The 72,089-nt window shown below is 41.3% G+C and overlaps 1 protein-coding gene across 1 annotated transcript; it reads right to left on the reverse strand.

Annotated features, from left to right (window-relative positions):
* Positions 1-18,732: 18,732 nt before the first annotated feature.
* On the reverse strand, positions 18,733-44,064 carry LOC145415964 (uncharacterized). The gene is made up of 3 exons (XM_080285067.1): positions 42,237-44,064; positions 19,633-19,751; positions 18,733-18,918 (listed from the first exon to the last, which is right to left on the reverse strand). Exons 1-3 carry the CDS (start codon positions 44,062-44,064, stop codon positions 18,733-18,735), a joined length of 2,133 nt encoding a protein of 710 aa, XP_080141193.1.
* Between the last annotated feature and the right edge of the window lie 28,025 nt (positions 44,065-72,089).

Consider the following 72,089-nt stretch of genomic DNA (forward strand, 5'->3'; position numbering starts at 1 on the left):
AGCGTATCGATTTCCTCAGAGCCAGAGAAAGCAGACACATCAAATGGTACAGAACATGTTAGACCAAGACATTATTTAACCCTCCGTCAGTCCATGGAATAGCCCTCTTTTCTTAGTACCAAAGAAGGATGGCAACCTTAGACCAGTAGTTGACTATCGTTAGGTCAATTCTGTCACCCATTCCAGACCGTTTCCCATTACCCGTCCTCACTGATTTGCTAGAATCCCTTGGTGAAGATAACGTAGTCTTTTCATCTTTAGACCTCCTCAGCGGGTACTGGCAGGTCGAAATGGAAGAGTCCTCTCGCCCAGTTACAGCCTTTAGCACCCCTTCCGGACATTTTCAGTTTAAGAGACTCCCTTTTGGTCTGAGAAATGCTCCTTCCGTGTTCATGCGACTTATCCATTCAGTCTTCAGCGGTATGATGGGACACTCTTTTTGCTTACCTAGATGATATCATTGTTGTGAGTAAATCCATCCCTGATCATTTTACCAAACTCCAGCAAGTCTTTGAACGCCTCCAGCTCGTAGTCCTGAAAATCAATCTCAGTAAATGTGACTTCCTGCGAAAGAAAATCAAATTCCTAGGCCATGTCGTAGATGCACAAGGCATTCATACTAATGAGGATAAAACTAAGGCGATTATTAACTTCCCAGAACCTACCACTACCGAAGCTGTACGAAGTTTACTGGGCCTCAGTGGCTATTATCGTCGATTCATACGGGATTATGCAAAGATCGCCGCTCCTCTGACCCACTTACTCAAGCAGAATGTGCCCTTTATTTGGACTAACGACCAGTCACAGGCCTTCCAAAAGCTAAAGACAGCTCTTGTTAATGCCCCTGTTCTAGCGTTTCCTGATTATGCCACACCCTTCCTTCTCTGCACAGACGCCTCAGGCACTGGACTTGGTGCCGTTTTGATGCAACTCGATGAAGCATCAAGGAAGCACGTAATTGCGTATGCTAGTCGCACTCTTACAACCGCTGAACGTAACTACAGTGTCACAGATCTCGAAGCGCTAGCGGTAGTCTGGTCCTTGAAACATTTCAGAGATATAGTCTATGGTTATCCAGTGCATATCCAAACAGACCACCTTCCACTATGTGATTTGTTCAAGAATCGCAACCTAACAGGTAGGTTAGCTAGATGGTCTGTCATCGTCCAGGACTTTAATCCCACTTTTCAGTATGTACCAGGCAAGTTGAATGTAGTCGCAGACGCACTCTCACGTCACGTAGCAGCAGGTATAACATCACTGCAGCCCGAAATAAATGAAAACACTACACTAACGTCAGAAGTTGTTCGAAACTTTCAGCGCCAAGACCCCATGTGGTCCAAAGTCATTTATTTCCTAGAATCTGGCGATGCCTCGACCTTACCTACTCTGCCAATATCACTAGATGAGTTCATGCTAGATGATGATCTCTTGTACAGGAAAACACTGCTAACAGGCAAAGATATGCCCAATCGTGAAGTACGCCAACTTGTTGTCCCCACTGCCCTGATACCAAAGGTTCTTCATATTGTTCATAATACTCCACAAGCTTCCCATCCAGGTAAAGACCAATGCTTGCGTGAAGCACGTCTCAAATACTATTGGCCAACCATGCGCCGCGATATCAATGCCCACTGTGACTCTTGCCTCTCCTACCACTGCCACAAAGGATCAACCGGCTTACCAGCACCTCTCTTACAATACGCAATCCCGTCACGACCATGGGAAACTGTCTCAATCGATCTCTTAAAACTCCCTCTCACAGAATCTGGCACTGAGTACTTGTTCATAGCAGTCGACCACTTCTCCCGCTACTGTGTCCTCGTACCCCTCTCCGACAAGACCGCGAAGAGTGTTGCACATGCCCTTGTAGATCACGTAATTTGCCCGATCAGTACCCCTCATACCATTCTTACTGACAACGGTACAGAGTTCAACAATAGCCTTCTAGATGAGATCTGTCGCCCCTTTCATATCAGTAAGTGCAATGTCGTGCCTAACCATCCGGCTTCCAATGGCCTTGTAGAACGCCACAACCGTAAAATCTTAGAGTGCCTCAGACATCTAGGCTCCCATAGTTCGTCCTGGGATGACTGGATTCCCCAAGTGGCATCCTCAATCAATAGCTCCATCAATGCATCCATTGCTGAATCTCCCTTCTTCGTCCTCTTTGGTTTTGACAAGGACCTCCTATACTCTCTCTTATCCTCAAAGCCAGAACCCATCTACAACATGGATGATTATGTTAAACTAAAATTGGCCAACTTCCAGACAATCCACCAGTATGTCCAATCCACTTTGGCTTCCTCTCAGGGGAACATGCTGCAGCGCCAACATAAATCCGCCTCTCCTATCACCATCAATGTAGGCGATCTTGTCTTTGCTCATTCCCATACGTGTTCCTCTAAGTTGGATGACAAATTTACAGGGCCCCACCGCGTCCTCACTCAACAAGGCAACAAATTTCACCTCCAGGACCTGTCCACTAGGGACACCAGATGGGTCCACGTCGATGACTTAAAGCGAGCACCCCGTGGCCTCGTGTTGGAAGAGTCACTTACACAACCTCCTGCCCCCTCTTCCCCTCCACACATCCCTCAGTCTACCTTGTCTCCACCTATCCCTCAGTCTCCTTCCTCTCCACCTCCACCTGCTCATTCATCAACCAATCAATATCGGTCCAAACTGCGCTCTGCCCATCAACCTCTTCACGACCTCCCCCATTAACTCTACCCTGATTTTCTAGGTACGATGTTAGCGATCTCCCTGCTGGCAGTGCTGACCCTCCTGGGGTCTGGGTCAGGTCAGGACGATGGTGGAGTACGTCCCGGGGCCTTGGTCGGCACGGGAGGCGAGGTAATGCTTATCGAAGACGTAGCCTCCTTGCACTACGATCTTGCGCCCCTGGCCGACATAGCCATTGCCCTACCTGCCTACGTGCACCAGCTCCACGGAATCAGGACCCATCTCACGGCCCTCATGGGGACACACAACCCGAATGAGTATCTCTATAACCTTTTCCTCCCACTCTCCTGGCAATTGCAATACATAAGTAACAGATTCACTGAGCCCAATGACACATTTTCCATTCCGACACCCGTTGGTCGTTCTCGTGTGAAACGAGGTCTCTTTGACTTCGGCGGTGAGATTCTGAGTGGCTTGTTTGGCGTTGCTACAGCCCGTGACATTTCTGGCTTCAAATCTGATCTCACTCATTTAGCCTCAGCCCTAGAATCACAATGCCGAGTCATTAAAATCCAACACACTATGTTACCGAAGCTCACGACCCAACTCAACGACGTCACGTCCACTCTAAACAATTTCACCGATATCTTACAACGCCACCTTTCAGATCTCAACGTTATCTCTCAGTTCTTCTACCTCACACTCAACATGGATAATCTCCAACTGGCCTTTGACTCTCTCCTGTCTCAAGTCTCTACCTTGGTTCGTATCCTGGTCGATGCTATCAATGGACGTGTCACTGCCGACTTAGTCCCTGTCTCAGCTCTCCGTTCTGTCCTGGAATGGGCTCACTCCACCTTTGGTCTCTCCCCAGTCCTCCCCTACTCCTCCCTTGAATATTATTATCCTGTTCTCGAAGCCACTCTTCTCACCACAGACGTCGTCGTCCATATTCCTCTCCGTTCTGCCATAACCTTTAACCTTTTCCACATCATTCCTTTCCCTTTCCGCCTCACCAACTCCTTGTTACAAGTATTCGTTCCTTCAGAATATTTCCTCCTCTCCCATGATCATCTTTTCGTTGCCTTCCTTTCTTCCACAGACCTCCAGCAATGTTCCTCCCTTACTCCGACCTCTCGTCTCTGTGCTGCCCACCTTTTCGCTATCTTCCCTAGCAGTGCTACACCCTGTGAGTCTGCTTTAGTTCGCAACCATTCCATCTACTCGGCCTGTTCTTTTGTCCCAGCTCCTGACCTCCCGGTCCACCATGCTCACCTCAACCATGTCCAGTACTTCTTCTTGCTATTCCCATCTCTGTCACAATCATGTGTCCTGGTTCTTCCATTTGCTCCGTCCCCGCTAGTGGCCTCTACAAAGCACCTGACTATTGTACCGTCAAATCAGAGTCCGTCATCACTTACACCACTCGCTATCACCAAGCTGTCCGTAAACACTCCTATGACATCTTTCAACCAATCGACATGCCTTCAACCCTACCATCTGCCAACATTACCATCACCTCCCATAACTTGCGCATGCTAACCTTCCTCAATGACAGTGATTTCATTATGGATCAATTTTCTCTGGCCTTCAGCCGTTCATGGGTTCATCCAACAGTTGTGTTTCCCCCTGTGGTTATCGCTTTCATAGGTTTTCTACTCATCATATGTGCAGTGCACTGTTGTGTCAGAAAACTGGAACGTCAACTCCAGGAAATCAGATTCGCTACAGGCATACTACGCCCTACACACGACGTAGAAACTCCCCGTACTTAGTGCCCTCACATTCAGTGACTACCAATGCCATCTGACATTTAACCAAACTGTGAACTGAACTCTGCCTACTAGAAAATGATGGTATTTCTTTAATGCATTACTGAGTGACAGTGTATCCTACAGAAAATACAAAAAAAAGATAAAAAAAATGAACGAAGAACAATGGAACTCTCATATCTACTCCTTGTTTATCATGTATCACACTATTATTGTGTAATTCCCATTATGTCTATGTATACCTTCGACCCTTACTGGACTCGTACCTAATAATCCTTGTATATCTTACATGTATATATCCTTCTAATTCCCTCCCCTCAACATGTCCATGTCTCCCCTACTGCCCCTGTATCATACTTCTCCCTTGTACACACCTCCCAGTCCTGCCTTACTACTATAATCAACCACCATTTAACTCCTGGTGTCAGGAGACACAATCTCAGCTACCCAGGGGAGTAGTGTACCCCCTCCACAATATGTCTACCCCCGATGTATATATGTCCTCCCCCCCAATGCATACATGCCCCCACTAAACTTGCTAGGTCAGCATGCTTTCCCAGGACCTGAAGCCTGGGAGGAAGGCGTTATTGCACCAGTTCTTAGCAGGCAGCCAAGACGGGCAGACTATTTTACTGTGAGCTTGTAATAAACTCCTTATCTGGCTGTTTGTACACGGAGTTTCTATCACTAAAGTATTGCAAGTTACATGAAGCAGAGTTAAACAAAAGTAATATTAAATCCATATACACCAAAGAGCGTCATCAGAATATGCGAAGAAATTCTTGAAGTCGAGAACTACTGTTACTTACGGCAAATACTAAAACTAACGAAAGACTATGATAGCGAGATAAAAGGATGCATTACAACTGGATGGAAAGCTTTCGGTAAACACAGAGTCATCATGAAGAGTATCTTGCCAGTATGTATGAAACAAAAAGTATATGACGAATGGGCGAATATAATCCCAGCTATGAACTACGGTGGTGAGACCTGGAAATTGACAAAATCGATGAGAAATCAACTAATTCGTTCTCAAAGAGCAATGGAAGGGCCAGTGTTGGGAATATCTTTCAGAGACAGGGAAAGATCATCTTGGGTGAGAAGGCAGACTACAAGTAAAGTTTAAAAGACATTATGGGAGTTTGTAAAAGAACAGAAATGGAGATGGGGAGGTTATGTAGCATGAATAACGGATAACTGATAGAGCAAGAGACTGACTGACTGGACTCAAGAGACTGTTAGAGTAGCAGAAAAAGGCCAGACAGAAGGTGGAGAGATGAGATAGAGAAGTTTGCAGGCAAAACTTGGCAGAGTTTGACTCAGTCAAAGAATTCGTGGAGAAGGTCGGAGGAGGCCTTTGTGGTAATCACACACACACACACACACACTGTAAATATATATATTTATATATATATATTTATATATGTATATATATATATATATATATATATATATATATATATATATATATATATATATATATATACCACTGGAGAACGAGGGTTCAAGCCCCGCCAGGGTAATTAACTTTGGGAGCGTTCTTCCGACCACTTGCTACTCTGGAGGACATAAGGGGTGCTGTGGTTGAACCAGTGTCGCGTAGTACACACGTATCCAAAGGCACTCCAACACTACAATCACACTTACAAGCACTTCTCACACCCTACATACATTCTGTACCAGACAGCCTAAGTCACTTGGTAGAGATACATAGGTTGTACCATCCTCATTTCCGTTTGGGTAGACCGGTCCTGCAATGGACACTCAAAAGGCTGATGATGATTTTATATATATATATATATATATATATATATATATATATATATATATATATATATATATATATATATATATATATATATATATATATATATATATACATATATATATATATATATATATATATATATATATATATATATATATATATATATATATATATATATATATATATATATATATATATATATATATATATATATATATATATATATATATATCAGAATATTCGTCATTTGGGTTGGAAGGAATTGGAAGACACAGGAATCTGTTTTCATGTTGCACTACCATAACTTTCTTGTATATATTTATTTATTTTTACGTCCTTGCGGTATTCTGCTGCTCAGGAAAGGCGCCTGGACCTAAATGAGGCCGCTTACAGTAGCCCTTTTTGTGTTATCATACCTTTTGCATTCTCTTCATGTTACCCAAATACAAGTATAATTGGCTTATAAGGCGATATGCTTCGTAGTGTTTGTGGTAAGTCGATAACATTCTGGTAGTTACTAGACGAACTGACACTTCTTATTTTTCAAGAAATTTATCCTGGCTTCTGTAATAATTAGATTCTAATACCTTAACAAATGAATGAAATAATGGAAAGAGTTTCATTAAGGGAGAAGACAAAATTGAAAGGGGAGAGGATAAAGTGGGATTATATGAGAGGAGGGGAAAGGGGAAAGGGAATGCAAGTTGAAAGTGTGTCATTCTTCTTTGTCATAATCTTTCATCAAGGAACACGTGTGAATATTTAATGAAAGTGAGACAGGAAGGGGAGCGCTGATAAAGAAAGGGGGAAAGAGGAACAAATGTTAAATGGAGAAGATGAGCTGCTGATGAATTAGGTAGGGAAGATAGACACGAATGAAGAGAGAACATAGAAGCGGGTTAGCTCACGCGGAGGGAGGGGTGTGTTATAAACATGGGTAAGGGAATTTAAGAGCTGGAAAAATGGGTTAGAAGAGATATCGATGAGGGAAAGAGTGGAGAGAGGACAACAGTGGGTGAGGAAAGAGGGAGGAGAGGGAAGACCAGATAAAGGTGAAAGAAAAAGAGGAAGAGAGAACAAATCTAATTAGAAGAGATGAGGTAATAGAGAGTAGAATGAAGGGATTAAATAAAGGTTTTGCAATAGAAGGATGATAGTACAGAGATGTTGGGTCAGGTGAGAGACAGGAGAAAGAATATGTGATACGGATGAGGAAGAATGAAAACGAAAAAGAAGGGGGAAAATGAATGGGAAAAAGATGAGAAAAACTAGGCGTAGGTGAACTGATAGAAGTAAATAAAGGGGGACAATAAAGGGGGATAAGAGAAAGAGAAAATGAACAGTTGAACAAAGAGAACCGAGAAAGTGTCAATGTAAGACAAAATAGCGACGCCTTACTTCCGGTTTCCAATTGCTTCCTTCGCCATCCACCACAGCATTTAGTTCAACATTGACAGGAAGCGAGAACATTACACATATCCTGAATTATGGTTAGTTTTGTAATAACAGCCTCCCAGATTCACGCTAAAGTACACTGCACGTAAATCTTCCGTAAAACAATATCCGTACCACGGACAACATACAACCCAATACTTCATCATCTTCCTATAACATGAGCATCTCGTTTACTCAGGACATATACGAGTATTGGAATGATCAGATTACTTTTCCTACGGTTCCACGGGCAGGAAGGGTGCAGGTGAATAAAGCTTTTTTACTACTATCCCAAAAAGTATGTTTCTGATTTTTTTTTTTTAAATTACTATCCCCAAAGGTATATTTGTGATGACCTCCATCATCGGTATCATCAATATATTAACCTTTAATCCTTGAACTCTTTCCTCCTTTAGATATTATCCAAGTGATTTTAGTCTTGCAAAGCTATGATAATCTGTTTTATCTGCTTCCCGAGGGAGTGGGGTGTGTGAGCAAGACTGCTTGGTCCTTGTCTCACTGTGATGAATTAGGTAACTAATCACGGTGGACGAGTCGGAAGGTGCCATTATCGTACCCTGGCAACCTACTAGTCAACAGTGCGTCCGATTTCGCATCATATTATGCACAAATTATGTTATTATACGCGACAATATTATACACGGTAATTATTGTACAAGAACATATTATCCACGAATCACACATGTATCATATTATACACGAAATCGGACGCATTGTTGACGGGTAGGTTGCCAGGGCACGATAATGACACCTCCAGACGCACGCAGCGACTGTAACTCATACTTGTGAAATGTTATAGCCAGACCATGTCAGGGACCGGAAACCTTGTGTGGTTCATTTTATAGTCAAACCTTTTCTCAAACATCATTAAATTATATACTTTTAATCCTCTTTCCCTTCCTCTTGTTTCTTTCTCGTCTTCTTTAAATCACTTGTTTCAGTGCTCGGTACTTTATCTAATCTCACCTTTGCATTCATATTCTTCCTGTCGACTCTCTCTTACCTCCCCCTTGCCATCCCTCCCTTTGGTCAGGCTTCTGACTTTGTCATCCCTCCTTTTATGTTTTAACTCACTTCTGCTTCTTTTTCCTTGCTTATTTTCCCTAGCATCTTCTCTCTCTCTCTCTCTCTCTCTCTCTGTTTGTCTGTCTGTCTGTCTGTCTGTCTGTCTGTCTGTCTCTCTCTCTCTCTCTCTCTCTCATATTTTGTTTCACTTTAATCTCCATTGTCTTTCTACTTCCACGTTTCACATCACGTTTTCTCCATCAACCACTTTGCCCATTTCATCATTAGGCACTCTTAACAATCATCCTTCCTTCCCCTAATCTGTCTTCATGTTCTGATGTTCTTGCCTCCCTGTGTTGTTAATCTTCAATTTTCGTTTCCCCTTTCGCAGTTTTTGTTTTTCTTACTGTCACCCTTCCCTTTCCCAGTCTCATCTTCTCCTCATCACTCAGATTTTCCATCTCTCTGTCCGTCCATTTTCCTCGTTTTCTCGTCCTTCACCCTCCACTCCATCGTTCTTTACTTGTAATCTTTCCAACACATACTCATCCCTTTTCTCTGCCCCCTGCATTATGACTTCCAACGCATGATGGTCAGGCCACAAAAGGAACCAAACAGGACACACAGATGAAATGACTGGGTGACCAAGGGGGTTGTATTTTTGCATATGATGAAAACAACTCTCACATATGCATGATGATGGGGTGGCAGTCCCCCTCTACCCCCCCAAACACACTCATGTCATCTACCCTCCTAATTCTACTCATCTAAACTTCCTTCTCCCTTCGTTCCCCTTCATGCCGCTCTCTACTCCACCCATTTATTTCTATTAATTTGTACTTATTATGCTTCAAACTTTTGTCAACATTTCTGTCTCGCATCCACTTTCCCACTGCTTTTGTTTAGTTCCTTTCCTATGGTATCTTAAATTCCTTTCCCTTCCTCCCTCGTTTCATACTGCTCTATATTTTTTTGTCAGCATTCTTCCCTTCCCCTAGCCCTGTAACTTATTAGGTACTCACACGCTTCGTTATATATACCCATTTTACCGTCCTTCCTACTTGCTTCCATCTGTTCTGATTCCCCACAACGGCTTCCTTCTTTCTTTTCCCCTTCCCATAACCCGTGTCCCTCCCTCTGTCTTGTTTTACTCATTCACGCACTACTACTCCCCTTATATCATTCTGAGTTTCCATTCTATCCTTAGAAGTTCAATTTCCTTATTTCCGCTTTTAAAATTTGATAAGTGTCCTGGAAAACCGAGATAATAAATAACTTTATAAATACATAAATAAATTAGCCTCCGGAGCACCTTTGCGTAAACAAGAAGTAGCCGGAACGAAAGTGATAAATGAGATTCATCACACTTATGGTCTTAGTGTTCTCAAGAAACGTTAACAATGTTCGTCCTACAGCCACTCATCCCCTCCTCGCCGCCAATGGTTCTCTGTAATTTTTACTGCCTGGTAAACTGAATATATACTGCTTTAATGTTCAGGGATCTTCACATTAACTTTTTATGTTAATTGTATTGTTTTTTTGTTCCTCGCAAAGGCTTGTAACTTCTGCTAGGAAAATTATTAAAATATTTAACATATTTTACCCCAGAATCCAGCTCCTCATTTAATCTACACGTGGAGTGCTCAGGGTCTATTAAAAAGATGTCTGTCATAACGCCCTGCTATATGGATTAAATAAATAAGTCTGCCAACTACCTGGTCCCTCCCATGTGGTAGCATCAGAGTGCCTGTGTCACCGATGGTTGGTTTCGGGGTCATGTCAGTGCGAGGCAACTCTCGGATGCCACTCTCCAGCCCCTTTGAGTCACCTACCACAACATGATCAAACAACCCAAGCACAGCAAGTACATGTCCATTATATCGGAAAGGGAAGTTTCACTGAAAATATAAGAGAATTATTAGATTTTTTAAAATCTAAAACAAATCCTTTTGAACCATTACTCTTTCCTACCTCCTAAAGAATTACCTGCCGTCTCCAACGCAACTAAGCAAAGTATGCCCAACATTTTTGTCATTTCCTTTGTAAACCCGCAATTTACTTGACAAATCCGTTAATATTTGTTTTTAAACATGATCGAACTTCTCCACTTTCCACACTTGAGCCTCTAAATGTTTCAGCAGATTTTTGCTGCATACTTTCCATATATATATATATATATATATATATATATATATATATATATATATATATATATATATATATATATATATATATATATATATATAATATAATTTTTTTTTTCATATACTCGCAGTACCCATTCAATAAAATGAGAAAATACAGCATCAATTCTTTCACCTACAGGACGCGATTATTATATTCCCTTTGCCATCTAATGATTTGACACGTCTGAGGGTAGATTTCAAATTGGAGCCGATACATACCGGCTTCGTTAGCCCTTTCAGAATGAGGGGCCATTCACATGTCGAATCACAATATTCAAAGGTTGCAAGAATTTTTAAGAAATCGTGTTCATGAAGTTAACTACTTGTATAACAGCATTTGCCCAAGAAGTTTCTAATGTTATATCTAAATCTTACATTACCCTCCTTGTCTCGCATTACATGCCTGAATGTTGTGCAACTGTGCATATATACCGAATAAGATCCATCGCTGTTTTTCATTCGTCGATAATGCAGTTCACAACATTTGTCGTTCTTCCAATTTCCTGGATTCATCAGGTGATAAATCTCAGTCTTGCTCTCTTTTACTGCCTCACACTGACCTTTACTTAATGTGCATGTTTATTGTCTTCCCTATTCTTACACCTGTGAGAGAACGGATGTCTGGTTTTGTTCGACGTGTGTGTGTGTGTGTGTGTGTGTGTGTGTGTGTGTGTGTGTGTGTGTGTGTGTGTGTGTGTGTATCTATGCACAGTATGTATGTTTGGCCATGTGGAGAGGATGGGGAACGAGAAACTAACGAGGAGAGTGTATGCGAGTGAGATGGAAGGGGGAGAGGGAGGGGGAGGCCGGGGATGAGATGGAGTGATGGAGTGGAGAGGTACCGGGTATATGAGAGAGGTAAGTGCGAGCTTGAAGCAACGCAGTCGTGGCATTGGACAGGGCAACGTGGAGGCGGTTTGTTTGTGGCCACCCCTTACGGGATCGAGTCGTCTGGCAATAGATACATAGATGTGTGTGTGTGTGTGTGTGTGTGTGTGTGTGTGTGTGTGTGTGTGTGTGCAAAGTGACAAAGACTATTAATTATATTTTGACCAAACTTAGGTGCAATGTTAAGGATAAGCCAAGGTGTTGATGCTTCTGTTTAGAACAATAGGTCAAATGTCAAGGTCACAGATCGATTAAAGTTTTACTTAGCAACGCCAGTTTAGAAAACATAATCTAAGGAAACGTTAAGATTAAGAATAAAACAAAGTGAACTAATTCTGAGAACAACGTCAAAGATGTCACATATCAAATTTAGAGTAATTCGAGTGAAAACTGACGATTTTATGACCATTTAAAATTTTACGCCAGACCCACCTGACATAGACCCCCCTACCGCTAACTGGCAGGTGACCCCTTGATGTAATGAGGCATGATATAGGATACAGATTTGAGAGATGCACCTTTAGGTTTTGGTTTCATGTCGACATAACGGGTTTGAATGAAGTTATGACGATAAAACATTTTTTACCCGTCCCCGTTTTTTTTTTTTTTTTTTTTAAACACTTTTTGGGCCTACAGCCTTGACCTTGGATCAATTTGGACAAAAATTTAATCAGGAGATCAGAAGGTCATAGCCCATCATCCCTGTAATTTTATTCAAATCGCACCAGCAGTTTCCGCGTAAAGTTGTTAAGGCAGACAGACAGACAGACAGACAGACAGATTAACAGACAGACCGCGTGAAAACAATACCCGTCCCCGAGCCCCTCCGGAGCAGGAACGGATAATAATACTGACCTGATTTTGACCAGTTTGGTGGGAAGGTTTACGTTCAAGCAAGGGTTGACCAGTAATTTTTGTGAAATTAGGTCAGGGGTGCAGGTCACAAGCCAAGGTCAACTTACAATTTTTTTCCTGATTTAGATAAAACTTTGTGGAAAAGTTCAGGATAAGCAGAGAAAATATAGTATACAGTAGATTAAAGAAAATAAATAAATGTCCAAGGATTTGGGAACTGTGGAAAGACAAGGTCATTCGTTAATGTCAACGTAAACAGTTTCAATCTGGTTTAGACCAACCTTCCAAGAGGGTCAGGGAAAAACCTTGGATAATGGGTTTCCATTGTAAGAGCCAGCGGCCTAGGTCAAGGTCTCAAGGCAAATGTGCGACTCTTAGACCAATATGTGGACGTGCCGATGTTGCACTCTCTGAACGTCCCTGCTTGTTGGTGTTCCATTGGCTTTGGGCCCAATTTTTTTTTTTTTTTTTTTTTTTTTTATGGATCTCTTTTGATGTTCTCGCATTAAACCTTAGCTATATATTCCTCTGCATGCCCACCCCCCCTCTCTCATCCCTGTCCTCTTCCATTTCCATCATTGTCTTCGTAAACCTTCCTTTCTCCCCTACTCATACCTCTCTTTCACGTGGATAATAATTTCACTAAGATTGTCTTATATAGTTTATTATGATTCCTACGGGGCGATGTTAACGTAGTTAAAGACAGTTCTTTACCAACCGTACGATTTTTGACGGTAAAAAGATGCAGAGCAGAATGTATTGTTACGTAATCATAATAAACACATGGGAAAATACACCAGGGAAATAGAGTGGTAAATCATCATCATCATCATAATCATCATCATCCGGACCTCCTTTCCCACCCAAGGGCAGGGTGAGGAGTAGCAATGTCCAGACAGCCCAAAATTGCCTAATCCAATGGGCTACGCTTCCATTCACTCATCACTCAAGCCCCCGAAATCCTGGCTCAATCGGATACGCCAAAAACATTCACCACGTTCTGTAGCTTCACGTATCGTATCCGACAGAGTCAACCCAGACGCTGCCACGTTAAAAAGGGGTGCCAAAAATCCCTGATCATGCATATCTCACAAAATTCATCCAGCCTGCTCGATCTCCTGTCAGTTCCCTAGCCTCACCGACTTCCAAAACTCTCTTCCTCACACATTCATCCATCATATCTCTCCACCTTCTCCTTGGCCTACCTCGCCTTCTCCCTCCTTCGAATTCGCTCAGATATACCCTCTTCACCACTCTATTGTTATCCATTCTCTCCACATGACCATACCATCTCAGTACACTCTCTTCAATTCTGGTGTCCATCGACTTCCTCACTCCGCATCTTTCACGAATCACATTATTTCGTATCCTATCCACCCTTTGTACTACACATACATTCCTCAGCATTCCCATCTAATAATATAACTACCTTATCTGACTGCGTTTGATACTGGTGAAACAAGTATCCCTTAACCCCCACATTCAGTGACGCTGTTTCTGCATTAGTCTTTCTGACACTAGATTTTTATACCTGATTCGGGAAACTTTTCGAATTTGAGATATCGCATATGCGAGGGAGGCTTCCAAGTCCCACATTCTAAACATTTGTGCGGTGCTTATCTTTTACTAGTTACGGTGTCATTAACTGTGTGTTATTCTTCTCTTTCAGCCGACAATAACTGTTTCTTTCTGCTTGAAAAAAATAATCATCCATACACAGAAGTATGCAATAAATAATAATCATTACATCAAATCAAGTTGCCAGCTGCAGGCAAGAGGCCAACTCTTCCTCAGTCACATCATGTTCAGGACTAAAGCTGCACCTTATAACTGAATGGTAATTTACTTATTCACTTACATATTTGTTGATAAACTTATTTTTTATAGATCCACTGGGGCTGAGAAAGGGCTGGGTAAACTGTCTCCCATCCAGAGACTATATATATTTTTTCCAGATTGAATTGTTTTGCTTTTCTACCCCGTTCTGGTCAATTTCCCCTCATAGTGACTTTCATGTGCAATAAACGAAGCTGATACAGAAAGGCATCGCTGTGTAGGTCCTCCGTTTTACCTGCTATTTTAGTTTTACATCACGTGTATAGCGCGTTAATTCATTATCATGCAGTCAGTTATCTATTCCTTCATTCACTGCTCAGTTGCTCTTCTTTTTTCTTCCACTTTTTTTTTTTTTTTGTCTTTACCACAGTGTAATACCTATCACGACGCTAACTAAAGGCAGCTACTATATTTTTCACTCTACATGCGCAAAATACTTCGGACTAAATCCACTCTCGTTGTTTCTTTTCCCCAATCACAATCTCTTTTTTTTTTTTTTTTTTTTTTTTAAATAAAGATTTTACTTTTTCTGTGATGCTGGAAAGGTACTCCTCCACTTGATGCCATCGAGATAATCAGATGTCTCCTTTGTCCGGTCATACAAAAGCTCCTGCCCTGTCCTCCGAAAGAAGGATGATGCACTACAGAAGCAGTGTAATTTCAGCCTGCAGTCCACCGAATTCGCGTGTTGACAAGCCAACATCAACAAAAACATTAAGTGTTAATGCTAAACTTTTTCAGCTTTGAAAATCCCTGGCCATTTTTGTGTCCTTTACCTGTTTTTCTTTTTTTGCTGTCTTTTTTTTTTTTTTTTTTTAATCCTCATACACTGACATATAATTCATATTCTCCCTCTTCAGTTTTATCCAATGTATCTTTTTTCTGTACTTTTTATTCATTTCCACAGCACTTAATTTTCGTTCTGTCTGTTTTATGTAAATGCCATCTGTCTCGTCTTCAACTATATTTCCTCCATATCCTCGAATTTTTACTTCCCCCCTTTCTTTACTTCTCAGTCATAAATATATATCTTTTTACTTCCCTTCCACTTTCTCTTTTCCGTTTCTCCGCCCCTCTGCTGTTTTCTGGATGCGGTTCGGTGTTATACTGGGGACCGAACGTTGTGCTGGAATCCCCTGCAATGATCTTAACATGTTAGGCAGGGCAAGTAGGTAGTTTGGAGGCATACCATATTTCCACCTTTCCTTATACAAGGGTGGGCGTCTGAGAGTGGTGGGAGGGGTAGTAATGAGGACAGGATTTTAAGATGCATGTGCGTTTACTCAGCCATATTTTCTTCCATAATTCGCTTGAGTCAAATCAGTATTACATACCGCTACCTTATCGGCACTATTTAATTTTTCATCCATGCAACTCAGCCTAATGTGTTGCGATGACTACAGAAACTGTTTACCATCATCATCAAGGTAATGTTTTTCGCTAATCGATCAAGAAAAGAAACTTAGGTTTATTATTCAGTTCTTATATTGTTTAGACTTCCTACTCGTGGAATAAAACTAATCAAAGCTGTATGGAGTTACTAAAAGGCTCTGGTATGGGCTTGATGCATACCACAACGGTCGGTAAATTATACCATCCGTATGCTGTATTGGCCAGCATCATGTGGACTCTGCTGACGCTAATATAAGGAACGAAATCTATGTGGTCATGAGTAGGGGGGCACTAACAACTTCCCCCACCAAGCACGCATACTAAAGAAGATACTGTATATTCATTTTTCATCTGCATTGTTTTCTTCCCTATATTTAACAATACTTTACTCTCATGATTATCATCGAGCAGAACAGACAACCACTTCAATTCAGGCATAGTTTTTGTGTGTCCATTTCCTTCCCAAATATAACTTACTGTATTCTGACTTACATGCACCTGCTCGACCCTCCATCCTAAACGTGATTAATAAAAAAAAAATTTCGTCCTGTACCACTGAGAGAAAGAAGCAATCGGTTTTGTAATCCTCACCTTTCTCTCCCCGCCTTGACCTATTGTACAGCGCTTTTATATTCTTTGTAGTCGTGCACTTTTTTTTTCTTTCTACGCCGTTGTTTTCTCTTCATTCATTTTTCGTTGTTCGCTTCGGAAACTACTTTTTTTGGGGGGCTCCTATAGCTTGTTTCCAGGTTTCCTTTACCATTCCCGTCCTTCTGCTCCCTTTGTTTGTGTGTGTGTGTGTGTGTGTGTGTGTGTGTGTGTGTGTGTGTGTGTGTGTGTGTGTGTTTTTTGGGGGGAATATTTTTATTCTGCGATTTAAGAGTTGAGATGAAGGACGGGACTGGAGTGTATTGGTGCTGTGATGAGGGGGTGTAGATGGAGATGATTTGGGAATGTGGAGTGGATAGAGGATGACATTTGGATGCGGAAAGTGTGAAGTGTTAATGTCGGGGGTAGGGTTGCGAGAAACAGAACGAGAGAGACCTGGGACGAGGTCATAAGAGCAGAGTGTGACCTCAGAGATAAGCGACTGAGTAGGGAGGTTGTCAGAGATTGAGCAGCAAAGACAGCAGCCATTAGGTGACCAAGGCCGACTCATAGAAGCATGTTGGAACTTTCATAAACAATACGATACGAATAGTAATTCAAATTTTTACCTTTGGTCGGTTTCACTTACCTTAGCATTTTCTCTTCACTCTCTCTTTGCCTCTTACATCGCTTGCTCCCTCCTCGCTTTCCGTTCCCCCATCATCCCAGGATTTTTTTCTTTCTTCCGTCCATTGGGCTAATACCTTTTTCTCCTGCCGTCTTCAGTATAAATTTCATCAGTTGCTTACACTCTCTGCCTCTCATTTACAGTATATATCCGAAACTCCTCGCCTTCCTTATCGTTTTTTTCTTTTTAGTTCCTCTTTCTTTCCGCTTATTTACTTTCCAAACACTGCTTTCTTCAGCTACCTTGCTTTACTCTTCCCTCTTTCCCTCTTTTTCTAATTGACTGAATTTTTCTGCCTTTCATTGTCACAAGTGTCCATCGTGTCCTGTACTTCACCCTTTTCCACCTCCTCGATTTTTCACCCTGATGTTCCTCCTCTTCCTCCTCCTCTCCTTTTTTGTTTGTTTGTTTGTTTGTTTGTTTTACACAAAATTTCCTTTCTTCTGCCCGACACAAATCTACCGCAAATGCACTTGTTATCCGGGAGATATATATGAGATGTTACTGGCTGGAGGAGGGGGAGAGGATGAGAGAGAGGACTGGAGAAGGACAGAGAGGACGGAGGCACGGAGGGCGAGATGAGTGTAAGTGGATGGACGGATGTATAATCATTTATTTCGCTTTAACAGTTCCGTACATAATTTCTTACGGGCACGTATTCACAAACTATTTCCTTTGGCTTAGGTAAATGATGGTAATACATAACTGCCTTTGAAAACGAATGAACCTACTACCGCTGATCTGTTGGCTCAATGCATAAACTTCTATTACTAAAGAAAATGTGAGCAATCAAATATTTAACTGAGAAAACTATTGACCAACAGAACATCCCTCCAATAGCAAACATGCACACACTCCATCCTACCTGGCAGAAATAGATAAGATGAGGTCTATCATGTATGGAAATGTGGCTATTGAAAATTATAGAGACTGAGCGAACTTTTAAACATATGCCATTTGAGGAATCAGCTTTGGGAGAATGTGAAGCCATGTACAAATGATGCCGTCAGAACAATGAACGAATTATTTATCAGATATACCCCAATAATTAATACTAAATATTATCTCATATTGCCCATCCCAAAATATCGAGTTGTTGCCTTAGCAAACGTCAGTTATGCTTGCCCTTAACACAAACTGATGAGTGATAACCTTAACACCCTATATTCTGCTTGTATTACTAATAATTCATCAAGATTAATCTTACAGTCTTCAGCAGAGACATAAGCTACTATGCAGTCACTTGGCATAAGCGATGACTCATTTCTTACCATATTATGAAACCATTATTTATCTAGCTCCCTTCTGACTCTAATTTGAATCCGGATTTTCTCTTTATGTCCCGCTACTCGTTATCGATACTTTATTGCTACTGTCTTTATTCAGTACCTTTGCTAATTTATTTACCCCTGTTAACTTGCCATTGTTCTTCGCCCATCGAGGAAGTGCAAATAATTAGACAATCACTAATCAAAGAGCACAGCGACACTGAAAGTAAACTTTGACCTAGACCCTTTAACAGTGAACTTTGACAAAGCTGTTGCTGATGTTCTCGTTGGATTTCTAGTGGTGTCATTGAGGTGGAACACGAGCAACGGAGGAAACTGGTTGCCCTCACAGGATCTCTGGTGAGATCAGAGGATATCGGCACCTGGTCACTGTTCTCTCAGTGCCCTGGGACAGCAGTAGTGGTGTGGCACCACGCTCCATTTGCAGGATAGCTGGGATGCTTTCTCTCCCGGGAGATCTCTTGGGAGGTGGTGCCACTGCAAAGAGGCGTCCCACTGACACCTGACTGAGCTGTTCCAAAATAATGTTATTTCCAGATCCACACCAATGTATGCCAGTTTTGATTCATACATTCCACGACATTCAGGCGATACATACAAAATGTGATACTAAGTGTATGAGTTGACACAAAAGTACGCAAAAAATGCACACAATGAATAGGACTTGATCACCATAGGTACGCCTATGCTGACTAAAAGTATCCTCATAAAGCATATTTGTATTATCATGTTATTTGCATCAGTATCTCTGGTCACTTAAATGTTTATTTACAAGTATGCTTTACGAAAGTTACCTGAATTATGTCCTCATAAAACATAAATATAATATCGTCTGTCAAGTCCCTCAGTATCTCTGGATACTTTCAAGTTTATTTACAAGTATCATTTAGGAAAGTTACCACATTCATACTGTACTGTACAGTTCAAATATGGCGTGACCAAGACGTCAACCTGAAACCCTAAAAAGACCGGAAAAATTGGGCAAATAAGCTGAGCTTGCTACACATACAAGGGGTGATGAATCATTCAGGTGGCAGAGCCACGTGACAGTGGAGAGAAGCGTCAAGGTTAAGTGGGAAAAGCGGAGTGTGAGGGCAAACAAGGAATCAAGAATCCTCGTCTGAAGCAGACAGGTGCATAGGCTGTGCATTGTAGCCGCCAGCTCAACCTCTTCTATGAACAAAGCTTCAGGCGACCCCCCAGGTTGCCTTCATTAATCACTTACCTCCACAACTCTTCCATCTACAGACATGGGAACAATGGCAATGGAGAATTGAAGGATTAAAGGGTATTCTGATATTTCATTGAAAGTTCTAAGTGCTGTACTCATGGACCTATGACTGGCTGAAAAAAAAAGCCTACTTTTGGAAAAACCAGCATAAGAGAAGGGCTCTGCTGGCTAGACCTACAAGCGTTAAGGGTTAGTGAGAAGCGTGAAAACACATGGAGAAAGAATGGGATAATGCTGTTAAGAGGACAGGCAATATTAATGTTGGACGGGAAAAAGAAAAAAAAGAAACTAAGATAATACAAGGGAGAACGTGAAAAATGGAGGTGTGAGTGAAAAAGCAGTAAAAATATTACACATGACAAGCCCAAATAGATAAATGCAGCCGATGGCATTGTTGCCGTGAATGTTGAGAAAATAGGAAAAGAGGGTACAAAAACAGAAATATCTGCGCAGATAAAGATAATGATGATTTAAAACAGAAAGAGGGTTAATGAAATACTTGGAAATAGAAATACTCTAATAGGAATAAGTGAAATGTTGAGGAATGAACAGTAATAACAATGTTGGAGGGACAGATATTGGTAAGTAATAACTATGTGAAAAAGGGAGGAGGAAGAAAGGAGGGGGAGGAGAAAAAATTGAATGAGAGACGGAGGGAGGCTGGGGGAGAAGAAAAGAGGAGAACTACAGGTGGGAAAATAAAACAGTGAGGTTATTGGCTAGGCCAGATTTATTTTACCCAACTCTCTCTCTCTCTCATTAATTTTGTTCCATCCCATATCCCAGACTTTACTCTCCTTTTCCTCCCCTCCCCTCCATCATAGGTGCTCTTTCGTCTTTTGTCCCTTTGTGCCACCTCATCTTATATCTCCAGTCCCACTTCCACGAACTATCTCCAGCCCTCCTTACTGACCATAATGTTTCCTCCCTCCTTCCTCTTTACTATGACATATTCTGCCGCTCATTAATTTCCCTGTTCTTTCTGCATTCCATTCACCCACATCTCCCCTCCCACTCTTTCTCGTTTTTTGTGTCTCCCTTTGAGATTAGTTTTAGTTTCATCTTCCCACCTGCTACTGGTGATGCGATCTGGGTGACAAGGCGAACAGTTTTATGCAGTCCAGGAAGCCGTCTTTACGTAGAATGGTAATCATGTAACAAAATTATGGGTGTTCGGTGGTCCCGTGGGTTGCAAAACGGAAACTTACCATAATGGATCAGGTCTAACGAATTAGTGGATTTACTGCACAACGTATTACCTTCGGAGGTCAATCACTGATCACCCTTACCTAGAACTAATTGACTTCTTAACCAAATTCCTAAGGCCTTTATGAGGCACTGCAGGACTGGATGACTGCTATATCGGTTCATCTTACAATCTATGTAATAAAATTTTTCATTACATAATTTTATCTTTTATCCCTGCTGCTCTGATTCCATGTCTTTTGTTTCCATTCCCACTCACTTCGTCTGAAATACATTTTTTTATCTTCCTTGTCTGCTCCTCCCTTCCTCTTCCCTTTTCATCACACTCCGTTCTTCTCAGTTCCATCAATCTTTCGTTCTTATGCTCCTAAATATCTATCTGGTTCTTTCTGATTCAACTGCTACACACTTTTTTCTGAAAAATTTCATCTCCTGCCCTCCTCCACCCCATGCACTCCCCTGTTAACCTCTCCTTACTGCCCTGTTCCTCTCGACTCCCCCAGGATAAACTTACGACTTTCGTGTGGGGGGTGTTGGAGTGATGAGGCTTGGACTGACGGAGGTGATGGGGTACTGGAAGGAGAGAAAACAGTCCCATTACTACAGTAATTGCATGAAAGTTTTGTTCCATCTCCTTCCAAAAAAATAGTTTGAGAGATACTTCGTACTGGAATAGTTAGATCCTTCATTATCCTGTTTACTGCGTAAGTCCTGCCAAAGCTGCGAAAGGTAACAGGTTTAAAATTCAACAGCCGTCACAGTACTAAAGGAGTTAACGGAAGTAGATGGGGGGGGGGAGTAAAAGAATTATGGCATATTAAAAAAAAAAAAACATATCGAGTTAAGAGGAGAGGAGGCAAGGAGAGAGGGGGAGGTATTCTTATTCCGCCTTTCCTTTGGGCCAGACCCTTGCTCGTAAACTACCTGATTTAAAGCCTTGCAGTGATTGATCCTTTTTCTTACGAGCCTCTCTCTCTCTCTCTCTCTCTCGCATCCTCTTTTTCGATCAATTTTGGTCATTGTTGTCTTTCAATTTTGTCCACTCAAACTACCTCTTTGCTCTAATGTCTATTTTTTTTCCAGTATTTCTGTTTGATTCTTTCGCATGGCTCTCTCTTCTTTTCGCCGAACCCATGTGTGTGGCCAAATATAGTTCATGGCCCTGGCAATGTCACTCCTCGACCACACACTCAACCACTGTGTTACGGTACTTTCTTGAAGGAAGCAGTGCATGACTAATGGGAGGAGTTTCAGGAAACAGAATTTTGCACATTGGTAGACCTTCCCCTTGGCCTAGTTTCACACAGGGTGGGACCTTCAAGGGCCGCCTCCGGATGTCCAACTCAACACCGTTCTACTGTACATAGCTAGTTTCTTACCTAAGAACATGATTTTTTGGCACAACGGTGTAAGCAGGGTGGAACCTCCGAGAGCCCCTCCCAGTTATCTGGACCAAAGCCTTTATGCGCGACCCAAGTTGTTAACCAAAGAACATAAACTTTTACACATTGAAAAGATGTTTCCTTGCCACATTTTGAGAAGGGAGGAACCACTGAGGGCTGGCCCTCACGTAGGAGGGGGAGGCCTTTGTAGGTCTCGGAAAAGACATTATGAGCAACATTATTTTTTACCCTAAGAACACGAAGTTTTACACATTGGTTTAGTAATGTATTGTTGAGAAGCTCGGTTGCTAGCTAGATTTTGCCGGAGATTTCCTGATGTTTCTCCTAGTTCCAATACATATCAGAGTTGCTAGTTAGCCTGCTATTTGTGAGTGGAGGTATTTCGTAAGTTTTACATGAATTTTTATGCTCTTTTTCTCAATAATGTTTTATCTATGTGATTGTTTCTTAAATTACATGATTTTATCTCAGTCTGTATGCTAAATAATTTAGTGTTATGTAGCGTAGGAATAATCTGGCATGCATTGGATGTATCCAAGTTATACATTAATTTTTATGCTCTTTTTCTCAATAATGTTTTATCTGTGTGATTGGTTCTTAAATTATATAATTTTATCTCATTCTGTATGCTAAATAATTTAGTGTTATGTAGTGTAGGAAAAATCTGGCATGCTTTGGATGTCTCCAAGTTGGCAACGGTTGTAACCGTTGCTCCGTCGAGAATACACGAGAACTTTGTAGAAGCAGTAGATCACTCTAGAATACAGAAAGCTTATATAAGGATGGGGAAGAGTCTAGAGCAGTTTCAGTCAGTTGTCAGTTCAGTTTGAGTGTAGTGTAGTGTCAGTGCAGAGCAGTTAGTGAAGTTTATATAGCCTCAGTACTTGTGAAAACAGTGAAGTGTTGTTGATAAACATTGTCAGTGTAGTTAGTGAAGTTTGTATATCTTCGGTATTTGTAAAAATAGTGAAGTGAAGTTGGATAGCATTAAGTGTAATTATATGGAAAATGTAGACAGTGACCTAAAAAAGCCAGTGTTTATTTACAACACTTGTGCTGCTGTGCTGTTGTACACCGAAATGCTGCCTCTAGGATGAACAGCTCACTGGGCATCGTCCTTCCTATACTTATCTACTGCTGTTGGAGCCTGTGGCAGTGTGAGACGGGGACGTAACAGTATGATGACTCTCACTGGCAAAGTGGGGCGGCATCCAGGGGTGATCATGCCATATTTTTAATATCTAAGAACATGAAATTTTACATAATAGTTGTTTTTAACTGGATTTACGTTAGAGGTCCCAAAGGCCATCCCCCGGAGAGTGGCTATGACTCCTGGGGGTCCTGGCCAAAGTCTTTATAAATGGTCGTGTTTCATAACCTAAGAACATGTAATTTTGCATAATTTTAGATGTCTGCCTCGGCCACATTTAAGGGAGGGCGGAACCCTCGATGACTACCTTCCACAAAAGAGGGATCTCCCCTGAGCGTGACAACGCCAAACTTTCTTCGTAGGCCCAAAAAAGAAAAAAAAAAAAACAATAGTTGATCCTTCACCAGGATCAGAGTTTTGTAGCAGGTGGTACCCTCGGGGATCGCCCCTCCGCCTTCCACGTAAATAATTTGTCTTTCCTCTTACAAAATTCCGGAGGTGGTTCTCCTCTGTGCTTTTCCACCATCCCTAGCTCTCTCCTGCCATTTATCTTTTTCCACACTCCTATCTGAATCTTCCTTTTCCCCTTCCTCTTCCACACACGGTCTCCCTTCCATCCCTCCCAGTCCTACGGGCTGCCCCTCCTATCCTTCCGTCACTCACAGCAACTGCCAAACATCACTCCCTCAAGTTTTTTGCTCCTATGCTTTCATACTTGCCCCTTACTTTTTCTTATGCAGCCATTTGCTTCTTTCGGTATTTCTCTTCTTTTTTCCTACCCACTTATGTGCTCTCTCTCTCTCTCTCTCTCTCTCTCTCTCTCTTCTTTTAGCCCTTCCTACATATTTTTTTCTGTCTTAGTTTACCATCACGCATTCCTCTCCTCCTTCTGGTAATTCTTTACCATTGTCTGTGTTTATTTTCCCCTCCCTTTAAAATCCTCATTTTTCTTCCTTTCTCAGTATAATCATCCGTTTATCCTTCCTGTCTCTTTTCTTTCCTAACCAGTCATGTTCTTTTCATAACTTCAGCTTCAGTCACCTTACCTTCTTTCCTTTTCCTTCTCTTTTATTACTCTTCTTTCCACTTCAGGTGGCTCTACACTGAATGATAAACCTAATGGTTTCCTGTAGCTCAGAAAACCATTTGCAACGCTGGGTGGTAACTATATAACCAAAACAACGGGATAAAGTGGAACTATCTATGGTTCCCCTGTTAACTGGGTGGAGATGCAAGTGGGACGTCCATCCAGGAACCAAACTTCCACACTGGGCTATTCTCCGCTCCTCGCTGTGGTGAGGCACTGTCAGCCGCAATGGATCATCGGTTCACCGAATCACCGCACGGGACTACCCTGCAGGGGCTGCTGCTTGCCTACGGTTTGATAGATCAGCTCTACCAGACATACTGGGACTGATCATCAACAACATGAACAGCTTTCTAGACGAGAAGGGGAGGTAAAGATAAGAGAGGATGAAGCCATGTGGGTGGTATACCTGCCGGCTGAGGAGGCCTTCAAGCATCTTTACTTTAGCTGTTTTCTTCTGAGTATCGAGCCTTAACATCATCTTTTGTGTTAGTTATGTAAACTATGCCTTTATTCTATTTTCCTGTCATTAAGTTCTTTTTTGTTGCACGGGAAAGTAGCGGCTCCGGGGAAGGTTACTTAGTCGTGATATTGCAGGCTAGAAGGAGCAATTGTTCGTCTCAGAAGAGCAATTAATCCCAACATCTCCTAAGTAGTTTTATAAGGCTTACATCTTAACCCAGAAGACCACCAGGCGTCTTATTGGTAATATGGTTGTCAACAGTAAAACATGGTTTTCTGGACTACAAGAAATTGTTTGGCATGTCACTCGATGCTGAGTTACCTGAAAGAGAGACATCCAGGATTGCAGCAATTACTGAGGGATAAAGTTGATATCGCATACAATGAGGGTTTTGGAAAGGATTACATAGCCTTAGAGAGGCGGCAACAATATGGAAGCAGCAGTTTGGTTTTATGCCGGGTAGAGGGTATACAGACGTAATTATTGCGCAGATGCGATTGATGGAGAAACATAGCGAGAGGCAGAGAGGATTACATCTGACATTCAATGACTTGGAGAAAACCTACAACAGAGTTCCACGTCAGGAGGTATGAATGTGTATGAGGGAGAAGGATGTGCTGGGGAAGTATGTGAGAATGGTAAAGGTTATATATGAGGGGACGAAAACCCAGGTCAAAACAGCGTAAGCCTGACAAATTAATTTTTAAGTACAGTTGGTTTTCATTAGAGATCCTCTTTAAGCCTTTGGTTTTTATATTTAATTATGGAAATGTTGGGTTCGTGGGGTCAGAGATCATTCCCCCTGTTGCATGTTACATGCTATTTGCTGATGAGATAGAGCTACGGAACAGCAGAAGAGAGGAGACGGAGAGAAAATTAGAAGAATGGAGAAGGCCTCTGGAAGACAGAGGAATGTAGATGTAGAAAAGGGAATAACTTAGGCCAAGAGAAGATAAAAATTCAGATATTAGTTTGTAGCGAGAGAGAGCGAAAAGAGCGATGTCTAGATATCTAGGATCGACAGTGACCGAGAATGGAGACTTGGATGCGCAAGTAAACCACATAGTGTAGGTAGGCTGAAGGATTTGGAGGATTATCGGGATTTCTGTGTAAGAGAAAAATCAACATGAGCTTAAGGGTGAGGTGTATGAAATGGTGGTGAAACCGAGTTTGATGTATGGAGCTGAGGTGTGGACATCGGAGAAAGAGCAGGAGGAAAAGTTGGATGTGACGAAGATGAGAATGTTGAGGTGGATATGCAGAGTTACGAAGTAAGACAGAATTAGAAATAAGAGAATCATAGGGACTGTGAAGGTGGATGAGGTGTTGAAAATGGTGCAGGAAAGACGACTAGTTTGGAATGAGCATGTGGTTAGATGGGATGGATATTATGTGTCGAGGAGAGTAGTGACAATATGGGTACAAGAAAACAGGGAGAGGGGAAGATCGAAGAGGAGGTGGATGGACTGTGTGAAGGAAGAGTTGAGAGAGAAGGGGCTGACGGGAGAGAAAGCTGAGAACCGAGCTGTATGGAGAAAATTGGTCCAGCACACTGAGCCTATGTAGAAGTAGGAAAATACGGAAGATAAAGAAGAATATCACTATAACAACTGAGTGGATAGTAAGCAGATCCAAGAGATATAAAAAGATTACAAGAGAATATGAAGGTGTAATATACAAAATTCGTAGTTAATGAAGATGTTCTAAAAAGCCTCCGAAACCATCAAGAATACTGCGAAAGGAAAGACGTGGAAACGTAGGGTACTGAAGGGAGTGTAAGAGAATTAAAGAAATGCAAGTGAGCTCGAGGGTTATGGGAAAACTGAGGAAAAGCCTTTTTATTACTTTATATATATATATATATATATATATATATATAAATATATATATATATATATATATATATATATATATATTCATCATCGTCATCATCATCATCATCATCATCATCATCCGGAACTCTTTCTCACCCTAGGGCAGGGTAAGGAATAGCAATATCCAGACAGCCCAATTTTTCCCAATCCAAGGGGCCACGCTTCCATTCACTTATCATTCAAGCCCCCGGAATCCTGGCTCTAACGGATACGCCAAAAACATTCAACACGTTCTGTAGCTTCACATAAACGTATCCGATTGAGTCAATCCGGACTCTGCCACGTTAAAAAGGGGTGCCAAATCCCTGATCATGCACTTCTTCTCAACATTCATCCAGCCAGCTCGATCTCTTGTCAGTTCCTCAGTCTCATCGACTTCCAAACCTCTCTTTCTCACACACTCATCCACCGTCTCTCTCCACCTTCTCCTTGGCCTACCTTGCCTCCTCCCTCCTTCAAATTCGCTCAGATATACCTTTTTCACCACTCTATTGTTATCCATTCTCTTCACATGACCATACCATCTCAGTACACTCTCTTCGATTCTGGTGTCCACCGAGTTCCTCACTCCACATCTTTCACGAATCATTTTATTTCGTATCCTAACCATCCTCTGTACTCCACATACATTCCTCAGCAGTCTCATCTCCTCTGCTCTTACTCTTGACATTTCATTTTCATGCCACACCATAGTCTCACATCCGTATGTTAAAGTTGGCACTAACACTCCTTCATGTAAGCCTCGTGCAGCTACAACACTCAAGCCTCTGTTTCTTTATATATATATATATATATATATATATATATATATATATATATATATATATATATATATATATATATATATATATATATATATATATATATATTGCATATATATATATATATATATATATATATATATATATATATGACGTCCGTATAAAATGAGTTTTGAGGGAAGGTTGTAAGATTAATGATGATGGTAGGAGTGGAAACGTGGATGAATATTTCACGGAAAACTGAGAGATCGGTGCAGAAAACTGGAGGGAGGGGACATACTCGTAGTTATGCATGAGGAGAGACCAAGGGAGGCTGGAATTAGCAGAGACAGGATGAAAACGGGTAACGATGAAAGGGAGAGATACTGAAATCTGTGGAATATGAATGATGCAGGAGACTGACGGTTTGCGTGAAAAAGGGAAGTGAGTTATCCCTGCATGAATAAAACTTCACGGTGCATGGAACGAGCAATGGCTCTTTATAGGACTACATAATAGATAGATAAATAAATAGATAGATAGAGAGACAGATAGAAGCAGGAAGTCAAATGATGAGAAGGTGTTGTGTTTGCGAGAAGCGAGCAGCGCTAAACGCTTACACGGAGGAAAGCTGACGACAGCGGCCAGTAAGGAGATGATGCAGTTAGCTGTCAGCAGTCCTCTCGTGAGAAAGTTCTGTTGCCATGAGGAACATACGTGACACACACACCCTACTACACGAGATGTTAGGAAAGAGAGTTTAGAAGGAGACAAGCGACCCTAGAGAGAGGTCGAGACGGAGATTAGCCTTAGAACAGAGAGAGAGATAGCGAGACAGGGAGGTAGCTACCCAGGACTTATACTATTATACCTGTTTAATATTTCCAAGACAAATAAAAATAGTCCCATACTATTCTTTACCTCTCCCGTCACTACATGACATCTGGTGGGGAAACTACTACAAGATATAAAAGCCGCTCGACCACAAGTCTAAAATATACTTCTCTACAAGTAACTACAAAGTCTTTATGACATTTGGTAGCAGCGAACGTATACGAACCTCGTCTACGAATCAACATTAAATTCCTACAAAATATCAAGATTGACAACAACCAACAATATCAGCTCCTGCCCCCTCCGTCTCCCAGATCATTACGCTGATGCAGAGGTCAAGAGATCACTCGACGCCTTGCAAGTAGCTTAACGACAAACCAGCAAATCTGCGGACATCGTCTCCGAATTAAAAGCAAATTTCTACAAAAGCAACCGAGACTACAAGGTTAGCTTCAGTTCTACAAAGTCTACAGCCATCTACAATCAACTACAGCCATCTACAATCAACTACAATTAACAACTCTACGTCGTCTGTATAATCTTCTACACGCACCTACAAGTAGCGGCAGTCTTCATCCCACAACGAATAAATCACTAGAGAAAAGGACAGAGAAAACTTCCACATAGAATAAAGGGAACAAACAAACGAAGAGTGAGACACGATTTACAACTCATCTTACTCACTCGTCTTCACTCAAGTTACTCATCGCTACTCATTCACTCACCACAGCTACCAGTGTGGGAAGCCGACGTCACCATGTGCTGAGATGACATCACAACGCGAGTCTGCCATGCCAAGCAACGTGTGACTGACACCAGGCACTTCTCACCCACTACTCATTACTCATTATTCACATAGCTCCTACTCATATTCACTTATTTTCACAGTTAAGTTGGAAATTCGACGTTCTATGTTGAGGTTTGCCTGGGACAGCCGTTAACCACTACAAATACCAGGCCATGGAGTTTCCTGAGTAATATCGTCCATCAACACACCACTAGAATTATCAAGAGATCTTCAATCAAACCTGTATTTTCTTCCGAGATCGACTTTTGTATCGACACACCTCTACGATCTGTATCAAGTGGGTAAAATTATACTTGCTCATTTCTTCTCAGTGCTAAAATTAGCTATATTCAACTTATTTAATCATCTAGTTTGCTAGGACATAAATAAACAAGAGGCGTATTTCATAACATCATATCTTAATGACAGGAATATTTTCGCAACCACCCACGTTAATACCAGATGACACACAAATTGCCACAACATCAGACTCACAATTAAGAGACAGCCCACCCATTGTACAACCCACACCACACGTTATAGATAAGGAAACAAATACGGAGTTTCGGATGATGAGTGGGAAACCCCTTCAGACGTTGAGAGTATCGACTTCGCAGCTGCCTTAAATACGTATGCCAATATACTTAACAGGGTTCACCGGTCCGGTCATACATATTCTACCATTCCCTCACATAACGATAAACTCGTACAAGTTGAATTAACAGGGCAATCATTAAATATGAATCAAGAAACAAATACTGCTGATCTAAAAACCACACCTCACGTTTTTGTGTATCACGAGGATAAGACTGCCCCAAAATTCTCTGGCACAGACAAGGATCGCATTGATGTCATTTCATTAATCAGTCAGTGCGAACAAATGTTCATCAAGCGCCACATACTAGATGAACAAGAGAAAATTGCTATTTTTTCATCTTGCATAAGCCAGGAAAGATGTCCAGCAAGCAATTTATTGCGCTCCGATAAGCTACATCGTGCTAGGACATATGATGAATTTAAAACTGAATTTCTGAAGAAATTTTCTGGAGGTATGAACTTCTTGCCAGGTATAATTCCAGAATTACATAAAATTGTAGATCTTGTAAGGGAGCACACTACAAACCATGTGCTCAGTGAAATAACTGCTGATGTCTCCACAATCAAGAGAACCCTATTAGCTACTCTGGAGAATTCTAAGTGGATAACAGATGATGGAAAGATGTCCCCAGACCTCGTCGTGGACATCACTGGTTATGTAGCTGCCTTGTGTAAATTACCTGATAGAACCCTTAAGATCGCCAAAACAATCGCGTACATCCCTGGAATGTGCTTACTAGACTTAATGAACGAGGTAGAGATGCAGTGCAGTAAAGCAGGTGTGGTCGACACACATGCACATTCTGGTAGAATCAGGGTACCTGAGACAGTATCATCTGTGAAAACATCAACACCGACCCCAAACAGAGAACAAAATCGATCGCGACCTGAAATGAGGCAGCCCAAACAGACAAAGACGCCTAGACCTCGTTCCCACACGCCTTCCTACAGGCAGTTTCATAAGTTTTCGCGCAGCCCGAGCAGGTCTCGCGCTATAAACAACACTTTTTATGGGAAATCACCTCGTAGGTCACAGTCAAGGGATAGGTCCATTCTGTGTCATTACTGTGCAAAACCAGGACACACAAGGTATGAATGCTTTATCAAGGCAAAAGAGGATAATCAAAAGACACAAGGGTTTGGTCCTTACTGTAGGCATCATAGATACCAAGGGCACTGGACTAGTGATTGCAAAACAGTAGAAAAAATTGTGTCTATGTTCAAATCGGGGGAAGACCAAGTCATGACAAAAAACGAACAAACGTAAAGAAGAACAAGGTTAAACTTCACATAGGAGGCATGTTGGGAAATGAGTGTATCTTGATACCAGCTGTATGTGAGGATCAAAACGTTTCCTTATTTTTAGATACAGGCTCTCCAGTGAACTTAATAACACATGAAGAACTAAATAGAATTCTTAAAAATAAAAAGAAAGTAACTTTTCTGGATGAAGCTGATTTAGAATTAAACACAGTAGATGGTCAAGAGATTACAGTAAAAGGTATGATAAGATTAAATCTCAGTTTCACAGAAACTACAAGACCATTCTCTGCATTGTTCTATATCGTTGAAAACTTAGCAATTAAAGCTCATATGTTACTGGGCTTAAGATCCATGAGAACTGAGAACATAACTATACTCCCACAAATGAATGGAATAGACTTTGATAATGAATTTATAGAGGAAATACTTTCAGAGCCCTCACCGATTGGTAGAAGAGAGCCAAAAAGAATTGGTAATATTAAAGGCTTTAACAAACATACACAAACAGATGAGTGTATAGATCCACTTACACCAGCAACCCCATCCTCCAGAATTAGTGACCCAGATAACAGTACTGATTTATCAATTTTTCCAGCCCATCTCACTAATGATTTGGTTATACCACCTAATTCATACATGAAGGTTACCATAAAGAGCAAATTACGGAATAGTACTGTTCTTGTCTTAGAAGAATTATGTAAAGTAAAAGGATTGTCAGTAGAAAACGCATTATGTCATACGAACGACGAAGGGCTAACTCAGATATTCATTATTAATCACATGAATGGGGAAGTTCAGTTGAAGAAGGGAACTTGCATAGTTAATATTGAAAAATGTTTAGCCCCTGTGAAGGAAATAAATATTGGTGGAGTAACAAGTGAGATAAAATCTACGGATAGAGAAAGAATAAAGAGAATTTAATTCACTCAGGTGAATTTGACGAAGAAAATGATTTGTTAACCCTGCTGGAAACACACAGGGACACCGTAGCCTTGCCCGGAGAACAATTAGGGTGTACTAACTTGATTAATCACATGATTAATGTGCACCCAGAAACACCACCAATTTTCGTACCAGCTTATCGCATACCACACTCCCAACGTACACTTGCAAATCAGTATGTCGATGAAATGTTAAAGCTTGGAATTATTGAGCCTTCAGTTTCTCCGTGGAACGCTCCCCTTTTCTTTGTGCCCAAGAGAAATGGAGAAATGCGTGCGGTAGTAGATTACCGTAAACTAAATAATCACACCATCCCAGACAGATTTCCCATGCCATTGCTAAGTGATGTTCTACAGAATATTGGTCCTGAGAATAATATATTCTCGACCATCGATCTCCTAAACGGATACTATCAGATTCCGGTATCTCAGGAGTCACGTAAATACACTGCCTTTTCAACAAACAGAGGCCATTATCAATATACAAGAATGCCAATGGGACTGAGGACAGCCCCGGTACGTTCCAGCGTCTTATGAATTACGTATTGTCCGGAATTTTAGGACAAGGAATATTTGTTTATCTTGACGATATTATTATCGCAACGAAGAATATTAAGGATCATCTCAGGAAATTAGACTTACTCTTACAAAAGCTTAGTGATGCTGGATTAAAAATTAAACTTTCTAAATGCAAATTTTGCTTTAAGGAAATAAATTTCTTAGGCCACAAATTAAGTTCTGATGGTATTCACACCACTGATGACAAAATACAGGCAGTGAGAGATTTTCCTGAACCCACTACGACTGACGAAGTTAGACAATTTTTAGGTCTGGCTGGGTACTATAGGTCCTTCGTACCACAGTTCTCTCATATAGCCTTCCCTCTATTCCAACTACTCAAAAAAGATGCTGTATTCCAATGGGAAGAAGAACAAAAAAGGGCATTTAACAATCTAAAAATTAAACTAACGAATGCACCTTGTTTAGCATATCCAGATTACACGAAATCATTTCTTATTTGTACAGACGCATCAGTTAAAGGATTAGGGGCTGTACTGATGCAGGAAGATAAAAGAGGAAAGAATCAACCAATTGCATTTGCCAGCAGACAAACAAGAGGTGCGGAGAAAAATTATAGCACTACAGACTTAGAGGCACTTGCAGTGATTTTTGCATTACAAAAGTTTCGAGATTTGGTATATGGTTACGAAATCCACTTATTCACCGACCATAAACCACTGGTGGGTATGTTTAAAGAAAAACTCCTTTCTGGGAGGAGAGCAAGATGGAAATGTACAGTTGAAAACTACAATGTACAAATACATTATATACAAGGTAAAATGAATATAGTAGCTGACGCATTATCTAGGAACCCGAACACAATTCAGGTCGCGGCGTTAGATCTCAAAGGAAATATCCCAAACCACGAGGATATCGCAAAGGCACAAAGACTTGACCCAGTATGGTCAAAAGTAATATACAAGTTAGAAAGTGGAGATGACATACAATTACCCAAACTGCATGTCCCACTTGAACAATTCACAATGGTCAATAATACATTATACAAAATTAACTCTAAACAACCAAAACGCCAAAGAAATACTAACCAGTTGGTAGTACCTAATGACATGATACCCCAAGTATTACGAATGATACACGACAGCCCACATGCAGGACACCCTGGAAAGGATAAGACATTCAACCAAGCCCAGCTATTATATTACTGGCCTTCATTACGAAGAGATATACACAATCATATAGACAGATGCGAATCATGTGCGAAACACAAAGGATACCCAATCACACCTGCACCGATGGGTAATTACCCAGTACCACTTCAACCATGGGACGTTGTCGCTGTTGATTTACTCAAGATGCCATTATCATACAATAATAACCTATACTTATTCGTAGCAACGGATCATTTTTCCCGTTATGTCATTTTAGCTCCAATTAAAGATAAGACAGCAGAGACAGTAGCAAAGGCAATAACAGATAATGTAATATGTCGCTTTACTACCCCAAAGGTATTAATAAGTGATAATGGAGGAGAATTTAATTCTGAGATCTTACAAGAAATATGTAAACAATACAACATTAAAAAGGTTAACGTTTTGGCCTATCACCCAGCATCGAATGGGTTGGTAGAGAGACAAAATAAAAAGGTATTAGATGTGCTACGACATATTCTCAGTGAAAATTATGCAAGCTGGGATGATTGGATTCCCAGAGTAGAGGCCTCCATTAATGGGTCTATAAATAAATCCATTGGTGACACACCACATTTCATTATATATGGCACAGATAAAAATTACCATATGAGCTCCTAGAAGGTGACAGCATGCCTATATACAATTACGATGATTACTCTAAACTCCGTTTACGTGAATTCCAGGACATTCACAAAAGAGTGCAAAAACAATTAACGATGTCCAAGGAAGAAATGACGGAGGCATTTAACAAAAAGGCAAAAGATTCACCTATCAGCTTAGGAGACATTGTTTACGGTGTCATTCATACGAGAGACAATAAATTATCCCCTAAATTTGAGGGCCCATACAGAGTAATTAACATAAAGGCAAACAAAGTTTTAATTAAGTCACTTTCAAGTGGCGAGGAAAAACAAGTTCATATTGACCATTTAAAACGAGTTTCAAGGGAATTATCACATAATTATTCAGCCTCGGATACAACCGAACAGGTGAACGTACCTCAAGAAACCAAGCAAGAACACAACAATGATTACAAAAAGAAATTAAGGTCATATACCAAACAATCGAACATAGGTGCAACTATTCCAATGAAATCTACAGTACATCATTTACGAGAATTAAATATCGATTTAAACTCCTTCTATAAATGAAATAACAGCCAACCGTAACGCACATCATCACTATCATCAACCACAGCTTTATAGGAAATTAATAGATTTTTTTTTCGGTAGGTTACGATGAAGGGACTTATGCTATGGATTCTCCTATACATAGTAAGAGTATATGCGCACCTAGACCCCAAGCATATAGTACGACAAGGATGCCTCATAGCTCCAACGGCCACGACTACAATCGTCAAGGATGTCATGAGTACTGAAATAAGTCTAGATTACTTGTATGACTTACCTACTTATATAGAAAGACTTGCTACGCCGATGCGAACTCTGGACTTCAAGATAGGGAATTATGTTTCACAATCACATATCACCAAGGAAGTGGATGAAATGGTGAAGTTAGCGAAATGGAAACTAGAACAGGCGAAGTCAACTATGCTCGTCATGATCCAAGATCTCCATCTTATGGAACAGAGGTGCTGAGCGACAGGAACAACATCACACGTACTCGCCAAAAGCGCGGTTTGTTCGATCTGGGCGGCGCAATTCTTGGGAACATCTTTGGATTGGCTACAGAGGATGACCTTAAAGAAATAAACAAAAAATTTAATAAGATAGCTCAGGTACTAACATACCAAGATAAATTCATCACAGGACAGAACTCAGCAATGAAAACAATTGTGAAAAATCTGAAACAAGCAGAAAACGTAGCTCTCGAGAGTATAGATAAAATAAATGACTTGGAGGGTAACGTTACCCTTTTCCAGCACTTCTCCATCATCACAGAACATATTGACACGATTCTACTACAATTAGAGAACACTAGAGATCATTTCCGGGCACTTATGCAAGGAATTTCGAATGCTGGTGATGGCAAGATCACAAATGACTTACTCCCAGTTCATGAGCTACGTCAGATAGTTAGTCAAGGCATACATAAACATAAATTGAAGCCATTGTTCCGCAGTAGGGAATTTATGCAATATTACCCGTACTTGGAAGCAACACTAACACCAACATCAGTGATAGTTCATGTACCATTCATCACGGAAGACCTGTTCACAGTATACCAAATACACCCCTTCCCCTATAGAAACAACAACACTTTAGTCATCATCAACATCAACACAGACACCGAACTCATCATGGTCTCCAAGAGACGAGACACTGTCACTTTCGCAAGTGAGTCAACGATTGAGCGAAAGTGCCGCACATCCTTACATGCTGTTCATCTTTGTCCTGCGTACATTTTCACGTTTCAGCCTACTGATACGGTCCCTTGTGAAATGGCTATCATCAGCAATAACAATATTCATCATCATTGCAACTTCACTTTTGCTCCAGATAAACTTGTACACCATCAACGCATTGGACACTCGCAGTTTTTTTATTTCCCTCATAACACATCAGTTTACATAGTCTGTCCAGATATACCACCATCTCATACATCAGCCTCAGGATTATACATAGCACCAGACTACTGTGCGGTATTTACACCATCCATGTCTACTTTTTCCACCATCAATCACTACGCCATTATCAACCATACACACAAACATTTCCACCCACTGCCTGATATGGACTTAAACATGAGCACAAGTATTAAGCTGACTTCACCTAAGTTTGAAACTATGCAGCTGATCAATGAAACTATGAAGCCCTGGGAAGATTTGAGTTTGAGTATGTTCAACCCATATTATGTGTATAGCCAAGCACCTTCTGTCTTTATAATTATCTGCATTGTGGTTGCAGTATTGCTGTTGGCCATGCACAGAATGCATGCAAGAATTGCTAATTTGGAGTCATTGTTTAGTGGGGGGAGAGTTAACATCACAGTTAACCACCCTGAATGAAGTGTATATATTTTGTATATAGTATTAATTATATATTTAAAAAAAAAAAAAAAAAAAAAAAAAATAATAATAATAATAATAATAATAATAACACAAAGAAGAATGACCCATATATGACAAACCAGTACCATTATCTTTGAATGAAATATTAATAACTCTTACAATAATCTTAATTTTAAACTATTTTTATTCTTGCATGTATGCAATTCACTATAATAACCCAAGTACATACTGTATTACAGTTAAATAATTTACTTTAATGCATTTATTCCAATATGTATTCAACTTATTTAAAATGTAATATTACTGAATAATCACTATTTACTATGAATAATATATGTATACAATATTCATACAATTATGTTACTTTACAATATTATGTATTTCACTTAATTAGCTTATAAGTTCATTATAATGTGTATGTAGTATGTATTAATATATTATAACTATTAAATGTCGATGGTACGCCATTTTTCGCGGCCGAGCAAATATAGGACTACATAATAGATAGATAAATAAATAGATAGATAGAGAGACAGATAGAAGCAGGAAGTCAAATGATGAGAAGGTGTTGTGTTTGCGAGAAGCGAGCAGCGCTAAACGCTTACACGGAGGAAAGCTGACGACAGCGGCCAGTAAGGAGATGATGCAGTTAGCTGTCAGCAGTCCTCTCGTGAGAAAGTTCTGTTGCCATGAGGAACATACGTGACACACACACCCTACTACACGAGATGTTAGGAAAGAGAGTTTAGAAGGAGACAAGCGACCCTAGAGAGAGGTCGAGACGGAGATTAGCCTTAGAACAGAGAGAGAGATAGCGAGACAGGGAGGTAGCTACCCAGGACTTATACTATTATACCTGTTTAATATTTCCAAGACAAATAAAAATAGTCCCATACTATTCTTTACCTCTCCCGTCACTACATGACATCTGGTGGGGAAACTACTACAAGATATAAAAGCCGCTCGACCACAAGTCTAAAATATACTTCTCTACAAGTAACTACAAAGTCTTTATGACATCTTCACCTGGGACGCATATTTACAGTATCTCATTGGCGTATGAGACGTCATTGGTGGAGGAACGAAGCATGTCAGTCGATTGACTTTCTTGTTGAAAATATTATTATTTTTCCCATCAGTATCTGTGTCGTTTTTACTACAGCGCATAATAACTTACTTGTGATATGTGCAGTTTTCCAAACACCTCTGCAGTTGTAATAATCAAATAATTTCCGCCTTCACCAAGCATCAAATTATGCTGATGGAAGGCAGTGACAGTGAGCAAGTTTGTTTACATTCTTTTATGGCATCGCTGGTTGAGAGGGAAAAGTAAATTTCCCTGTGACTGCATTGAAACAGCATATATACATGAGTTGAAATGTTCCTTCGAAGACTACTTCACACAGGGAGATGTTGCTGTGGCACATAAATAAATGAGAGTGTCTTTTTTTTTTAACGTTATGAATGATGATGAAGTGGATTTGAAGACCTCCAAAGCCTTCTAGATGAAAAAATTCATGCACCCTGAGTAAAAATCCATCCATTCATCTAGGCTATCTATTATAGACAGACAGATAAGGATAAAGACAGACTGATAGACAGATAGATATTTTGATAGGGTAATGGGCAGATCGATAGATAATGCCGTAAGAAAAGGAAAGGAAAGTAGAAAGAGGAAAGAAAAATAGATGGGGCTGAAAGGGAGGATCGAAAAATATAATTCAAAGGGAGAGAATAAACAATATTTTGTGGATAGATCATGGTAACGCGAATGATGAAGAGGATAGAGGAGGGAGAGGAATAGGAGAGGGAGAGTGAGGAAAGATACGAGTGGATAATATTGCAACAGAGGAACAAAGGTGAATGGGAAGATCTAAATAAAAAAAAAACTATGAAAAGAAATCCTTAACATAACATATCTTCTTGCAGAAATTTAGTAGTAAAGAAAAATAAAGCAAAAATAATAGTAAGGTATTTGAAGAACAAAGAGGAAAAGGAGAGAGAGAGAGAGAGAGAGAGAGAGAGAGAGAGAGAGAGAGAGAGAGAGAGAGGACTGTGTGACTTTTTTTGATGCAATCATATCCAGACTGCAAAAGAGATGTGCTCATTAACACCAGTATCATCACACCCCCTACTTACGCTACCCACTACACCTACACCCACAGCCACAGCTACAGTCACTTTCAAAACTCACCATCCAGGTAAAGGCAACAGTCCACATAGCCTTTTCTTTATTCACATATGTACAAGAAATATCCTCGGTGTAGTGCAGGGTATCCATACACCCCTGACAATCATGGCTGCTCTGTTTAGTTATATACGTCCCCACTTTGTATTTCCATCACGTCCTGGAGATTTCGTTCTTCTCGACGTAACTTTCTGCCTGCATATTCTTCTTAAGCTTTTGTTTTCCAAGATTCCTATATAGTAAGGTAGGCAGTACATTCACTTTAGCTTCAGATATTTTCATATACCCTCGTTCTGTTTCTCACTGGGGCTCGCTGGTTCTAATAACTGTATGACGTAGCAAACATGTTTTATTTTGACAATATTTACGTTTTCCTCATTTGAGTTTTCTCTTTGGATTTCACATTATGGTCGAACTTCAGCAAGGTTCAGAACTTTTTAAAACTAGACTCAGGTTTCTCAGCAACTATGTAAAGTTACAACACTCGTAATTTTGAGTCAGACACAGATGGGTAGACGAAACAACTCCGAATCGGGAGTTTGGTCGGGAGACAAATAGAAGTAAGGCTGACATGGATGTAATGGAGAAGAGAAAGTAAAATAAAGAGACAGAGGATAACGGAGCTTCATCTATTCGTAAAAGCGGTGTCTTTTGGTCTTCAGACTCGTGCTTGTGCCAGACGATTTTATTCAACTTGGGAGAGACTCGTTACAGTGAGGAGGTTAATGAAAATTATCTTCAGTTTAAAAAGTCCATCCTAACTAAACTAAAAAGTTGTAACCGGATTCAAAGGGTTAGGATGTTGATGGAGAAGAGGTTTTAATGGAAAGAAAACAACAACAGAAAGGTATTTGCGGAATAAATATAGAGTTGATACAAGACACATGTGACATCACTGCACATAGTTGAAGCAGAAGTAATACGTATTAATTTTAGGACTGATATAATACCTAGGAAATGTTGAAGACTTACTTCTGAATAAAAGAATGAGATTTCCTGAAGGCTGCCTCTGGTATAAAAGCTGCTTGTAGGGGAAAATCTGTTTTCTTTCCAGATGAATTACAGGATCGTGGCTGCATTCGAATCAAACCCATCCAGTGCTTTAGCAGTGTTCGAAACCGAATTAAACACTGGCATCTTTGGGATACGGGTAGTTGTTTTGGCGTGCTTTGGTGTTTATTACCGTTAGAACGATAAAATAACTTTGATGAATTAAATAAAAAACCTAAGGATGGTGTCTTGGTACTCTAGGCACAGTTCCATTCATAGGAAGTTTCAGGGCAATCGGCCTATAAACGCAATTGTAAGAGCGTCGCAACGCCTTGTAGTAAGCTTAGCTCAAACGCCAACAAATTAATGCAAATAATTTTCACCTTTGGTAACTGCAATGAGGCTGTCAAGACTAGGAGAAAGTAAGGAGAATGATGTTATGTGATATATGCATCTGCCACAGATTCTCCCTCCTCTTTACACTCTCTCTCTCTCTCCAACCCGTTTTAAGTTCATACAAGCACGAATCAAGAGAGGGCGCTTATTAATGAATGAAGATCTTAGATATAAAAGAAACTAGATAAAACTGTAAAAACTGAACTGTGTGCAATCAGCAGTTAGGCTGTCATTTGTCCTGCCATATTTCTCTTTCCATCTTTTTTCTTTCCCTGCTCTACTTCAATTGTTCTCGTACATTTTTCCTTTTACAATCGCCTATCCTTTCCTTTTCCTCTTTTCCTCAGTTAATGTTTTCATATTACAGTTCCTTTTCTACTCTTGTCGTCTATTATTTCTTCCTCCTCTTTCTCATTACATTTGTCTTCTCCATTTTTTGTCTTTAACCATTTTCCCTCTCCCACCCTTTCCCTCTATCGCCCTTTTTTCTGTTTATCTATCTCATTTTTTCTCTTCTCTTCCTCCTCCTCTTTTCTTTTTTCATCCTGTCTCAAATCCCCTTTCCCTCCATCATCCACCATATCTCCCTCGTGTCCGGATACTGAGTTTATATCAGAACAGCCTTTGAATATTAGAATTTTTCTTCTCTGAATTGAGAGTGGCGCAAAATATAATTAAAGAGAGGGAAAATGGTAACGAATTAGAGTTATATATATATATATATATATATATATATATATATATATATATATATATATATATATATATATATGCTTTATGTGCAATCTCTCCCTCCAGGACATAGGCTTTTAACAGCCTTTAGATTTGCCATTTATGTTAAGCCTGGAGGTCTTGTTACACCCAAGAAGTAGGAAACAAAGAGACATTGAGTATTCACATCGACTTGATGACCCCTGTACGAAGCCACTGGGTTCAGAGTACCTAATGCATATCTCTGGCTCGGGACTCGGCTTGGTTCCGAACCACATCTCGCCTTGTCTCACCGCTTCACTTACTGAGTCGGACTTTCATTCTAACATGTCTATTGCCTCCTGGATCACTATCGAATCCTGGTACTGCCTGACAAATTTAGCTACAGCCTATAGGTAATCATTTGATATTAATGTATTTGAGTCAGCAAGTGTATATTTTATAACATGTCGGGGGCGCTTGTTATTATGTACTGAAACTAGGTACAGCACAAAGACCCGTAAATTTCTCCCGTAGTCTTTCGAGATTTGAACTTAGGACCTTAGAGTTACCAGTCCAGGACTCTAACAGTCTCAAAATAACATTTATTTAGTTAAATTTAATTTTCTTGGCAACAACAAGGAAAAAGTCCGAAATTTTCAGCTTAGGGGAACCTCTTGCTCATGTTATTAGAGGATCCAAGTTACCGAGTATTGGGGATGTCCTGAAACGGTTCTATTACTTCCAAGGAGACAAAAATTACACAATTAAATAAGAAGCCACAAAACCCTTGAAGAAGTATTGCCGTTCTGGGACAAAACTAGAATCCCAACAAGAGAAAAGCAATAAAAAACTGAACTTTTGTAGGCCACGTGGCAACAGCAAGAAGTTGTTTTGATTAATTTATTACACCCGAAGGTGGCAGACATAAAGTACAATTAGTTAACAATGATAGTACATGGGACTCGTGCCACGTAGGACACGCTATGTACTGTAGTCATCATGGAATCAAAATCCACCAAAGTGAGGATGACACATAAGAATAACATCTAGCAAGTCATTATCTGTTAACAGCAGTTTACAAGTGTCAATCAATGTGAGTCTTTGTGGTAAGAAGTTAACAACATGTGGACAGTGCAGGCAATAATGGTCCAGGGTGTTGGCATTGGGTGCGTCACACAGCCTACAGGAGGTGAAGTGAGGTGCGTCTTCCTGCCCTGCCACCTGCCAAACTGGTCGCCAGCCCAGTCGGAGACGTGCACATACCACATTACAGTGGCGAACCATAAGACCACTGCGACGATACCTGTGTGGATGAGTGAGAAAGTGATCATAATGCTGTATTGATACACTCGTGGCCCTCTCAGCATTGCTACGATGGCGGGTGGGGAGCGGGCAGCCTGCTGTACCATCTTCTTGCAGCACAGAAGGGATGCAGTGGAAGTAGCAGCATCTGGCAGATGTAGATCGCAAGCAGCCTTCGCAAGTCGGTCAGCAGTGTCATTGGCCAGGAGATGGATGTGAGAGGGAATCCATAAAAAGTGCACCATTAGTGAGCTGGCATCAGCCATGGCTAGTAGCCGAAGGATTTGTGTGACTAGACGTTGATATGCTGGCTTGTGAGACGTGAGGGCCCGGAGAGCTGGCTGTGAGTCACAAATGATCAAGCCGTTATTCCTGGTCTGTGTAAGCAAAGTGACAGCATCCAGAAGTCCATGTAGTTCACAATATGTAGAACTTGATGAATTTGGGAGGCGGCGACCCGACCAGCCCTCTTCCGGGTGCTCTAAGCTGGGGGAGAAAACAGCACATCCTGCCCTGCCATCTCTCTGCAGGGAGCCGTCAGTATAGAGATGGTGGGCCAAACTGAGGGATGATGATAGGCTGGCTATGGTTTCCAGTGCACGTTGTTGTTGAAGCTGAGGCAGATCAGTCTTAGAGGCTGGGGTGTAGGAGACTGCTGGCACAGGAATCCTCCAGGGTGCAAGGCCAGTGTCCACGTCCTCTTCTACGATGTCAACATTAAGACTCTGAATATTGGAACTTATGGTACTGACCAGATTGCGTCCACCTTGGCGTAGCAGAGGTCGAGGCGCCGCTGGATCCAGAGAAGTCCTAATAGTGTGAGAGTAGTGGGGAGAAAGATGAGGAGAGTACAGACATTTAATGCTAAAATAGGTGACATTGGAATATATTCTATCAACGAGTGGTGGGAGATTGAGCTCGTGCTGCATATTGACAATTCTGGTGGAGTCAGGGCAGCCCAGGATGAGTCTCATTGCTTGATTCTGGAAGATTTCAAGAGGTCTTAAAGCTGTTCTGGAGAGCTGACATAATGCTGGGGAAAGATAATCTACCACCGAGCGGAGGAATGCAATGTATATGGTCCTGGCGACTGGGATAGATACTCCAGTAGAATAATTGGTCAGCCACTTTAAAGGAGTCAGGCGCCGCTGCAGTCGGACCAACAGATCTTGAACAACTGGATGCACCCGCTGTCGTGCTGGGATGGAAGGTGTAATCCGCACCGGTGCTCCCAAATAGAGATACTGCGTGCAGAGAGGTATGACATAATTCCCCATAGTGAATTCTGGCAGATTCCATGCAGGACGGGAGGAGAAGATTCTACTCTTATCCGAGGAGATGATGAGGCCACACGAGGAAGCTGAAACATGAAAGGAGTGAAGAAAGCGTTGCAAATGGTCCGGAGAACGTGAGTGAATACATATATCATCTGCGTAGCAAGTGATAGTGGTGTCACCGACAGCTGGCAGTAAGGACAGAAGGCGATGAATGAGAATATTGAATAAAAAGGGACTAAGGACACCACCTTGTGGAGTACCAAGTTCAAAGTCTCGGGCAGTGCTCAATGCTCCTTTAAACAAAACTCGAGAAGTTCTGTTTCGTAGGTAGCCGCGTATCCATTTAAGAAGGTTTCCTTTTATGCCAAAGTCAACAAGCTGATCAAGAATGATGTCTCTATTGGCTACGTCGAACGCACTCTTCAAGTCAATGAAGGCCACAACACTATCTGAGGAGAGACGAGTGTAGAGCTCCATGAGGCAGTGGTGTGTTCCTCGTTGGGGCAGGAAGCCGAAAAGTCTGGACGAAAGTTTGTCACGCAGCCGGAACATGAGGCGTGAGAGAAGAATGCGTTCAAACACCTTACAGAAACAGGAAGTGAGGGAGATGGGCCGGAATTTGTAGGTGCCAGGCTTGGGGATGGGCACAATCGTACTTTGGGTCCAGGCTTGTGCCACGTAACCCAGACTAAAACAGAGGTTGTAGAGACGGAGGAGAGGGTTGCCAGGCACTGTTACGAGTACACGAAGGACTGCATGGGTGATGCCATCATCACCAGGAGCTGAATTTCTGCCCTAGCGAGGGCACGGTGAAGCTCGCTCTCAGATATGGCTACATCATCATCATCATCAACACTCAGTAAGGCGGCAGCGAGACGAAGTGCACGATAGTTTTCCTGGGTGGAGAGAGCATCTCGTATATGAACTGGAAGGGTGGCGGTTCGTGACTGTGCTGACCACTCATTGATGAGGTCCTGTGCGTACTGAACAGGGTTGTGGTGGAGGACACTTGGAGGCTTCTTTCTTACAACCTTATTGATGAGGTGCCACATGGTACTCACGCTTGTTTGATGATTAATACCATCAGTGAATCTGTGCCAGGAATCAGACTGAACATAGAGCTGGAGAGCAACAAGATCATCTCTTGATAGTTGATACTGGTGAAGAGTCTCAGGATTTGGTTGCCTCATAAAGGCACGGCCAGCCTCCATTGCCTGTCTCTCTGCTTGAACGATTCTACTATCCAGTGTAAAGCTATGGGCACCAACACGATGCCTGATGTGTGGCTTGCTGACATATCGGGTATAGAAGGCATGTGTGGCTTTGACAAGTGAGGAGTATAACTGTTCAGGACAGTGGAAGTTAAATGTGGGAAGAAAGTTAGTCATGTATGAGATGTATGTGGGACGGTACTTGGGAGGGATTGCAATGCGAGTGCGGGTGTGTACTGGCGAGGGAGCAGAGGGAAGGGAATAATGAATGCTGAGACCAATGTGATCTGAGAAGAGTGTCGGAACAGATGCACACTTTACTTGGGAGGGTACAAGTCCACACGTAAGTACATGATCCAGAGTACCACCTCGAGCATGTGTAGCACCAGCAGTATCCCAGCGTGTAAGCTGATTTCGGCGAATGTACTTTAAAAGTCGATTCCCATTACAATTCACAGTGCCAGAAGGATCTCCCAAAGCAGGATGACGGGCATTGAAATCCCCCATGTAAACCATTCCACAAATGGTGGGAGCTGGAAGAGTGGCGGGATATATCCTGTTCGGTGCAGCGTATACGTTGCAAAGCCGTATGGTGCCAGCACCAACAGTAATGTCAAAGAGCTGAAAGGTGGTATTCTCATTCACAGAAAATGGAAGGAGGCGATGCTGAATGGAGGAGTGAATGTAGGTTATGAGGCCATGTCTTACCTGATGGACATAAGACACGTAGCCACTGAGGGATGGGGCATCCACCCCGGGCAAAGCATTACCAACAAATGCCTCCTGGATGAGAACGATGTCCGGGTGGTGACTAAATACATAACCCTTGAGTGCAGTCAGTTTGGCCCTATTTGTTATACCACAGGCATTCCAAGAGACAACATGCAGCTTAGCTAGATTATTGAACAGGACCTTTAGGATGACGACGGCCGGACGAGGAGGCAGTGATGATGCGGGCATCAACACGTGATGCACCATGTTGTGGGGACTGTGTAGGGAGGGCAGTCAGGGTCTCAAGGCGAGAGGCAATGGTCTGGAGCTGCTCTGTAAGACTGGTTAGGGAATTAATGACAACTTTTTGAGTTTCAGCCAAGGAATTTAAGGTAGCTTCAAAGGCAACCTGTTTGCTTACCAAACTACCTAGGTGCTCATCGATTGTATCGAAGCGCGCTGTGAGTGAAGCAACACGAGTCCTGAGAGCGGCGACAGCGTCCTGGAGTTCATTTACTTGATGTGAACTTGAGGTGGAAGTTGAAACATCAGGGATGGCACTTTGGGGTGGAGGTGGTGGTGGCGGCAAGTTCGATGCGTGAGCAGCCACCTGTGTGGCGGGCGATATGGTGGTAGCCCGGCGGCGTGGGCAGCCAGGATGCCAAACATTAACCCCAGGTTGGTGACATCGGGGACATTTCCAGAGCGAGGTGTCGGGAGTGGAGGGCGGTGGCTGCATCAAGGCTGAGGGAGAGGCAGGAGCAGGCGGTGGGGGAGTGCGGTGGGGGCAAGACCGTGAGTCATGTGACTCGGAGCAAAATGCACAGCGCTCAGGTGCTGAACAGTACCGAGAAATGTGACCAAAGTTCCAGCATCTATAACACCACGGCTGCTCATCCCTCATCCTGCGAAACTCACAGGAAGGCAGGCAAGGGAGGAAGCTGAAGGCAATACTCGGTGGCGGTGGCTGAGGGAGGCTCCAGGTGATCACATGGCGGTTAATAGGTGTGCCGTTCTGGTAGAAGCGACGGGCAGTGTGGATGCCAGGCAGCTCCTTGGCCAGTGTTGGATCAGTGCAGACAGGGTAACGGGTAAGGAGAAATGTAGGAAATTTGCGAGGCCGTTCTGGTGAGTCTTGAATTTCGAGGGAAAGAGACAGAAAATCTCCACGCATTACACTGTCAACAATGTCTGAGCGACGGCGGGAGATATAAACAAAGCGGGAGGAAATCGCTGCCATTTTAACCTCAGCCAGGTCTCGATCGAGATGAAAGTGGCGGTTGACCTCAGATAACCAGCGAAGCTTGGTGTCCACAGATGTGTTGTCCTTGAACAGCAGCTTAATGTAGTCAGCCCTAGGAGCAAACGCTGGAGAAGGAGGGGCGCTTAATGACATAGCCTCAAGTCGGGGAACTACGGGCTGCACAGGGTGGGAAACGTAGCCTTCATTATCATGTGCACGTTGCAGGGCACCACTAGACTCCCTCCGTCGGGTGGACTTAGCAGCCGGGGATGAAGGTTCACTGTTGCTGTCTGAGGTATAAACCATGGGGCGCTTAGTGGTGCCAGGGTGTTGTGAGGCAGGTGTTGGTAACACTGACGAACCCTCAGCTCCCGTGACAGGCGCATCACGGTGCTCAGGAGTTGGTAACTGAGGCCAGTGTTGGTCAGCAATATCTGAAATATCATCATCACTGAGCGCCAGGTCAGCCTCAATATCTGCAATAGAGACAGGGCCTGAAGGCTCCATAACGCTCTCCTACAGAAGCAGGAAGTGGGCACGGTGGGGTAGAGACGTCAAGAGAGTCGAGACGTTGCCATGACGACATAACAGGGCTACTGCGCATGCGCAGAAATCGGGAAAACTGACCAGAGGGGCTGGGTTAGGTGAGTCAAATTTCCCTTAATTATTACAGGCTAAGTCCAACACGAGGTAAACTCAAATAAAACGAGTGCAAAGACTGAACCTTCGTGTAGCTCCCTGCAACAGCTGTAAGGCAGTGGTAGCAGAAATCCAAGTAAAACGCCAGAGATAATACGAGAGCAGAACACAGGTTTGTTTACACAGGCCCTCTGGTGGCGAGTCCTACAGCAAGAAGAGAACAAAGGCAGAAGTTCCACTCCAGAAAATCCCTACATATGGCACGTTGCTTTCATGGTTACGAGGTGTGAGGCTGGAAACAAGACTGAAAAGCCTGAATCAAAACAATCACCTGAACAAGCGAGAGGGTGAAGGACGGGAGGGGGTGTTTCTCGTGTATGGTGGAGACAGGGACGGAACATGTTACACAGTATTACCTGTTTTATGTTGTTCAAGCGATATTAATGTATGCTTAATATAGTTTTCAAGACATCACTGTAAAAGGATGGAGTCATGTAATATTTATCGTTTCCATGCATATTGTTACCGTCTTTATACCAGCGTCAAGTATGATTAGATTTTGTGGCAATGTTCTACCATTGTTGCTTCAGAAATAGTATAGCAAGAATAATGATAAATGAGGAAAGTGCGGTATAGCGAATAAGGTACAGTGAATACAAATGCCACTGACTGACAGTCGGCAAACAGTGGGTGTGAAAAGGTGAACCACATAAAGCCTCCACGAACGTCGATCAAAGCGGTATCATGAAAATAAAACCCAGTTATTTGAGATACTGTCCCGGTAATCTCTGCTGTGTTATCATTTCATTCGCGGGATATCAAGACCACCCTGCCGTGACGTGTGTGTGTGTGTGTGTGTGTGTGTGTGTGTGTGTGTGTGGGTGTGGATGTGTGGGTGCGTGCGTGCGTGCGTGTGTGTGTGTGTGTGTGTGTGTGTGTGTGTGTGTGTGTGTGTGTGTGTGTGTGTGTGTTTGCTTTCGCTCTGGGGATGGCACACTGGACTCCCCAACACGAACTTATGACCGTTATGACGTCCGGTGTTAGTTCAGACTGCGCCAGCCTCCGTCAGGGACACATCACAGGAGGGAATAGCACTTCGGTACCGAATCACAGGAATGCAAGACGCAGGCATGTCTGTGTCTGTCATAGCCCGTGAACTTGGAATAACCCGAGTAACAGTCAGGACATGGCTGCAAAGGTGGCAGTCTTCTGTACCGTCCTAAAAGCAGGGGTCCACGAAAAAACACGGAAGGAAACGGCAGGCAAAAAGTTGGAGATGGAAGGTGGAATCCCATCTCAAACGCAGTAATCATTTGTGATCGGCTTCAGCTTCGTGTGACGGCTCGCACTGTCAGACGAAGGCTTCACGAACGTGGTTATCACCATAGGGTTTCTGCTGTTAAAGCGAAATTAGAGGAGAGGCACCGAGAGGCGCGACTCCAATTTACTCAGCGCCACGTTCATGACGACCTTTCGTTTTGGGCCAGAGTTATCTTCTCTAACAAGAAGACCTTTACCAGTTCCATCCATGTACGCGATCAAAGTTGACGATTGAACAAAACCAGGTATTCTCACCAAACTATATTCTTCTGCTTAGGATATTCTTCTACTTAGGATGAAGTAGGAGTGACCTACCTTGTATGGGGCTAGACACATCTTTGCCGACCAATAGCTTTTTTTTTTTTTTTTTTTCTGTGGGGCCACCTTAAATCACGAGGTGTATACTCATCGACCCCAAACTCTTGAAGCCCTTAAGGTTGCTATTCAGCAGGAGATAGCCGCTGTTCCACCCGACATGACCCGTCGAGCCATGCCAGCCTTCAGAAATCGCCTCCAGGCGTGTATAGACAATGACGGCCACCATTTGGAGGATGTCATCTTTAAAACATGATGAATAAAAACTGTATTGAATGAAGTTTCATGTGTGCAAATAATATTTTGATTATCTTTAACCATTTTTTTCATTTACCTTTGAAATGTGGGAGTTTTTCTGGGTCACCCTGTATATATATATATATATATATATATATCATCCGTTGAGGTCCACTGCAGGACCGGCCTATCCTTACCGCAGCAGGGACGATACAGCCAATGTATCTCTACCCAGTGGCTTAGGCTGTCTGGTAGAGACTGTATGTACTGTAGGGTAAGAAGTGCTTGTATGTGTAACTGTAGTGTTGTAGTGGCTTTGAATGTGTGTGTAGTCTGTGTGAACCAAGTGTAATCGGCCCACCTTAAGCCGATTGGGTGCAAGCATACTAGTATGCGACACTGGTTCAACCACATCACTCCTTATGTCCGCCAAAGTAGTAAGTGGCTCAGTGAACGATTCCCAAAGTTTTTACAACTCTGGTGGGAGGCGAACCCTCGTCCACCAGCGTGCGAAACGCACACTCTACCACTGTACCACAGAGGCTATATATATATATATATATATATATATATATATATATATATATATATATATATATATATATATATATATATATATATATATTAACCTGTGGAGTCAGTCATTTCATGAAATGCCTAGTCAGTTCGTAAACTGAGTTTAGCTTGGAATGGAATAATTCAGGCCAGGTTAATTTAGGCTCTTGTTAGGTTAGGGTGGGTCAATCTTGGTTAAATTTACGTTAGGTTAGGTTAGACTAGTATGGCTAGCTTAGGTTAGGTTAATTTAGTCAGCCTCTTGCTTCATCGCTTATCCGTTATTCTTTGCTATATGGCCTGCCCATCTCCATGTCTGTTCTTTTATAACTTCTATAATGTCTTTGACTTTAGTCTGCACTCTCACCCAAGTTGATCTATTCCTGTCTCGTAAGGATATTCCTAACAATAACTTTTCCATTGCCCTTTGAGAACAAATGAGCTTATTTTCCATTAATTTTGTCAGTTTCCAGGTCTCAAACCGTACGTCATGGATGGAATTAAAAATTCGTTATGTACATTTCGTTTCATACATAATGGCAAGATATTTTTCATGATGTCTTTATTTTTACCGAAAGCTTTCCATCTAATGGCAATGAGTCTTATTATTTCGCTATCATGGTCTTTCGTTAATTTTAGTATTTGCCCCAAATATGCTGTAAATAATTTTGGTGGAACCGTATCTTCCTAACGGGCGCCCTCCTCAATATTATTTTTTTTTTTTCCGAGCCTTTATGTAATTTTTGTAATTTAACTGAATGTGTGTTTATGAATGAGTAAATTGGGAGTGTGTCATCCTGTCTCGGCTACCTCTCTGTCTTTGGGGGGAGCAGTATTACAATGTTTTCATTTACTCCTTGTTCTTGCGATGAAATAATAATTGCTATGTGCTCCACTGAGTCGAAAACCTTTTCGTAATCAACAAAAACGAAGCTCAGTGGTTTATTATATTCTGCAGTTTTCTCAATTAGCTGATTCATTGTGTGTAGATGATCGGTAGTTGAATACCCGCTTCGGAATCCTGCCTGTTCACGAGATTGGTTTTCTTCCAAATTTGTTGTTATTCTGTTTGTATGGACTTCAGTGAAGAGTTTGTAAATAACTGCTAATAAGCCAATGGGTTGATAGTTACTAAGATCTTTTGAGTCGCCTTTTTTTGTAAGCAAAAAACTATTGCATTACACCATGTTTTGGGAAATTTCATTTTTATACAATGAATAAGTGGGCGAGTCTGTTTTGTACTTCTACCCTTGCATCCAACAGTAAATCTGCAACTGTTTCATCTTCTCCTTGGACCTTCCCTCTTTCATATTTTTAAGAGAAATGTTAAATTCGTCTGGTGTTACCTCCGGTATTTCACTTGTGTCAAGTGAAAAGTTAGCTATTGGTGCTACTGCCTTTGATGCATACAACTCTTTGTAAAATTCTTCAGCTTTTCACCAACATATCTCTGCATTTAATGACTTCACCGTTTTTTTCTTTGAATGATACAGTTTGTTGTTTTCCAAGTGCCTTATTTCTTCGGACCTGTTTCAGACTTTTTCCTTGTTTGTTGGTTTCTTTGATATGATCCATGTTTCCCATTTTTTTTTCTTCTCTCTGTCTGTTGTTAATAAGCTGATTTAATTCCGTTCGTTGTGTTTCATCTTTGTTTTCACTTTCATTCCTATTTTTCATGAGCTAGAGTATCTTTTCCGAATACTTGTTGGTTTTTCTTGCAATACTTTTCCCTATTACCTCTGCTGATTCTCTTAACGCTTTTGTTATTCTATCATTCAACTCATGATCGTCACATTCAGCATAACTTAGAGCCTGAAATCTGTTCGTTATATCTAACTGAATGGCTGCTTTGTTTATGCTTACTTTTATTGGGCATATCTTTTTATTTTTAATCAGCTCCTTTCTTTCAATTATGAAACTGAATCTGGCTGTGCAACTCTCTTTTCTATGGTCACTTCCTGTATATCTATCTATCTATCTATCTATCTATATGTATATATGTTACAGTCAATATCTAAATCCAGACAATTTGTAAAGTGACTGAACTCTTCAGGCAATATGTGAATTGCCTGGTTCACCCAGTCAATTTAGAAATCAGCTAAAAATTGAAGACGGTTTACAAAGTGACTAATATTCTGATAGATTTTCTTGGCATATTGACTAATATGGGGTAATATACTGACATAGACAAACAAACAGTATTCTTGAGTAAAATTTTATTTTCTAAAATCTACGTGACGATAGAATGTGATAATAAATATGTTACAGTCAATATCTAAATCCAGACAATTTGTAAAGTGACTGAACTCTTCAGGCAATATGTGAATTGCCTGGTTCACCCAGTCAATTTAGAAATCAGCTAAAAATTGAAGACGGTTTACAAAGTGACTAATATTCTGATAGATTTTCTTGGCATATTGACTAATATGGGGTAATATACTGACATAGACAAACAAACAGTATTCTTGAGTAAAATTTTATTTTCTAAAATCTACGTGACGATAGAATGTGATAATAAAACCTACGTGACAATATAATGTGTTAATAAAACAATGAAAGAATAAAATGTGACAATAAAGTAAGACATTAAATCAGTTTTTATTCTTACAGGTTAAACTAGAGTGGCACCGACTATTGCACTTGTGACCTTCTTTATAACATTTACAGCGATTTGTTTGACATTGTTTCTTACTCACAGTACAATTGCACTTAGCATAACCTTGACCATCAAACCTAGATGACTGCTGTACTGCCTGACGAAGTCCTATTTCCTTGTCTGCACTCACGTCATCAAGGCTATACAGTTGCTGGGTACAAATATCAAACTGACTTCTACTGTAGCGTCCCTTAAGTATTCCTTCTCTCACGGCTATTCGATACATGTCATTTTCATTACGATCTAAGATAACACCTATAATATTTCGGGGATCACCTTTACCTCGATCAACCAACGGGACGGGAATTGTCACATTATCTCCGGGAATACCAGGGGCATGATTAAACGACTACGTTTCACCATGCGTTCAGTTTGGGCTAACTGACCAGCAGCTGCTCTTGACCGTTGAAGTGCTATGTTTTCTCGGAGCACATGAAGTCTTCCTGTAGGATTCTGATCACAGGGTGAATTGTCTTTGATAGGCAGAACCCTCGGATAAACATATCTGAATGAACAAAAAAAGAATAAAAGCAATGGATTTTTAGCTTTATAACAGAGATAAGTATTTAATTAATGGTGATAGACTTGACATGTGGTTATGAGCTTAATGAGATCAGTTATCAGTTACCTTTTTTTAACATTTTTTTTTTCTGTATGTGAGTGTCACTACCTGGATGAGCGAAGTCCTCACGGTGAGTAGAACCCTCAGGTGAATCATCGGGATGGGTACAGCCCTTCGATGAATCAACTGGATGAGTAGAGCACTCGGGTGAATCATCTGGATGAGCAGAGCACTCAGGTGGATCATCTGGATGAGCAGAGCACTCAAGTGAATCATCTGGATGAACAGAGCACTCAGGTGGATCATCTGGATGAGCAGAGCACTCAAGTGAATCATCTGGATGAGCAGAGCACTCAGGTGGATCAACTTGACGAGCAGAGCACTCAGATGAATCATTTGGATGAGCAGAGTCCGAGGGGAAAGTGTAAGCTCCAAGTAAATCATCGTTAGTAACCATTATCTTCAAAACTTCCTCTGGAAGTGCAGTTGAGCATAGACCTACTCTGGCCTCAACACCGAAGAGTGCTTTGTATGGGGATTGTTTGATCCCAGAATGGTAACTGGTGTTCTTTTGAAACTGCACAAACTTGAGTCCCATGGGCCAGTCACTTGTATCATTATCACCTAACCATGAAACTGGCATGTCTTTTATATCACAGTTAAGGCGTTCAACTGATCCCTGATTCTGCGGATGCCTTGGTTTACCATGAACCATTAACAAGTCTGGCCAAAGAAGTTTGAGTTCCGAAATGACTAATGCTGTAAATTCACTACCATTATCGCTTTGAAGAATTTGAGGTGCTCCAAACATTAAAAATATGTCCATTAGTTGGAATGCAACCTCAGCGGCCCTTTTTGAAGTTAAGGGACGCAATATGCAATACTTTGTTAGGTGATCTTGATACACCATTATCCACTTATACTTTCCTTTGGCACAAGACTGCATGTCAACAAGATCCACCTGAGCTCGTGAGCCAAAGTCCTTTGACAAAATCGGTTTAACAGTAACACCCTTGGTCGTACATCTTTTCCGTTTCTTTTGACACTGAACACACAAAGATTTGAACAGTTCTACGGTATCTCTAGTAACGTTTGCATAGCTTGACAAAGCTTTGACCATTTTGTCGCTGCCGCCATGTCCCGTAGTGATGTGAGCACGTTTTAATGTGTCAAACATATCTTCAATGTGCACAAAATAAACAGGTTCTTGATTTCTATCATTCCGTTTTTTGATCAACTTTTCAACGTCACCACACTGAAGAACTTCGTAACTTCTAAGGACGTAATACTGCCGATTTATTTTTTGCAGATGCTGCTACTCTGAGTTCCTCTATCAGATTGTACTACTCAATTTTAGTCAGTACTAATGACTTTGAATCCGAATTTTTCTTCAACATCACTTTCTCGCAAAAAAGTGCTTCCTCAGAACACGCCATATGTTCTACAAACGAACTACACCTCACGGAAGGACACAAGAGTAAATACCAGGGACAAGACCAACACACAACTGCACTGGCTAACTACCCAGACTTCTGTACCGGTCACACACACACACACACACACACACACACACACACACAAACACACACACTAATAACTACCCAGACATCATCACACAAACTGCCAATAGGCAAACTGACCGATTACCCATACCAGGATTCAAACTCTAGTTTGACCTGTAAGAATAAAAACTGATTTAATGTCTTACATTATTGTCACATTTTATTCTTTCATTGTTTTAATATCACATTATATTGTCACAGGTTTTATTATCACATTCTATCGTCACGTAGTTTTAGAAAACAAAATTTTACTCAAGAATACTGTTTGTTTGTCTATGTCAGTATATTACCCCATATTAGTCATTATGTCAAGAAAATCTATCAGAATTTTAGTCACTTTGTAAATTGTCTTCAATTTTTAGCTGATTTCTAAATTGACTGGGTGAACCAGGCAATTCACATATTGCCTGAAAAGTTCAGTCACTTTACAAATTGTCTGGATTTAGATATTGACTGTAACATATATACATATTGATGAATAAAGCTTTGGATATAAAAGGAAGGTGGAAGGAGCATTTTGAATCTGTTCTAAATAAACCAATCCCAGCTGAAGAGGACATTTTGCCAGCCGAGAGAGACTTGCAGATAGAAACAGGGGATATAACCTTGGAAGAGGTAGCAAAATCTATAAAGGAGTTAAAGAATTTTAAGGCCCCAGGAGAGGATGGAATATATCCTGAAATGCTTAAGGTGGAAAATGATGAGATGATGAATGCGCTTTTGAAACTTTTTAATGTGGCTTGGAATAATGGTGGAATTCCAGAAGAGTGGAAAAATGGAGTGATTATTACCAAAAAAGGGAGATTTAAGTGTGTCTGGCAATTGGAGGAGGATAACTTTGACACCTGTAGTTGCAAAAGACTTTTCCAAAATCTTGTTCAACAGAATAGAGCCAGTAATTGATAAAATTTTAAGAGAAGAACAAGCGGGATTTAGAAAGGGTCGAGGTTGTAATGATCAGATTTTTATTGTAAGGCATCTAATGCAACAAGCTAATGAAATGAAAATGCCACTTAGTATGTGTTTTGTGGATTTTGAAAAGGCGTTTGATAGTGTTTCACGTGAAGCTATGTTGAAAATTATGAGATTCTATGGTATACCAGAAAAGTTTGTAAATATTATTAGAAGCCTGCATGAAGGTACTTTTTGTAAGGTAATGGTGTGTGGTTCTTTGAGTGATCCATTTGAAGTTAGGTCAGGAGTGATTCAAGGAGGAGTTCTTTCGCCATTGCTGTTTGTTTTGGTTATGGATTATGTTATGAGAAAGGCTGTAAGGAGAACAGGTGCAGAAATTAACTGGAAAGAAAATAAGAAGCTGATGGATTTGGATTATGCTGATGATATTGTACTGATTTGGGGAAGTATTTACGAGATGCAGAGGGTGCTTGATTGTCTGGTGGAGGAAGGAGAAAAAGTGGGATTGGTAATAAATTGTGGAAAGACTGAAATTATTAATATGAACGTGGAGAACCAAATCGATTGTGTAATTGGGAATAATGTGGTGAAGAATGTAGAAAACTTTAAATATCTGGGAACGATTGTATCATCTAATGGATCATTAAACAATGAAATTGAGGAGAGGATTAGACAGGCTTGGCGAGCTGTTGGAATGTTGAAATCTGTTTGGAATAATAATATGCTTTCGGTACATACTGAAGGGAAAATTTACAGGTCCATGGTTAGACCAATTTTAATTTATGGGCATGAGTCATGGTACAGTACAATTGCAACAGATCAGAAAGTATTAGGATTTGAGAATTAAATACTAAGAAGGATTCTTGGGGTGAAGTGGCAAGACAGAGTTACAAATGCAAGAGTAAGGGATATTACGAGAGTGGAACCAGTTAATGAATAAGTTAGACCGTTTCACTGGAAGTGGCTGGGGCACATATACAGAAAAGAAGGCAGTTTAACCCATTGGATCCCAGGGGCGCTGGTCGAGGCATGGCGCTGGGTGGGTACTAAGCGTACCGCCCTCCGCCTATCGACTCATAGTCACGAAGCTCATAGGTCCCTTCCCGGGGGTTCCCTACTTTATGAAGACTTGAAAAATCCCAGTTCTGTTCAATATTCCGGACACAGGGATCCAATGGGTTAATACAGGATGTGCCAGAGTGGACTGCTAGAGGAAGAAGAGGTAGAACTACTGTAGGCCGAGGGAAACCTGGTTGAGGACAATGAAAAGAGAAGCAGGAGAGGAGTGTTGGTGGGACCTGAAGGAGATGGCAAGAGACAAATATTGGTGGAGAGAGTTCACAGGAAGTTATTGATATATATATATATATATATATATATATATATATATATATATATATATATATATATATATATATATATATATATATATATATATATATATACTGGAAGCAGAGCTGAAAATGTAGCAGAAACAGGAAAAGTTAAATCATGTCATACTGCTGTGTCCTTTTAGTTAAACGATTTCATATAACTTGGGAAAGACCTTCTGTACGGAATGGGTTAAAAAATATATGTTACTTATCAGTAGCGAAAATTGTATCTTATGGTGCAAAATGTTGTGAGGATATAGCTAAATTAGAAATAAAACAAATTTCACTGGTTTCCAGGGGATAAATAGGAGGCCAGTTAAAGTATGAGGTAATGTACTTATGCAATTTGACAGAAACAATCATAAGAAGCTGTGTTGTCTACCTCGGTAATAAAGTACTCAGTTTATATTACCCCTTTCTCTATGGTAAACGATTATAACATAACGAATTACCAAATTACTATAATTCAGTAATTTGTATTCAATACCAAGAGACCGTTTCATTCAGCTTAGGAGGGAATTACCGAGCTGGAAGACAGATTTAGCCTGCAGTGATCCATTCATTATCATATAATTAAGATGAATCGTCCTCTTGGTAAGCAGAGTTAAAGAATAATGCGCCTTCGTCAAAAACGGGCAAACTGGAAGAGGAGGTGAAAGGCAGAGTTCTCACCACCATCCAACACTGCTTGTATTGACAGACACCTATTTTAGAGGAATTTTCAGGACCGACAAGGACATTCTCTTTCTCTCTCTCTCTCTCTCTCTCTCTCTCTCTCTCTCTCTCTCTCTCGCCAGTATGTGAATAAGTGTAGTAATATAGTGATACAATTCGTTTTCCTCCGAATACGGTGGCATGAGGTAGAAGCGTGTATAGGGCAGGAGATCCAAACGTGACAATTGGGTTAATTCCTTTCCTTTTTAGTTTATGTGGCTTACAGGAACCTGCAGTCCCTAGAAGGCGAAGACGCCCCCCCCCCCACACTCTTTTTTTTCTTTTGTAATTGCCAGATACTTAAGTCAGACTATAAATCCTAAATGTGATGCGGTAATTGAACATTGTTATAAACCTTTTTTATCTTTGGATTTTTTTCCCTGCAGAGCTGAGCAAAGTCGCGTGCATGTAGCATGAATAAAATTGTCCTGGAAATGTTGGGATTAATCTTCGTACCAAGTAGTAAGTCAGGTTGTGTTCCCTTGTGCAGCCGGTACATACCCTGCCCTTCGTCACCCCGTCTCGCCCCACCACCGCTATTTTCATTGCAGCTGCAGTCATAAATTATCCCTGTCACCACCACACCCACCACTAATTCAACTCTTACCTTGGTAAAGAGAAAATATACTTTGTCGAGTCTGCTTCCTACTGTAAAACTGGAAATATGAACCGAATGTAAAGTTACATTTGAATGTTCCTGCGGTCTGCTGGCTGCTTTCCTCAGCAGTTACGTAAAGAGAAACAAAGAACGTTTCTGTGATACCTTACACTAGATATTTTTACTGATATATACTGACATTCGTGTGCTTCTCTAAATTCATGTTTACAATGCTTTCTTTTTCATTTTCCCAAGTCAGGTGTTGTAATCTTACTTTAGAAAACTAAGGACACAGCCTGGTATTGCACCGTATCACTATCTTATTGTTAATTTTTAAATATTAAAGAAAATCATTCTCAAGGGGCAAAGATTGATTTTTATTAGCATACCTGAAACTCTCTTGAGTGCATGGAATTCAGCGTTATCACTGGTATGCAGTATTGTGTTTCCTTAATGTTCACAAAGTGAAAATGACTTTTATTACAACTTTTAGCAAAGCTGGACCGGTTGTCTCCACTTTTCCAAACATTTGTAATAACTTCCTCAATCGCTTAAGTCCAAACACTGGCGGCAGAAAAAATTACGTATTACAATATAAATGTCAGTCGTCCTCCATGCGGAATCAAAAGAATTCGCCGAATGACTGAAATAATTAAAATTTATTAAAAACAAGGTGAGTCGATGAAGGATAAAAAATATAATACAAATAAAAACATTAGGGTGGCCGCTTTTACCATGTGCAAAAGCGAACTCACCCAACGTCGAGCACACACACACACACACACACACACACACCGTTCGCAAGTCGGGCACAAAAGCAATTACAATAAAAGAACAACAACAACAACAACAATAGACACAACGAGTCTGCTGCTACAGTCACTGCCATTCATATTTACACACACATTTTCACTCACACATCATGCATGCAGCTCTCCCCCTCCTGTCGTTCCATCATAAAAATAAGTTATGTATTCCCATTTAGCTTTTACACAACTCTTCTTTCTCACCATTTATTCATCTCCCTCTCCAACCCTTCAGTTTCTTGTTTTATAGTTCGCTTTTCATATAACAGAGGATTTATTGTATTTTGCCCCGATATCTCAGTCTCTCTGTTCCTTTAAAAATTAAACTTACTGCACTCATTGCTTCCTCTCGCCAAGGTTCAGTATTCATCATTTATTCATCACTTCTTGCCAGTCCTACATATTTCTGATTTTATCGTTGCATTGCACTGTTTGAAATCTATTTTCCAAGTTTTTGGTATTTCCTCTTTATTGTTAAACTCCTTTCTAGTTCTGTTCATATAGTTTATAATATTACCCCTCTGCTGTTCTCACCCACCAGTCCTCATTCATACTCTAGTTTTGTCTCACTCTTTATTTACAACCTTCCTCATCCCTCATCATATCATCCTTAACCTCTTCAGATGCTCAGTATCATATGCATTTTTTTTTTTTTCACTGCACACTTATCATTGCAAGAACACTTTTGTACTACCACCACCTTACTCTAATTTTGTTCGTTCTTTCTTTCACAGTTCTTTCCTACATTACTCTTGTATCACTGTTATCCATGTCTGTGTCATGTCAACTCAGATCCTTCGTTTCATAGCTCCAACAATGAAAAAATAAAAACATTAAAAGTTGTTACCACAATTTATTAAGCTGCATAATTATCCTCTCCACGTTTTGCGCACCGTCCTATTTCGACCTTTATTCTGACCCATTATTCCTTCCATGTCAGTAATCTTCCCTCTGCAATGCTTCTTATACCATTTTTTTTTATTTTATTTTACTTCCAACTTTCTCTTTCCATTCCTCATTGATGACTTCTGTTCCGTATTTATAGTTCTTCTTCTACCTGCTTTCCCATCACTCCACCAACTTCTGTTTCGCATCTTTGTAGGGTTATATCCAACCAACCTCCTCCCCAAGCTTCATTTTACTGTTTACATATGGTTCACTTTCCATAATCTCGTCTCTGATGTACTGTACACTGCATTTCTCTCTTCAGTCTCATCTTACCATCAAGGGCTAACTTTCAGCACAAGCATTCCGTCACAAACATTCTGTCGTAATACTTAACTTACACCTCCGTTTCTCTCCAGGCCAGTTCGCTATTACTCGTTCCAATGCCGAAGAAGAATGCGTTCACTCGGTGGCACCGATATCAATAGGCAGAACAAACGCTCTTCAACACCTCACTTCGTTGTATGAAAGAAGATGAAGTGCAGGAAAAGGTCAATTTCAACCTGCAGACCACCGGATTCAAGTTGAACCTGGGCTGCACCAAAATCAACTACTACTCACTTCATCTTTTCTCTCCAATGCAATGAATTGTCCCTTTCTGCACGATATTCCTTCTAACCCGATGAACTACCCCACTCTACAGTAGTCCCCCTGTCCTCTAATGTCTTGCACCATTTAAGTTTTTCCCAGAATAAGAAAATCCTCCCTGCTGACTCCCTGCACGTTATGTAGACAGTAATTTTCTCATGTCCTGTATCCTCGCTATTACTTCCCCATATCCTCCTCAGATATATATTGTAGGTTTCTTCTACTATGAAATCTTTCTAGTTCCCATCTTTCCTGATTTGGATTTTGGAATTTCACATTCATTCTCTCTCTCTCTCTCTCTCTCTCTCTCTCTCTCGCTCGCTCGCTCGCTCGCGCGCTCAGTCCAATTAATTATTATTTTTTTCCAGGATCCAAATGAAGTCAAGAAAAATTTACAAGATGACTGCAACGATTTACAAAATTTCACACGTAATATCGTGTTAATTCCACAGAGTTTAAAACCAAATACTGCTCTACGAGAAAAAAGAAAAAAAAACTTACTTTCCCCCCATCAAAGAAAAAAAAAAAAAAGAACGAATGGTTCCTGCATGACCAACAGCAATGGCAGCTGTGTTTCTGTTGGACAACCTTAATCTCGGGTTTATGTGATCTACTGAGCGCTCGTGATATTCCATTTTATTTTTTCTTTCACCTCCTCTCCTACGACAGATATTGTCCGGTGTTTATACAGTTGGCATGGGTGTTGTACAGTCGTATGCTTTTTTCTTTCCTCCCCATCCCCCTTATTTTGTCCCCCTCCTCCCTTCTCTTTGCCTGCATTTTCTTTGATATCTCCTGCTCTTTCTCCCTTCTCCCCTCATCTTTGCGGTTTCCGACTACCTCCCTCAAGTTTTTTCTTCTCAGATTCTTAATAATAATAATAATAATAATAATAATAATAATGATAATAGCAATAATAAGAATAAGAATAAGAATAAGATTTTTTTTATATGATTATGCATCCCTAAAAATCTTGAGGTATTAAAAAAATTCTCAGTTTAAGAGTGGCAATGAATATGACTCAAGTACCTAGATTACGTTGGCAGAATCCAGTTAGACAAAAACAAGACTGCTGAAGCCGCCTTAGGGACTTCAGTCTGCCCCAGTTCTCTCCTGGTTACTAGTTACTCTCCTGAGTTGCTTTCTCTTAGCAGTTAGTCAGTCGGCCCCTGCTGCTGGCAGGATCTAATAACCATACGAAGTATTTTCTGAGAATGGCGCATTTGAAATAAACTGAATGAAATGGGTAAGATGACCGTTGCCAATTCTACCAAGTGTTTACCGATCTTTATTCATCTATTTTAATAAATATGTAACCTGACTTTTTTTTATTTTACTTTGATCCCCGAAGTTAGTCTTAAAGTATTCAATCAAACAATCAAGAAGGGGCAAATGCCGCAGGGCGCATAGGCCTAGCCTCACTCACCCTCCGACTCCACCCACGAGGTCTCTCTGCACAACCCTCCAGGCAGCGACTCTTCCCCCTTTAGGTATCTCCTGACAGGAGTGATCGACCTGCTCCAGCCATGAGTTATGTGGCCTTCCTCTTGGCGTCCACCCTGAGTTAACTCGTTCAGAGATCATCCTGTGAGCACGATCAGCCTCAGGAAAGCCGGCCTCGTGCCCATATAGCTGGAGTTGACTTTGACGTATTAAGTTAGTTAATAGGCATCGATTCAGCCTCACGGAGTAGTCGCTCATTACGCACCCTGTTGTACCAGCGATATCCCCTGATCCTGCGAAGACACTTACGCCCGTAGTCTTGAAACTGAGGGCAGGGTTTACCCTTCCCGCACCCCGCTCGAAGTAGAAGCTCACACCTTCAACGTAAATGGTAATCTTGAAAGCGGGAGAGCTCACCCCTTCGTGTGGGCAGGCGCTGCAAACAGTTGGTAACACTGAATAAATTTAAAATTCAAAATCTTATAAAAAACTATATATATGACAGTTTCCAAGATTCACACAGAATATAATTTATTAATGTTTGCAATTCTTACCTTTTCTATTATTTAAGACTGGCATTTGTTCTTAAGTACTCTGTATAAGAGTATGCACACAGGATTTGGAGAGCCTGTACTGTAGGAAAAGTTCGGTGTCAGACATAGCTTCAAAGGGGTTCATGCGGTCAGTAATAACCCTACGCATATGCCTTGGCTGGTCATACCGATTGACTATATTTCTGCCCCAAATACTTGTTTTGGCCATTCTTCCCACCCAGAACCCTGAAGTCCCCCCCCCCCAAGATACAGGGGGGTGGTTAATTTGAAAACCAATCTCAAACACCGAAAATAAAAGCCAAATTCGTTCAAATTATACCAAAATACACCAGAAAAATACAGTATACAGCATATTGTCAAAGGGAAGGCGGTGGCTCAATCGGTAGAGAGGTGGCCTGCAGTCTTGCCTGACCCAGGTTCAAATCCCCGCTGGGGCAGGGAACAGTTTAAGGATTTGAATTTCATTAAATCAGATTTTACTGATCTACCAGAATACCCACCGACATGTCGTAAAAATACCTCCGCTGATACCATACACCTGTCCTGTATGAAACAGCCCTAGCATGTATTCAATATGGACGGTGGGTGTTAGAGAGGAAATGGTGACATGTAGAGGGGTATGGAATGTAGGACGACTAGTGGGCCTTGGGAGCAGGCTGTGAAGCCTAAGCCCAGAGTCGGACAAAAAAAAAAAAAAAAAAGCCAAAACAAAATAGTACGGAACTGCAAAAGCTCACCGAATGCAAACATGAGACTTCGTAATTCAGACTAACTGGCTGTGCACGATTCGTCTGTTTGGGTAGTACTCGGCCATTCTTTACTGTAGGAATTATTTCACGTACTAATTAAACTAATTATAAAAGTGCCATGCACCATATCTGATAAACAGCTTGGTAGAAATACTGAGAAATAAAATGGAAGTGGATACATTATCTTAGTTTTCGTCTCGTCGTAAATTAACCATCTCCAGAGAAGCGGTGAAATCTTTTAAAACGATTAATATGCTTTTTTATTTTTTATTTAAGCGATGTTTTTATCATTAAATTAAAATTCCCATCACACACACCATAGGATCCTTCAAATTCTACACATTTTTTTTTGCATAAGGCTGCTATAATATGACGAAGGGGCATGCGAAGGGGTGCTATGAGACTCCCCGTGGATTCCAGTACTACGCTGGGGTAATAGTCTCCCGTTCACCGGGAAACGCTCTCCCTTTCGTCCGTTAAGACTACCAAAAGATACGGATAGGGCAAGGTGAACGCCTGCCAGCAGTTTAAGATTACAGCCGTTAGTACCAAAGGAGTCAATTCGCTGCTTCAAGTTACTGTTTAGTGTCCATGTCTCACAGCCATAAAGTAAGACAGGGAGCACCAACGCACTGAGGATGTGAACTTTCGTCCTTCTACACAAATAACAACAGCCCCAAATACCCGAATTGAGTGAATCCATAACCCCGTAGGCCAGACCAGTGCAATGAAAGATCTCACTGTCTGAGCTACCATTGTTATGGATCACACTACCAAGATAAGTGAATCTTTAGAAGACTTCTATATCCTCACCACATGCTTAAACAGACAGAGCTGCTTCATCCAACAAGCCACCAAATGCCTGGACCTTGGTTTTGGCCCAAGAGACCTTTAACCCTAATGGCTTTGCATTCTCGTGAAATTCCTCAAGGGCACTCAGTAGTAACCCCAGCGACTCCACTAGGATAACTGCATCATTGGCAAGGTCAAGGTCAGTAACCCTGAAATTGCCAATTAATACCCCACAGTGATTTCGACTCACAGCCCGGTCGAGTACCCAATCCATACATGTGTTGAAAAGTGTGGGGGCAAGGACACATCCCTGTCTTACACCAGAACTTACTGGGAAGAGGTCGGATGTTCCCCCCCTCCCACACACACTTGACAGCATTCTTTGTGTTTGAGTACAAGCCAGCAATCAGTCGGATTATCCATGCAGGGATCCCACGGCTTTGATCAATTCTGCTGGGATGTCACAAAAACCAACTACTCTACCAGTTTTCAACCTAGCCACTGCCTTCTTGATTTCATCTAGAGAAGTCACGACTTCGTCATTTGGTGGGGCAGCAGTCAATGGTTGTACACAAGCTGACGGAAGCTCTCCACTGGGAGGTTCAGCCATATACAGCTGCTTAAAGTACTCAGCTCAACGAGCTCTACACTCACTTGTCCCTGACACGAGCCGTCCATGCGCCATCTGAACAGAGTTAACCTGAGAGATGGGTCCGGAGTGAAGCTTCTACAGGGCTCAGTAGGCTGACTGAAGGTCATTTGCATTGAAACGACCTTTCACCTCCTCAGCGATTTCCCTGACATACTCCTCCTTGTCCCTTCTCAGTGAAACCTGTGCCCTTCGAGACAAGTCTGTGCTGTTCTCAATCCCCAGCCAGTCTGGCAGCATGACTCTCCTCAATTATGGTCAACGTCCCCAGCTAAATGAATCCTCTCCTTGATCTCGGATGATTCCAGTACACTCAGCACCTGCTCCCAGAGTAGCATGCTTAAAGGTATCCCATCGTTCAACAGGATCCTCAGTACTGAGCACTTCAAACCGATTTGAGACTGCCACTGCATACCCATATGCACAATCCTCATCCCTGAGTTTCTCAAGAAGGAACCTTTTTGGTGACATCTTGAGAATCTCTCAGTTTTGATTTGTAGCCTTAGAGTAGCAACAACAGGTCTGTGATCAGTAGCAAAGAACTCTACATTCCTAAAAACCCTGCAGTTCTGAAGGATCCACCATTGAGTACTAACAAGAATGTGATCAACCTCCTTAGCAACCCCTCCGGCACTGGGATACCAAGTCCAGCAGCGAAGATTTGGCCACTGGAACCAGGATCCAGCAATTCTTTACTTAAAGGAGTTTCCGAAATTCAGAAGGTAAGAACTTTTGGAATTCCTGGTTCCAGAGTTATGGGGACCTACACAATCCCTTAAGCCCTCCCTGTCAGTGTCAGTAATCACATTAAAGTCGCCCAAGACCAGGAGTGTATCCCGTGAGAGGCATTGTTTCACAAGAGTCAAGCTTGATGTAGAATATCTCTTTCTTTTCAAGATCACTCATCTCATTTGGAGCGTACACTGCAATAAGAGAGATGAAGCCCAAGGAGCGCTTCAGTTTCAGCAGCATTATACACTCATCATCCAGAGTAACCCTGTCGACACAAGAGACAAAGTGAGCAGCAAATGCCACAGAGACACCCCTAACCATTTAAGTATTACAATGATCTATTTTTACTGCCCAGTGTTAATCAGGGCAAACGGGAGTTTCCATGCATTTATTCTCATGTTTATTCAGAATCCTAGCAACCACAATTTCCAAATCATTATTCACTATACCTGAATAGTCTTACAGGTCGATTTGGCAATAATGACATACTTTGCAATGAATCCGCTTGTAGCTTGTTTAATTATTTACCTTTACTAATAGGATATGGAAGCAGAATTCCTTAAGATTCATCAGTCTCAGTTTCCCTAACTAACCAATAATACCTCCATCTGCAGCTATATTCCCAAGGAACAGAACTTGCACGGGTGAAGAGAATCTATAATGTTTTACAATAGTTTCGAGAAGGAATATGAGAGAAAAGGAGGATTTTTTTTTTTTTTTTTTTTTTTTTTTTTACAGTACCAGGCTGTGTGCTGTTACCTCTTGTGCAGGTAATGGTATAGTTCTTTTTCATTAATACGCAGACAGATAAACTGTAACACATACCGAATGACAACTACTTAAACTCAAAACTTAAAATTATACACACACACACACACACACACACACACACACACACACACACACACACACACACACACACACACACACTAACCCCATAGCACGGCAAGAAAAGAAAAGCGAGACGTGAGAAGAAACAACCCAAAATTACCCCCAGATTTTCCTTACAGTAAACTGCTGCTGGACAAATGAACACCTCTATACCCCTGAACCAAGACAAATCATTTTTCCTCCAGCAATTTCTGAGTGGTTCCGGAGCCAGTGACGATCAAATAAATAGCCGGATTTTGAGGTTACGGCAGAAGGACATAGTGGCTGCCGTGTCTCGTGAACTGACAAACTCTCTAAAATGTAACTTTTTATCGTTTTTCTTGCCAGCCTTCATCGACTTTATACCCCGAAAACTGCAATTATTGTTGCGTTTGGGAATAATATGTTGGGTGGATGCAGAATAATTACTTGGATGCATTGTCAAAAGAAGAAGTAGGAATTTTTTGATGAAAATTACATAAAATGATTCAAAGATGGGCAGAAAAAGTAATGAGACTCATAATAATTAGTAAATGAAAAAAATGATTCAAAAATGGGCAGAGAAAGTAATGAGACTCATAATAATTAGTTAATGAACAACGTGAGGGATGAGAAACTAGGAAGAGAAAGAAGCAAATACTGATAGAACATAATGCAATAAAATGGTACTGGAGAGGACTGAGTGGGACGGCTTTGTGCTACTATAGCATTTGTATAGAGTAGACTGGATGTGTGCGGATGATGGCAGTGTCGGTGATATTCGTAACAGATGATGTGAATGTGGTTAATCAGAGAGTGAAATGATGGTGTTACGAATGTGCTAGTGTTGGCTGAACAGTGAATGCAGACAGAAGAATGGAGAGACTGTGGCAGTCGACCTGATCATTGTCACTTTAATAATTATCGAAGACTGTGCCAATAGTAGTGATAGTGATACCAAACATCCCTGCCCCTACAGTTGCGAAATTCTACCTTAGAGGTTGTCAGCCAGAACGTCCCTGTACTAGAACTGGACTCTCCCGAAACTGTTCCATTTAAGATACAGACTAGATACGCAAAATCCATCCCACACAATTTACCAACCAACAAAATTCCTCCAATTGTTTTGAAAAAAAAAAAAATGTGCTCCCCAGACCTTGCCTCAGTCCTAGTTAAATTGTTCCGACTATGCATACGTACTTCTTCATTCCCTAATTCATGGAAAGAAGCCAATATCCACCCAATTCCAAAGCAAGGAAGTTCCTCTTGCCCCTCTGATTACAGACCAATAGCTATCACGCCTCTTCTTGGTAAAGTATTTGAAACTGAATTAATAAGTACGTAGTCAAACACCTCGAATCCAACAACTTAATTGGTGATAAACAATATGGTTTTCGTCACGACAGATCCACCATTGATAAACTCAATCTCCTGACTCACACCATCCATCAGTCAATTGACCAACATGAAACTCATGCAGTAGCCCTTGATATTTCTAAAGCTGTCAACAGAGTGTGGCACCGTTCCCTGCTATCCAAATTCCCTTGTTATGGACTAACGTCTTTTGTTCCTCTGCTTTCCTCATATCTCAGTGACAGAAAAATAAGAGTAAAAACAGTTGATGTATATTCCAATTTCCACTCAATTAACACCGGCGTACCACAAGGATCAATTGTGGTCCCAAACCTATTCCTAGTTCATATAAATGATGGCTGTCACCCACAGTCCCATTCAATCATATGCCGATGACCCAACACTTCATAGTTCATTCATACTCAAACACCCATTTACAAATTATAATGTCTGTAACTCTAAACTCAGTGCAGCCATCTCCATAAATAATGACTTATGTAAGATCACTAAATGGGGACAAAATAATCTTGTCTCATTTATCCTTGCAAAACCAAATATATACAATTTACTAATAGACAGATATTGCCAGATTCGTATATTACCTTCACTGCTACTAATATTCCCATGTTTAAAAGTATTTCAATTCACTGTGTTTTACTTAGCAGTGCCCTCAGCTGGACCTCTCATGTTAGATCACTTGCTAGAACCGCCTCAGAGAAACTTGGATGACTGAGCAGAGTCTGTAACTTTTTAACTGACGAGCAGTTAGCCATTATTTATAAGCGTCATGTGCGCTCTCAGCTAGATTACTGCTCACCTTTGGGGAATGGATGTGAAGAGGTTGCACTAAAACAACTAGACAAAATTAAGAACAAAGCCGTTGGAATTCCTAATAACCCTGTTATTACAAATAAACTACCTCCCTTACAAGTAAGAAGTAATGTTGCCTCCATTGCATTATTTTCCAGATTCTTTTATGACAAATGCTCAGACGAAGTTGCGTCCATTGTGCCACCTCTCCATGCCCTCCCTTGTGCTACACGGGCATCTGATAGTGCTCATGACTGGACTGTCACACAGCCATATTGCAGAACTTCTGCCTATCATAATTCTTGTATTACCCGAACGGCATCTCTCTGGAACTCGCTTCCTCGGAGTTGTTTCCCCAAGATTTCAACCTACAGCTGTTCAGGTCCAACTGTTAAAGATTTTTTTTATGAATGGAAAAAAACAGAAATCTGGTGTATGGATTATTTTTCTGTTCATTTGTTTCTCCTTCCTCTCTTCTGTTATGAGAAAAATACTGATATGGTTGTGCTGACTGAAAAGAATGAATATGACAATAACACTGAACACAGATATGTTCCTAAACCTCATAAATTCAGATAACACCTATTGAAAGAATACATCTCAATAACAAATAGAACGCACCCAGAGAGCGCATACCTCCTCCAACACCTATACCGGACAACTCAGATCACTACATTACTTAAACATTTCCTTGGTCCATGACCCAAGGGTCATCAAAATTTCATTGAAATAATTCTGGAGAGAAAGTAAATTTAAGTAACTTAAAAGAAACGAACAAGTTATACAGTATATAAAGATAAACAGTAAAAAGAGAATCAAGGAGCCTGTATTAAAGTACAAAAAGGAACTGACCAATGGCAAAATAAGTTTGCAGTAACAGAAATGTGGTAACAGAAAGCATATAGAAAATGAAAGAGGTAAGAGGGAAAAGAAAAAGTATCAGGGACAAAACTAAATGATAATGGAGACACACTTAAGATGTGTTACAAAACACCGTTACAAAAAGGAAGTAATTAGAACACGAAAGCAATGAAGTAATACTAACATCTAAATAAGTCAAGCTGTGTATGTGTGTGTCTGTATGTGCACTGGTTCGTTACTTTTACGTGAACGGTAATAGATATATACCTCATTCTTTTTGCATTAGGTCATGCTAAGTCCATGGAGTGTCAGAACAATACAAAACAAAAATTTTGGGGATCGCGCACGACGCAACAGCGCGAAATTGTCGGGAATCGCCATACTTGTAGATAAGTGAAAATCATTTCTTTTACTTTTTGGTCTACATTGAGTTTTGTGGGCTGAGTAATGGTATGGAAAGAAAAATAAAGGTATTTGCAAATATTAGGGGATGATAAAGTTTGTTAGTCCAGCAAAGTTTTGCAGGCAAGCACAAACATGAATATAAAACTAAGGAAAACGAGCTTTTTTTAAATCAATTTTTTACACCCGAGGAGCGACATATCTAGTAACAGGACTAAATATTATTTTCAGGGGAACTCGTGTCTCCCAGGGCACGCAGTTCTGTTACAAAGATATTTTTGGAGTTTACAATACAAGCGTTAGGATCCACCAAAGTATGGATGTCTCATAAGAATGATATGTAAATGATTGTCTGTGAGTAGATACTTACATACATCTGTCAAGGACAGTCCCTGAGACAGTAGGTCCCTGACTGAGGGACATCTAAGGCAGTAACACTGAAGACTGTTGGCGTTACGACTGTCATATAGCTTAGGAGAATTGGGGCAAGTCCTTTGCCCCAGAGACTTGCTAGACAGGGGGATATCCTAGCCGAAGCCAAGTAGATACAACATTGTGCCTGTGAACCATAAGTCCATGTCGACATACACCTGGGAAGTGATAGACGAAAGTGTTGGATGGACACACTCTGAGTCTCTTCAGTGTTCCTTCGATGGAATGAAGGGAGAAGAGCGGCTGAATGTATCTTCTTTTTGTAACAGAGGAGGGAGGTTGTAGCATCATCAGGTAGAGGCAGTCCACAGACATTTTACACGAGGAGGTCAACAGTGTCACTGGCTGCAATTCTGACATGCAAAGGAATCCACAAGAACTGTATGGTAAGAGAATTTTCATGATCTGAAATTAACTGACTAAAGATTTGTTGAACTAAGCTGTGGCATGTGGGTTTTGGAGATAAGATGGCTTGTTGGGCAGACTGAGGGTCACAGATAACTATACCATTCAGTCTTCGTCTCGATAGGAGACTAACTGCATGCCAGAGTCTCTGTAGCTCACAGTAGGTAGAACAAGATGAGTTTGGTAGTCAGCAACCAACCAGGCCCTACGGTGGGTCCAAATCGGGTGAGTAGATGACACATCCAGCACTCTCAAATGCTTGCAGGGAACCATCAATGTACAGATGGTGTGTGGCAGGAACTGAGGAAGACACTCTTGTGATGGTTTCCACAGTTAATTGCTTCTGGAGGAATGGTAGGTTTGCCTTGGTGATAGGAGTAAAACAGACTTCAAGATGAGGAATCCTCCAGGGAGATGGACCAAGATCCACTTCTGCCACGGGAACATAAATATCAAGTCTTTATAGCATGGAACAGGTTGTATTGTTGAGGATGCAGATGCCGGGCCAAAATGGAGGTCGGGTGCAACAGGGTCAAACGAAATTCTGAAGACACTAGAATATTGAGGAGCAAGATGGAGAAAGTGAAGGCATTTGACGCTGAAGTAAGAGACATTGACGTATATTCCCTCAACAACGGGGGGAAGATTGAGTTCAGTTTGCAAGTTGACTATTCTGGTGGAAATAGAACAACCAAAGATGTATCTCATTACTTTGTTCTCAGGATGTTTTTGGTAGTTAAATGAGAGGAGGGGAGAGGTAATTGATGACTGACCATATGAATGCAATGTAGTAAGCTCTGGCCACAGGGATAGAGGTAGATGTCTGCTGTCACCTCTCACTTTGTATCACAAGACTACGTATGGACATCACAGACAGGGTCATGAGTGGTAAGTTCCTGTCCTTGTTCCTGGATGTTCAGGACTCAGTCGACAGGCTCCTTAAGCTCCCATCCTACCTCAAAACTCGCTACCCTGTCGGCGTTAACCCTTCCTTGGCCAAAGAACTCATTAGAATCTTCCCTGCTCGTCATTTCCATCAAAATGAGACGCCCATCATCCGGCTTGTTGTCACCTGGAGCCTCCCAGACCCTCCTTTACCAGTTGTCAACTTCAGTTTCCTCCCTCGTCTAACATCCTTTGAGCTATGCAGAAGGAAGGACGAACAGCCATGGTGCTTCAAATGCTGGGGAATTGGACATAAATCATGCTACTGCTCTGTCCCGGAGGAGCATCCATGGAGTGCTGCCAACCATGCCTCCTGGTGCTCAATATTGCACCCCTTCACCACCACCATTGCTGCTACCACTTCTACTTTGGAACTGCCACCCTTAGCTGCACCAGGCACCTCGCAGTGGAGATGTCGTGGTTGTTATAAGCCATGAGTCACTGTGTGGCATAGTTGTTCCAAATGCTCAGGCAATGCCACGACTCTTGATCTGCTCTACCACACTCAGCACTACTACCTCCTGTACTACTGGATGCTGCCACCTCACCTGCCTCTTCCACTCCCGATTCTGCACATGTACTTGTCCTCTGTGGAGCCATTCCCTCTGACGTCTCGATGAGCAGCACTAACAGCACATTTTGATGCCAATC

This window comes from Coenobita brevimanus, chromosome 104, assembly GCF_032717465.1.
Source record: "Coenobita brevimanus isolate Jiangsu-jjx chromosome 104, ASM3271746v2, whole genome shotgun sequence".
Classification (NCBI taxonomy): Eukaryota; Metazoa; Arthropoda; class Malacostraca; order Decapoda; family Coenobitidae; genus Coenobita; species Coenobita brevimanus.

What these genes read in the sequence shown, in the direction of transcription:
- LOC145415964 (XM_080285067.1), bottom strand. Translation starts at nt 44,064, where the DNA reads ATGTTCCGGCTGCGTGACAAACTTTCGTCCAGACTTTTCGGCTTCCTG. An exon ending in TTTCTCACTCATCCACACAG is followed by an intron (nt 19,752 to 42,236) that starts GTATCGTCGCAG and finishes TTTTTTTTTCAG; the next exon opens with CCAGTCATAGGTCCATGAGT. An exon ending in TAGATGGAAGAGTTGTGGAG is followed by an intron (nt 18,919 to 19,632) that starts GTAAGTGATTAA and finishes ATTTTGGAACAG; the next exon opens with CTCAGTCAGGTGTCAGTGGG.